Raw genomic sequence first — 72,089 nt, forward strand, 5'->3', positions numbered from 1 at the left:
TATGAATCTGCCTACAGTATGATCCCCCCAAATTTCTACTTAATGCCTTGTAGCTTCACTGCACTGGCCTTCTTAAAGTAGATCCCCTGCCCTGATGTTCAGAGCAGCTTCTTGCCCTCACAGATATGCCTGTTAACTTACTCCTTTCTTTTCTTTCTCCTTTCTCCTTTGACTTCTTTACAGGGAGCTTACCAAGATTTCCAGCTTTTCCACATCTGAACTGATTTTGATTCTGGTTCTGACAAGTTGATTTGAACATATGGACACAATCCCACACTTCTCAGCAACTCACAGCCTGCAAGAAACATGATGCAATTCAAGTTCATCTGATGTGTGGAGGGAGAAGTGAAGATAAATCACTCTACCTTCATATTTTATCCAGGCTATGAACTTGTTAACTGACGTTGAGATGGCTTGTTATTGTCATCCAGGTAATTTCTATGTTTTCCAAATCCCTGTGTTACAGGGCAAGGGTTTTTAGGGTAGACTTGGGGGTGATGATTGCTAAAAATTGTTAGTGACTTTAAAGCCTCTATACCATAAAACACTTGAGGCAAAGGGAATCTTTGTCCAATAATGTCTTTGATGTGTCTTACGTTGTGTGAAGCCAGTGGTAGTAGATCTGTGTGTGTACACGTGCTTTACACAAGGGAGGTTTACCACAGACCTTGTTTGGAAGTTTGAGGATTGTCAGCAAAATGCCCCATGATGTTTTCTGCACAGGCACGTAAATGCACGAGAACTCGGCAGTAAGTACAAACATGAGTGAAAAAAACCCACAACCTTATGATAACAGTTTGTGACGCCTGGAACTTACTGTGTCACACAGAAAAGCAGCAATTTGAGCTGACCAGGCTGTGGCTGTGAAGTAGGAAGTTATAAGATGCTTTAGAGGGAAATGGTCTTTATTTTAATTTCCATGTGTAACAACTAATTATTCTCACCTTGTTAGTGTCATCAGAGTAATGAATAATCTGTATTGTTCTTGTATTGTGCAATATTGTTCTCATAAACGTTTATAGTTTGGAGCCTCTATAGCATGTCACTGTTAAGACTGAACAGCAAAGAAAGGTTTTGACAAGGTTTAAAAAGCTCTGGTGGGAGCTGACCCAACTATGTTCAAAAGAAGATGCTCCAACTTTGTCTTTGCCCAAGGTTTGTGTACTTGTCCCCGATACAACCTAGTGGAGCAGCTTTATAATTAAATAACTCTATAATTAACTAAGTCTTAATAGCATCTACACTGGTATAAGCAAAGCAAGGTCTGGGTTGCTCGTATTGCCAGAATGGCTAAAGCAAGTGGGCAAGGCCGATAGCAGAGATCTCTGTCACCAGCTGTTTCTACCATACCTATTACACCAGCTGCTGGGTAAGCTGCGATTTGTGACCAACAGCTGTCCTGGCACAAGCTTTGCAGTGTGGTTGTGTTGCACATGTAATTTTGTCACTGTGTTGCTCAAGAGAAAGGAATAAACTGTGAGAGCAGAAACTTTTCTTCCCCCATATGAGTTACCTGCATTTTGCCAGTCAAATACTCATCAAGGCAACTGCCTTGGCAAACAACCACCACCCTTGAGGTCTTACTCTTCTTCAAAGTCCACAAGACATTGGCTTTGGATTGTCTATGTAACACCAAAAACATGCCCAGACTCTTCTGTCACTTTTAACAGCATTACTCATATCTTCTTTTGTAAAGTTTCTCCTAGTTCTGCAGTTTTATATGGAGCCAGTAAAAATCAGTCACCAGAGCACTGCGGAGCCATCTCCACCTGAACAGTTAGAGTATCCAGGCTCCTTCCAATATCCATGCTGATAAGCTCTCACACAACTACTCCACCTGGCTGTTATTAACCCATTTTAACCTTGTGCTTAATCCTCCTTCCTCCTGCCTCCCCCTTCAGCATTATTATTGCATTTGTTGTTCTTAAAAAAAAACAAAAATACCATCTGAAAAAAAATTACCCCCAAAAAAGCCAATGTCTTGCTGCTCACACTTTGCTGTGCTAATTCCCTGAGCTATATCATTGGTATAATCAGATTAAGATGTTCAAAAATGGCTCATACTAAGACCAGGAATGATGAATGGTAGGTCAAGCTTTCATTACCATAAAAACAGATAAGTAGAAGTGAAAATGAAAAATAAATTGAATGGAGTATAAGCAGCAAAACTCTGTTCCAGAGGATTAGCTGAACACTATTAACAGTGATGCCAGGCAAAGTACTTGATTGTGGATGCTGAGTAATTAATGCTGTAATTATGTTCTCCTTACCACTTTTAATTACTATTTATTTTTACTAAAAAAAATCTGACGATTGGAGTCAGTTAAAACTGAGACTCTGTTGTGCCTAATATTGCTCATTCATAGAGGTGGAAGAGCTTCCCCCAACAGTTCATTCTATGAAAACAAACCTCAGGAAAGCGGATCTTCTACAGACTACAACCGAATTATACTTTTCAAGGAACTGAACTTAAACCCATGCCACATTTAATAGCTGAGCCCTGGCACTGAAGCTTTGGGACATACAAAAGGGAAAGAACAGGAAAGAAATGAAATATCACTGTTTTATCAGGGGCACAGGCTGGAATATAAATAGGTGAAAATGGAAGTAGAAAAATTCATGGCGTCAGTGAAAAGATGACAAAAGGAATTACGTTTTTAAAGTCCATTTACATTCAATTTTCTCACAGATTTTGAAAGGCAGCTTCCCTCCTGCTCTAATCACAGAATACTGCAGAATAAATCTATGTAACAAAAAGAACAAACACCTCCCAGCTGGTCCAGCTCACTGAGACAATAATAATCCAACAAAGGAATGAAAGCACTTCAGCTCCCAATACTAATTGTGTATTGATTGAAAACTATTTTTAAAACAACATGTAATTATCTTCAGATCTGTCCCTTTCAATCACAGATTACATACAGACAAACACTAGAAAACATACTTTAAACAAGAGCCGTTCCCTAGTTGGGGACAGAGATATGATCCAGGACAGAAGCCTTTTGCCATCTCCCATTTACATCTCCCTTTTGTAGATTGCTTGGCAAAGCTGAACAGCAAGTTCAGCTCAGCTTGTGTTCATGTGCCTTGAACTATTTAACATCTTCAATAAACCCTATGGCTAGGAGCTCATCTTTTTATGTACTGAGAGCTCCATTAGCTAAGGCTGTAAGTGGCACTTTATATTACCCAATTGCTCGCAGGTATAGTTTTTGCCAAAGGTTTTTTTATTTGGAGAAGAGTATACTAAGAGGCAGTAATTACATTTGTCTCTTGTCGTCATATACACTGATTTATTTCCATTAGCTTTTAAACTCAGGCAAATTTTGTCTTTTTGCACGTGTAGATTCATTTGTTATATTGATGCATACTAGGGCAGGAAATTACTAAAATTACTTGCCCAGCTTTGATGCATGCTCCTACATTAAGCAAGTTACTTGTTTTATGAGTAGCAGCAATGTCATCAAGATTATTCTCATGCCTGGGTAGTGAACATAGTTCATCGTGTCGGACTGTAAATACTTGTAAGAGTTTGTAAGGGTGGGATTTTAGTTACCTCTTAAAAAAACTCTTAGTAGCATGCAATGGTGATGTAACCAGACAAGGCATCCCAAGGCTTCCTCAACACATGATTCTTCTGCTGAAGGTCACTCATTCTCTCCCAGCTCACCTCCAAGGACATTGCATTGTGTATACATGACAGTAAGAGACTTTCTTGCTTGAGTGAAGACAGACTTAAGATTTTTCAAGATGTGCAAGCCACTGCAGTTTTGTAATATTTGTTTGGATGCAAAGCATACAAATGGCATCCTGCTTAGACACGCATGTTGTTTAATCTCTCCAATGCTCTCCACATTTCTCATGCAGTTTATCTACCATTCATTTAACCAGAGTCTAGAATTGGGGATTCATTTGCAAGAAGAGTTTGTGGCTTTCCAAGTATTTTTTTGTTGTTGTTAGTCTTTCACTTAAAATTATAAGTAATTATATATTTATTATTATTATTATTATTATTATTATTATTATTATTATTATTATTATTATTATTACTATTATTACTATTATTACTATTATTACTATTATTATTACTATTATTATTACTATTATTATTACTATTATTATTACTATTATTATTACTATTATTATTATTGTGTGTGTATGTGTGCATTTGTGTTTCACTATTACACACTTGATACGGTGATTAGGAAACAAGGGACTCTGGGAGACCTACAGGCTATGTCCCACCTGAAAATCTGCTGTGCCTTTGCCAACCCCAGCAATGTTCATCTGAGTGCTTCTCAGAGACCTCCAGTGACAGATATCACACATCTCCCACACAGCTCTAAAGCTCTTCCAAGAAGACTTTTTTCTGAACAAGTGGTGTTGCCTGGTGTAGGCTCAATGTAATCACTGCCCTGTGTGTCACACATAGTAGCACAAGAGCTAATTATAACCTGAATCTCCCTTTCTGTGGTTTAAGCTCACTCCTTGTCCAGCTCCTAGAACACTACAAAATTCATACTCCTTATTTTCAGCAAATTTGAAGACTTGGGTCGTATTTTCTAGGCCTGCCCTGGAGATCATCCTCCAGGATATCTATGATTGTTCAACATTTTCTTTATATGTCTTACTGATATGGGCATGTAACACTGCAGCTGAGATCTAACCACTGTTGACCACAATGTTCATGAACTTAAACTCTCTTGCAAATAAGTATTTGTATATAAATTTCCCAGCACAACATATTGGTTTACAATAGCATATCACAGTATTCCAGGAGTCATGAAGATGTCAAATAAGATAATACAAAAAATGAGACTTTCCTGGTTTTTCTGAACTGGTAACTTCTGGAAGAATTTTCACTCTAGGATTTCACAAATCAGTTTTCTCTAAATATTGCAATTTAGACCCCCAAAAATACAATATTTCAAATTTTTCTGTCATGAATTTCCAAACAGTTTATTTGCTAGCTTGGTTCATGAACACTGAAGGAAACAACATCTTGTGTGAAGCTGTCTAGAGGCCCCATCCCCTAGTAAAGTCTGCATACTCCCCATAACTCCATGTGGGACAAGCACTTCTGCTGCAAAGACAAAACAGACACACTCCTTTTCTATTCCCACTCCCTCTAACTCTGCCAGAATTATAAAACAGGCCAGGTTCTCTGTTGGGATCTGGGCTGTCATTTTCATTTAGGGTTGCATGGAAGACCGCTAATGCACAATGTTTTGCCACCATAATTAGGTTAGTCAAGTGCATGAAATTAAGCCATACTTCCAGATGACCAAATTAAGCTTAGCAATAAAATCAGCCCTGTAACAATCCTGTTGTAGTGCTGAAACCCCTCACTGGGAGATCTGGGAACTCTGTGCTACCATTGTATTCCTATTTCTGGCTAAGTCAGTGGTTTCTAAAGTTCAAATTTAAATCTCCAGTCTTGCTAGTTGCAAAATGGATGCCAAGAATTTCTGATTTAGCTTTTCAAGCTCTTCAGTGATTAACTGTTCATTGCCGATCACCTGCTTTTCTGGTAGGTTATGATGCATAAGAAATGCAATTAGGTGTAATTTGTGGTGCAGTTTTACAAAACCACCTTTGTGATGAGAGAAACGCAGGAATGCAATTTGAGAAGAATATGGAATAAGCCAAGAGCAATCAAAAGGGTAAGTCAGACCACAAAGAAAGTAAGTGGCAATAAAATGTATTTGACAAGCAGAAATATCAAAGCTAATAAGGTGCAGCTGTGTGAGGCACAGGAAGCTATGTTTGATTTTGAATCATTTATAAGAAGCCATTCAATTGCCTGTCACCATATTAGCATATTTAAATAGTTTTAATCTGCTTTCATCACTGTGGTTAAAATTGCTGACAAGAATGCAAAATAATGATGAACAGAACCGAGCATGGTGAATAGTGGGACTGTAAATGGGCTTGCAGAGGCATTAGGAAGAGCAGCACACCTAATAGAACAGCAAAACCAGATCACAAGAGAAAAACTCAGGACACAAAATTACAAGAAGTGAGCATGTCTCAAAACCTTTCCTCTTCCAATTTTAGTTCATACTTCGAATTAGATCATAGCGGAAGTGGGTGTTGAAGGGGGTAGAAGATACATGCATAATTCAAAAGGCACAACTTAGAGATATTACTTCTTAAGTAATTTGCTCAGAGGCAGCAACTCTGATACGTCCTGTCATGTTTCAGATCTGTCAATGAGCAGAGTTAGCTGGGACAGCAGTGGTTCTGCCAAAAATAACTGAAGAGACTGACAAGTGTTCAGAAACATGTGGAGCTTGAAAACTCATGAGACTCTTTTAAAAGTATCTTTTTCTTTAAGAATACCGATTTGCAATGTTTTTTGATCTTAACTTGGAAACCAGGGGAGCGTATTAATTGATAGGTGACAATCACTGCAAGGCTTTAAGGAAAAGCATTGTTGGCTCTTGAAGAAAGTGAAAGACCTGAAAAGTATCTCTCTCCTTCATGCCCCAAAGCAATTAAGCAAAGACTAATTTCAGTCCTTAAGTAGACTGGCAGCAATAAATTCATTTCCACATTAGGAAACAACTGATGCGATGCCGAAGAGTATTCACAGCACAGAGGAGGTTCTTCTGTATTCTCCAGTATCTGCAAAACTCTATTTTGAGCCACGAAGTTTCTGCAATCCCTCCTTGTTGGAGTTTACAGCCGGAGCAACTGTTGTTTCTGGAACCCAAGAATCAGAGCAGCTGACACAGAAGATCTGTGTCTTTAGGCCTCCAAAATAACTTTAAACCTGCGCTCTTTCAATATTATACCAATATACAGAGAGTTGATTAGGGAAGATATAGGAATTAAGTTCATGTACTAAATTTCAGGCTAGCATCCATGAGACCATTCTTCCTCTGCTCTGTAGGGTCTACAAGCTTTCAGAAGCTTGACAAAACAAGCATCTCTCTGCTTGTCCATACCAAGAGGGGTTATAGGGCAAGGTCCCCAAACTTGGATGCTGCCCCAGGATGGGCTTGCTTACCCCCATGGGTAATCATTTGGGGTTGGGAACATGTGGACCACACCCAACACCTGCCTCTCTCTTTCCCTATAGATTGTGGCTTTGTTCATCTTTATGGAAGTAGCTGAACTGCAGGAAAACATGCTAAAGCTCAGTGGGAGGGTAAAAGAAGCAGAGAGAAACTAAGTGATGTGTAATCAGAGACAGAAGAAATACACGTGGAGATGATTCTTATTCTTGCAGCTTTATGTCCCCCTGTATCTTTTCCACCTAAGCTTTCTCCATTGAAAATGACAGAAGGCAATATGTCACTGAGAACAGAGATGACAATTGCAAACAGTAGGTGTTTTCACTAGAAATTGCCAACACAAATTTTGATATCTTTCTCCCATGGAGGCCTTCAGAAAAAAAAAAAAAAAAGCCTTGAAGGTTTTTTGAAAAGCTGGAATATTGCAATAAAATATAATGCAGTACAAGGGTATATAAAATTTATGGGGCACCTTTTATGAGAACATCCCCGGGGGCTTCATATAATAGCTGTAAAACAGTAAAACACATCATGGCACAGATTTAATTTTTAAAATGGAAGAATATATATTAATGGTTTACCAGCGTTACTCTTCATTGGAAGCCTAAGAACACTAATAAAATGGTTCTATCTATACGTTATTTTAGGTGAAAGGCATTTAATCTCTGAATATGATTCATATTTTAATAAGTTTAATTGGTTGATAAAAACAATATCAAACCGAAAACAAACATTATGTGTTTCAGCTAGGAAGGGTTTCTAAATTATTTGCCACTGTAATTTGTTCATTGTTCCTTCAGGTTACCCAGGTAACCCTCCCTCCCAGACTTACAAATGGACAACTGAGAAGCTGAGCAGAACATTTTGCTCATGTTGATATATGTACCCTGGTACCACCTACCCTGTCAAAATGCCCCTGCCAAGGCTAGTATGTAAACAAGAAGGAAAGTCATGGCAAAGAACAGCAAAGAAGAAAAGCAAAGGAAGATACATGATCAAAAGCATTACAAATGTCTTCGCTCTCTCTCACAGCTCCCCTCTGGCATTGCTATAACTTACTCCTATGCACCCATTATCACCTGGATCACCTTATATATTAGAAGTTAACTGTAGCTCTGCAGTACAGAGCTTTCCCTGCATTCTCATGGGCTATTAGCTACAGGCACTGTTCTCTACTGAATCTAGTTTTAAGCCCTTTTAAATTAGAGCTAGCACCAGAGCTCTAGCAACAAGATTGAACTGCAACTCTTCAAATGAATTGTTTGAAGAAAGCTGAAGAAAGATAAGCTAAGAATGATGCAACACACAATTAATAGGCTGAATAAGTTATGAACTGACCTCAGGGAATAAAAAGTAAAAAAATAGTGTCTGTTTTTCAGCTCTTTGATACAGAAAAGAGGTCAAAGCTGGAAAAAAATCAAAGTCAAAGACCAAAGTGGGAACATCAAGTCAGATGGGACAGTAGCAATTAAGTGCCTTAGTGATTGTGAAAGCTCAACAACTGTATTTGTCTGCTTCTATACACTTAAGTTTAACACTGAAGTGACCAGCAGCCCACATATGTAAAAGAACATGCTGAGGAATCTACAAGCATGCAGGGTCTTGAAATATCAAAAAGCAGCCTGGGCAGTCTGCTGGGCTATTTCTGTTGGCAATCTGTGGAAGGTTACATTGAAGAAAAAGAGATTTTGTTTTGTTCTAAACTCCAAGATCCTTTATCCCATACTGGAAATGAGCTGAAGGAGGATTGCAAGAAAGCATCTGGGAAACACAAGCTCTAACCTTGAGGCAGCTGTCTAGGGACAAGGAAAGTCATTTGCCATGGACAAAGACCATATTTACATGAGATGAATCCTTGAATTTTACCTGATAATTGACAGAGTATCTGGGAAGACTGAGCTGCAGAGATGCCTTTGGCAGAGCATCTGCTGAATCCGCTGCAGCTTTAGCTGGTAGGGATGTGAGTGATGGCATTCCCACCTGAACATCCCCAGTACACAGGTTGCTGTGGATGGGAACAAATGCATCACAACAGCCAGGCATACTCATTAACCTGGAGAAGACCTCTTATAGCCCTAACCTCTGGTACATGGGAGGCAGAACCATGTGTGGATGTTTTTTTCTCCTCAGGAGGATAATTTACGGTGGACTTCTGACCCTGTTCATTCACTGCCTCAGAAAGAGGACATACAGACACACACACACCCTCTGCCCCCATCTTCCACATAGTGGAAATGCATTTGTTCTCCTGCCTGGAAGCCTCCGTAACAGTGAAGTGAGCACCTCAACTTCTCACCTTTCCCTCCAAACACTCTTTAGAAGAAAGCACCAGATGAAGCCTGGTCTTGTGCAAAGACAGATCAGGAGTAGTTCAACAGTAAGGTAGACAAACAATCCAGCCAGGCATCCCCCAAACCATCTTAATATCTGTCCTTATCTCTGGATGAAGCTGAAGAATATCAAGTCTTTCGTATTAGTTAAGCAAAAAAGCTTCTAATCCCAAAATGTTCTGTGTATTTGCTAACAGGGAGGTGAGTTCAGTCTCCACTGCACTGAAGTCTCACATGGGTGATTGCTCTGCATTGACAAAGGACATACATTGGTCAAGCCAACAGAAGCAAACCCAGCCTGTAATAGGACTTGTCAGCCAGGATATCACCTAGCAGGCTTAATAGCTCTGACTGATCTAAAAAGCTGTAAATGAACAAAATCTGTATGTTTTACAAAAACAGGTAAGTAAGCAGAGCCCTGCAGTACTGAAGTGATAAGCTCAAAGATACAGCACAGGAAAAAGCTCCTTATTGCTTAATCCCCAGCTCTCAAGCAAGCCAAGCGTAAAATCCTTTAATCAAATCTAATAACCTGAGATAATCTTCAAAATAATGACTGCAAGGAATAACACATTCCTGTATTCATTAAATCCTGAGATTTTCAAATAATGGATTTTCTTTAGCAGCAGCGTTAAAGGTATTCTCACATGTTGCATTATGCATACCTTCCCACAAGTAGTAACAAATATTCAAACAACAACCACAAAATTGATTACACATTCTGATTGTGCTCAAACTAGCTTCCTCAACAGAATTCAGCTATTTGCTGTATACAGGAACAAATTACATGTAAGCATAACCATATCAAACACTGAAACTTGATGCTCTTTGTCCTGAAAACATTGTACGAGATATCGAAGTATTCACCTCTCATGAGAACAGATTTATTTGGAAGAAAAGTGTCTCTCTTGTCATAGTTTCCTAATAAGTTTTTTTTAGCTGACAGTCTTTGGGGGCTTTGGGTTTGTATGTATTAACCAGTCCACAGCAGCATTTAGTTCTAGGAAATTCTATCTATTATGCAAATAGTTTAGAGAACTGAGAGTACACAAGGCTGAAACATATTGCCTTACAGATAGTTTTAGTGCTATTGAACACAGCGAACTGTCTTAACACAAACCATCTCAGAGCCTGACAAGATTCATTTATGTGTCAGATGACAGACAAGTTAATCCTAACTCACTAGCCAACTTCCATCTTCAACAACGACATTTTGCCTCTTTAAGATGCTTTTTCAGATTTAATCAATTCTGAATCACAAAGAACACAGAAAAATAAATCTCAGCTGGTAAAGCTGGCTGCATTTCAAACTGTAAACAGATTTTTCCATGTTATAAACAAATTATCACAAAGACATTTATTTTTCTGCTCACTTGTCAATTGTGATGTGAAAATGTAGTATTAACACATAAGTATTCTCCAGAGTTAAACTGTTTTCAGTCAAAGGCTTATACATTAATTTTGCTAGCTGTCTGTATAATGTGAGCAGCCAGCTATGTCATTTGATATTATCTGGTTTTTCAGTGACTATGTGTCTGAAATTAAAGATGGGGCAACAACAAATGATTACTGTCAGCAGTATTCTTATTCATCCTCATGTCATTCTGTTCACAAGCCAATATAACATTAGTAAGAAGAAGGGTCACTGCCTCCAATTAGCCATGCAAATAAAAATCACATTCACTCACACCATAGAAAATTAGGCTGGAAGAAATCCAAGAGGGCATTAACTGGTCCATCCATCTCCCTGCCTAAGGCAAGATCCCTATTGACATTCCTGATGAATATTTGTGAAATCTACTCCTAAACTAGTGCTAATGATGGAGTCACCACAGCTCAACTTGAATCTTCCTTGCTGCAGGTCAAGTCCTTTCCTTTTAAAATTTCCAAAATGCATTTACAGAAGATTCTTGTCTATCTGGACTTCTGTAAGTCATTTGACATGATCCCCCACAACGCCCTTCTCTCTAAACTAAAGAGAGATGGATTTAACGGGGAACTGTTTGGTCAATGAGGATTTAGTTGGATGGTTGCATCCAGAGGGACCTGGTCAATCGTACAATGTCTGTATGGACACCAGTAACAAGTGCTGTCCTTCAGGGGTCATGCTGGGACCGTTACTGTTTAGCATCTTTATCAATGACATAGACGGTGGGATCAAGTGCACCCTCATCAAGTTTGCAGATGACACCGAGCCAAGTGGCACAGTTGACAGACCTGAGGGTTGAGAGGGACCTGAACAAGTTCAAGAAGTGGGCCCATGTGAACCTCATGATGTTCAGCAAGATCAAGTGCAAGGTCCTGCACCTAAGTCAGGTCAACCCTCTGTATCAACACAAGCTGGGGTTAAAGGGATTGAGAGCACCCCTGCGGAGAAGGACTGGGGGTACTGGAGGATGAAAAGCTGGACACAAGCTGGCAAGGAGCGCTTGCAGCCCAGAAAGCCAATCTTATCTTGGGCTGCAGCAAAAGGAGTGTGGCCAGCAAGTGAAGGGAGGTGATTCTGCCCCTCTGCTCTGCTCTGGTGAGACCCCCCTGCAGTGCTGGTCCAGCTCTGATTCCTCAGCACAGGACAGACATGGACATGTTGGAGAGGGGCCAGAGGAACCACAGAAATGATCCGAGGCTGGAACAGCTCTGCTGGGAGGACAGGCTGAGAGAGTTGGGGTGTTCAGCTGGAGAAGAGAAGGCTTCAGGAGACCTTATTGCGGCCTTTCCATACGTAAAAGGGTCCTGTAAGAAAGATGGGAGCAGGCTTCTTAGCAGGGCCCGTTGCAATAGGACAAGGGGTAATGGTTTTAAACTAAAGGAGGGGAGATTTAGACTAGATACAAGGAAGAAATTTTTTTATAATCAGGGTGGTGAAACACTGTCCCAGGTTGCCCAGAGAGGTGGTGGATGAACCATCCCTGGAGACATCCCAGGCCAGGCTGGACGGGGCTCTGAGCAACCTGAGCTGGTGAAGATGTCCCTGCTCATGGCAGGGGTGGCACTGGATGAGCTTTGGAGGTCCCTTCCAAACCGAACTATTCTCCATGACCTCTTCACCCATCTCTGAATGTCCAGATAGTTTTCTGATCATCCTGTGTTAACATACTTGATTATTTCTGCACAAATGCACAGTCATTACCTATTAAATATTAGTCTCCTCCATTTTGCCAAGATAATTTTAAATTATGCCCTGTATCACAGTGTACTGATAGGGATTTTCATCCCAGTATCCTCTCCACTGTGCAGGTCACTAACAAAAACACTAAGCAGAGCCAAACTCATAGGAGACCCCTGAAGAATTTCACTAACATGGTCATGTGTTAGGTTGTTTTCAGAGTACTAATGATTCTGTAGTCATTTCCTCTAGACCACATTTCCCTAGCATCCATTCACTTTCTACACTCACTGCATACCTTAATTATCTCAAAAAAGCTCTGAGGGCTACTAAAATTGCTTTGACAAAGTCTTTACACTACCATTTTGAAAACTCCCTCTGCTACATTCCGCTCCTGCTGGCATCTCCCTCCTTTAGGCACTGGTGTTAACAGTGCTATCCACCTGATTGCAAGTGAAGATCAATACAGAATAAAGCACTCATCATTTTAGGCTTCTCCAAATCTTCTGTCTATTAAGTGTCAGCATTTGGACTTCTCATAGCTAATGCACCTTGCTATATCATCTCACTTTATTTCTTGACCTTTTTGATTAGTCCACTAAGAGTTCTTGGAATGCCTTTATTCTGCTTCTTACTGGCTTGACCTAGTTTCTACTTTCTATATCCTCTCCTTATGTGTTTGAAGTCAATGAAAAGCTCATAATTTAGCCAAGTTGATCTCTTACTGACTTCTTATCTCTCCTCCACAAGGAGAATGCTTTATTAATATTCTTCTTTAAGGAACTGCCAGCTTTCTTAAATTCCCTATTCCATCAGGCTTGCCTCCTAGGCAACACCTACGTATTTTGTGAGTGTTGAAGTCTTCCAACTTGAAATCCATTGTTACCATTTTGCTATTTATTCTCCTTCAAGTCCTGTGAAACATAAATGTATCATTTAATGATCCTTCTCACCTAACCTGGCCTTTGTCCACACATTGCCAAATAAACTGTTTCTTCCTATTGGTCAGTATCAAAGTTCACCCTGTTCTAGTTATCTTAATCATCATCTTTTACCAAAGTCCTTCAAAAGCATGTTCAAAGCACTTGCTAAATAGGCTCTCTCTGAAATGCATTTTCTTTGCAACAGATATGTGAGTAACTAATAACCTGCATTAAGACTTACAGCTCCTTCTGCTTATTCTTCATCCTTCCTGCATCACAGTGATTGGAATCCAGTCCTATGAGTTCATGAAGAACAACCCATCCTGTATTTATTTCCATCTAAGTCATCACTGTTTATGCTGCTTCTGAGACTGATTAATTCCTAGTCAAAGACCTTCACTGGTCTCCACTTTTGCTCATCACCATCATTCTGGGGTGAGGAAATCAAAAGGCTCCTGGTATGTAGCCATGCATTTGATTCCAAGATGCATATTGAGCCTCTCTATACACTGACCCCAGACTGAATGGGCTGACAATAACATCAGTTTTGCCCTTGTTTCTCTCATCCTTGCATCTCCCCAGCAGCCTTATGACCACTTTGACCTGTGGTACTGAAATGTTCAGTGGAAAGAATAAAAGCCCCACCAAATGGGAAACCTGAACAGGTCACTGAAACCAAAGGCTGTGTCTGTACACAACTGACCACAGCAGATTGACTTTAACAGTTCAGTCAAAGTGCTTAGCTGCTGAAGAGACAGAGGATGGTACAGCAGCTGAAACACAAAAGGACAGAAGACAGGATGATGGAAGAGGGAGAAAGACATTCACAGGGTGTGTGGTGCTCAGAGGAATCTCTGCCTTTGGAGATTTTCAAACTGGACAGACAAGGCCCTGCTTGTGAACAGGTCAAAGTCTGCTCTACTGATGCCTGGGGCTGTGATCCTGCTTTTTGCCTTGTTCCCTCCTTTCCTGACTTGCACCATCACTCAGCATCATCAAGGTTTCCATCATACTTCACATCCCCCAGCACCATCTCCTTGCTTGTGAGCATGAGGTACAGCCAAGTGTCTCCTCACTCGTCATCTTCTCAATATTGTGTGTCAAGTAGCTGTCAACAGTGCCCTCTAGGAACCTGCTGGATTGCTTGTTCCCTGATGCATGGCCCTTCCAGCAGATATTGTGGTGGCTTAAGTCCACCGTGAGACCTTGGGCTTGTGAACATGAGGCGTGTGCCCATGGTTTGAAGAAAGTCTCATTTACTTTTTCTTAATCCTGTGAATGTGATGTATTCTGTGAAATTTAATATAAAAGCACAGCCAAGACAGAAATGCATTTATAGACCATAGCCAGTCTAGAGCACTCTGCATTACTTATTAAAAAAGTGCAATCAGGAGGAGATGAAATGAAGAGGCAAATTTAAGGACCCTTTCCTCTGAAGATGGGGTCATAAAAGACTTTCTTATTAAAAACCAGACAGGCTATAACTGTGAAAAAACAAGTCCATGAGCTCTGCTGGGATGGATTTGGTGCTACTGAAGTCAAGATATATATAGATGCATATATCAAGCAGCAAAATAAACAATTACACAGAACCCTACAGAAAGGCCAAGAGGATACATCAATAAGCACTGTAAGAAAAACTGGGAAGCACACACAACAAGGATGTATTTCATGCATTTTGTAAAGGGTGAAAAGGAGGAAGCAACGCCAGTAACCCAGCCATCAGCACAGCTGCGGGAAATGGCCTGTTCAGGCAGCTACACAGACAGTGGAAAAAAGGCTATGCTGTTGTGCAACATTTACACTTTAGTGTACCAAAAAGTTAGTGAGATGTGTGTTTTAAACACAGAAGGGATTTGAAAGCATGGTTCTTAAAGAGACCTTGTTAATTGAATAGCATTCTAATAACACATAAAACATACAAGATGGACACAGAGGAATGAGTATAGCTAGGTAAAGCAACCAAATTAAACACATTTGGAGCTCCTGTTTCACCAGAAGAGTATCCTACACAGAGCCCATAATACAAATAAGACCAAACACAGTATATCAGTAAAATCACAGCAGCTCAAAAAAGATGTGGAGCCTGTCGCATCTGCTATACAAAAGCAGAACATAGATATCATTCAGACAAGAGACAAATCAACATATCCGATTTCTCCTTGGTTACCAGTGAAGCAAGGAAGAAGGCAATGTTATATCAAAATTAACAAAATCTTTTTCACACCACATAAAGAAGCTGGTGAATCTTCCTCATACAGAAGTTTTAGAAAGCAGGCTAGACAAGTGTCATATGCAGATAGTCTAAGTGTTCCGACACAACTCCATCAGAGGGAGGTGGCCCTCTAGCACAGTTCCCTTGCACGATAACTTCTATTGCAGTAGGTAACATTTTCTTCACCTTGGAAGAATTCTGGGCTATTATCTTGGCCTGCACAATTTTCAGTTCTGACATGCAGCTTGTCAAAATTATGAAGAATCATCAAGATTAGTAAGAGAAGGAACTGAGCACTCCCATTCCCTCCTGAAAAAGGTCATCGGGTGCAGCACAGAATCCAAAATTACACTTTTCCAGCTTCTGTGCCATGAGAGAGAGGAAACTGGGAAAGCAGGATGCTAAATTTATGAGCAGAAATGAAGCCCTTACACCTGCGTCCACCTCACTATTGTAAAGTAGAATTTAAGCATTCTGTAGCAGTATGTTTTTCTCCAAAGAAATTTAACTGAACAACAAGCCAGACATCGTACATCTAAGAAATGTGAAATGGCATGCTGATGGCAAAGGGATTTGAGCTGCAGCAAACATTAGGGACGACTGAAGCAAAGGATCTTAAGCCATAGAAGACGAAACCTTACTTTCAAGCAAGAGTTATACTATTCTCATATGCAAAAACACTTTGTCCCTTGAATCTCATTTTCAAGCAATATTGCATGTGCCAAGTCCGGAAGATAAAATGGTTCAAAAATCAGAGGGGGAAATGTAAGTTCTCTGCAAAACTCACAGAATCCATGCTAGTTTATCGATGGGCATTGATGCTACAGAACAAAAAGAGCCCAACAAAAGAACCTTTTGGCATCAGCAGTAAATATCAACTTTTGACCTGTTGAAAGACATCAAACTCTCTTAACAGATTCAGCAGGGAAGGCTGGGAGCAGTACTGTTCCAGAATCACAGAACAGGTTGTTGATCAGCCTCTTACGTACCCACAGTTCTGAGAGCTACTTGAAGATGTGTACACAAACTGAAATACATGGTACCTTTGCTATATTGACCTAAGCAAGGATCTATGAATAACATTTCCAGGTTTCCTCTGGAGTTGGAGTTTCAAAGTAGACACTAATCAATGAGCACTGGCTGCAAGACTCAAAGAGAAACTCTAACAGGTATCACCAAAGAGGATTGTGCAAACATGGAAGTACTTCATTAGAACTCAAGTTCAGCTTAGGTGCCACTAGTAATGGCACAAACACGTTCAAGAGCAGCTAATAGTCTGAAACAAGCAGTAAATTTGCATGCAAATGTAATAAAAAGCTTTGCATTGAATCTGCAAGTCTGCAAGATCAACTACATACAAATCACTCAAGAAGAAACATTGCAAATAGAAGAGAATCACTCTGTGTGCATAGTTTCACTATCAAAATACTAACACTGTTGTCTGGGATGCTTTTCAGGGCTGAACAAACCAAGTTCTGCAGTGATGGAATGGAAACTATCAAAATGAATATTGGAAACAGAAAATCTCAATAAAGCAAGATAGTTATCATTTGGCCATAGATAAATAGAGGTATTAAAGAAATACCATCATACCAAAAGAAGAGAGATGTTGAAAACGAAGTATTTTAAAAAAATGAAGAAGACTATTTCCACAGTTTAAAACAAAAATAGGCAAAAACTTGGCAAAATTTGGCCAAGCTATCATGTTCCAGAAATAATTATTTCAATCACATTCACTTATCTGAGTTGAAAACAAGACCTTTAAGAGAATCAGGCTTTTGAGACTCCTTTTTTGACAGAAGTGAAAGGGGCAACCACCTGCGTCAAAAATAATGCCCAAGATAACCCCTCAAGATAACAACTCAGCAGCCTGTCGCCCCAGAAGACTGCAAAACAACAGCTCAGAATGACTGTGCACTCTCCTAAGACACTGAGACACATTAAAGCTGCATGAAAACACACTAAAGGGCTGTGTCAGTTATTGGATTCCTTAGAGTTTATGAGTTTAGTAACATAATACAGAAAGGGATCAAGAGTCAGAGCAGCAAATAGAGCTCTCCATGAACAGAAGCCTCCTTTTCCCACAATTTCTCTATCATATATTATGTTTTCTGCAAGATTTCAGGTTCAAGTAAAGCAAAGCAGCAGTGGGCCTGAGCAGAACATGTTGCCTGTGACCAAGAGTTTCATGGCCTTATATCCTTACAGATGTCCTTCCTTTAAATAAAATTGTCTTTGATAGTCAAAAGGTACAGACAAGAAGCATTTGTTTTCTGTCACTTTGAATATTATACAAGAACCACACTTGCTGAACAGAGTTAAAAAAAATATGAAGAAGGGTGATTAAAGAGCTATTTCACAGCAAACTTCTGCACTGGCTGCACGCTGCTCTTGTAGTCCAAGTCACACTGTTTAGTACTCTGTAACGAGTTAACTTTACATCATTTCTTATTACTACTGCAATCATAGTCTTGAGATAAGATTCATAATAGCCATTTTCTGCTCGTGTTGCAGCATTTGTCAAGAAAATGAGGAATAAGAATTTCAGCGCCTAATATGCTGTGTGAGTTATAAGACTGTGCCTGGATTATACTTCAGCTTTTCTGATAGTTGCTAGTCCTCTGTCCTACCTTTCTCTGCATACATCTGCTTGAGAGCTGACTCGTAACCAGCCATCACTTCACTTTTCTAGGGGGACCCTTCACTTCTGGATCTGACAAAGCTGCAACATCTCCTAAGCAACCTAAATGGGATAGTAAATCTATTAATAAAACACAGCCCAGCAGTAAATCTGTTATCAGATCAATCTGTTTTGAGGAGCTTGCTTCCAGCTCCCAGGTGAGGGCTTTAGTATTAATATTGTCCATTTGCAGGGTTGCAAGGACACAGGGATATCAGAGCACAAAGTTTGTACAATTTTCTGTGTGAATGGGCTGGAATGGGGGGTGTGATACATAATGTCAAGAGCACATATATGTAAATTTATGTGAGTGTGGACATTGATTCTCTACATAGAAATTATCTTTGGTATTCATTGCCTTAGTCTTTACTGGCAAAGTCTTCTCTCAGTCTTTCTGTGTCCCTGTGCTTAGGGCAGAGGCAGGGGCAGCACGGTACTGTTTGTGGCAGAAGACCAGGTCAGGGATTACTTTAGCCTGTACCAAGTATATAAGGCCAAGCAGATGCATCAAAGGGTGCTGGCTGATGTCATTAAGAATATGATCTCTATCATCTTTGAAAGGCCATGGTGATCGGGGAGGCTTCTGATGACTTCACAACAGTAGAAATCATACACGTGTTCAAGGACAGTAAGAAAGAAGAACTTGGGAAATGACAGGCCAGGCCTAGCCCGGTCCTGGGAAGGTTATGGAGCAGGTTCCAGCCATGTGCAGGACAGGCGGGTGTTTGGGATCAGCCAATACAGATTTGCCAAGAGCAAACCATACCTGATGAACCTGATTGCCTTCTATGATAAGAGGACAAGAAAAGAGCAGTGGATGTGGATTTCACAAAGATTTTTGGCAAGGTGGCCCATGAAATCCTTATAGCCACACTGGTGACATATGGACCACGTGGGTTGCGTAAAAGGTGACTGGATGACTGTCCAAATTGTTAGGCACAGGGAGTAGTAGTAACAGGTTAAAAGTATAATTGGAGGTGCATTGCTCATTGTATTACTAGGGCAAATAGTATTTGACATTTATAATAACTACCTGGGCAAAAGCATGGACTCCAATCAGCCATTTTGCAGATGATACCAAACAGGTGAGTAATAGTCAACATGCCAGAGAGCTGCTGTTTGAGGGGACTTAACAGACTGGAGAAATGAGCTGCCAGAAATTTGCTGGAGTTCAGCAAACACAAATAAATCCCTGTAGATGGGAAGGAATAATCCACATGGTGGCACAGGCTAGAGGCCAACTGGCTGGAAAGCAGCTCCACAGGAAAGGACCCATGGGTCCTGGTGGACAAGTTCAGCACAAGTGAGCTGTGTGCAGCAAATAAAAGCAAAAAAGTACAGGATAAAAGCACAGACAGCAAGTGATTTCCCCCCCCTCCTCTATTTGGCACTTGTAACACAGCATATGCAGTACTGCATCTCACTTGGGGCTCCCATGTACAAGAGGGACACAGATATACCAGCGTGCACAGCAGATGGCCACCACAATGCTCCAGTGCCTGGAGCACATGAAGTACCATTAGAGCCTGAAAAAGCTGGGTCATTTCAGCCTGGAAAAGAGAAAGGATCTAAGGGAGGATCTTATCACTGCCCTTAACTACCTAATAGGGGGGTTATAGAGAGAAGACATAACTATACTTTTCTCAGAGGTGCAGTGCAATAAAGCAAGAGGTTAATAGATGGTAGTTGCCACAAGAAAAATTCCTGTTAGACATACACAAAAGCTTATGACCATGAGGGTAGTCAAAGCCTGAAATAATTGTCCTGGAAAGATGGGGAATCTCCTTCCTTGGAGATATTCAAAACCCAGTTGGACAAAACTGGGAGCAACCTGACCTAAAACTGAAGCTGTCCCTGCTTTAAGCACAGACTTGGACCGGAGATCTCCAGAGGTCACTTCCAACCTAACTTGCTCCATGACTTTGTGATACAAGAGACAGCAAGTTCAACATCATCTCTTTTCTCCTCTGCATTTTTCTTCAGTCTTACAAGGTTATTTGTGTTGCTGTCTCAAACACATCCCCCTCAGGGAGCCTTCTTCCATTTCTTTAAATCTTTTGAAGTGTCCTAATGCTGCCAATAATTGCATTCTACCTTTGTATTATGTATAGAAAGTGGCACATTGTTGAACATGAAAAATAAAGTCACTCGCAATGTACATTCTAACAACAAGGAAGCTTGGAGTGGAATTAATGACTGATGAAACTACAATGGATTGAGAAAAGGGTAATGAGCTCCCTGTAGCCTCCACCGTGCTGCCCACGTTCCGTTATCTGCTAAAATCCCTTTCTTCAAAAATCTAGATTAAAATAATATGTGAACTGAAACTAATGAAAACATCATCTTAATTAACATGGTAGTGCAAAACAGCTTGAAAGTACCTCTGAATGGCAATGAACGGCAGCCCTAGATGCAAACAGACGTGTGATAGCTATTGCAGAGCATTCTTTTCTGTAATTACTTTCTTGCATGGGGTTTGATTCCTGGAATTTATTTATGTGTCTTCCTTATTGCAGGTATATTTTAATATTTCAAATGAGATGTTCCAAAACATTCACATCAAAAAAGATAATAGGCACTGTTTTCTATTTTCACTCTAAACTTGCAGCCCAGATTCCAATGGAAACTGTACAAAGCTTTTGAATATATTTGTGCAACTTTATGGCTTTCAGTCAAATTCTCAAGCTCCTGCAGGCCTTCCAACAGCTGCCTCCCACATAGACAAACAGAGAATGAAAAATGGGAAAGCCTCTAACCTGCTCCAAGACACTATGTGCATACTAAATTGACTCCCAAATGGTATCCCAGGGAATTTTTATAAGACATATTGCCATCCTATTTCACAGACACTATTTTAGAACAGCAGGATGTCTCTGGAGCTTTGCTGGACTGAACGGTTGGATTTAAAACACCGTCTGGGTTCTCAAGGGAGAGATATTTACAGAAGAGGAGAGAAGGTTAAATGTTATCAGTACCTTGGAGCCTTTGCTCAGGAAAAAAAAAAAAAAAAAAAAGAAGAAAAGTTTGTGGGTTCTTTTCACTGCAGATTTTGCTGCTGTTATGTTGGACTGATTTGGATTACTGTGGAGTTCCTAAGCAGACTAACTTGTGCACTATTATAATTTGAATCTCTGAACAGAGATTTAAGGATTTTTCAAGATAATTTTTCTTTTTCCCCAAGTAACCAACTCCCAAAAACCAGTCTGTATTGGGTGGAAGCTGACGGGAGGAGACAGGCTGTGTTAGCTGCACCACTGCGCCCCAATTCTGACTTCAGGACTGGAAGCTGCCCAGGGCACAGGCAGGACCAGCTACAATTTGCTGGCACCTGTCCCTACAAATGCATCCTCATGTTGCTCCTTCAGCAGAGGAACCACTGTCCCAGCTCGGGGTCCTGGCTGGGACATGCAGGTCCCCATGAGGCACCCACTTCATCTCCCTCCTACCTTTCCTAAGCTGTGCTGGGAAAGACAGAGAAGGTATCAAGGGTGAACTGTGCAGAAATCACTGTCTAGCAGAGTATTTGCCACCCTTATCATCTCCTTTAAAGCCTGCTGTAATAACTGCTGTCCAGGATCTGCTCCTGAGGGTAATCTCAAGTTTAAGGACACTGATGTTGCCCATCACCACACTATTGCAAGGCGCACAGCACCATGGTCCTTGCTGCAACACAAGGTCAGTCTTTGTATTCCTTCCCTTGCTTGAGAGCTTTAAGTTGCATTTGAGCTTGTTCACCAGGCAGCTACTGTGAGCTGGGTTACGAGGTGCAGCAAAATAAAACAGCAAAAATGACAAGGAAATGTGAAAAGATGGCTGGCAGGCCTCCTTCTTATTCCCCTCACATTTATAACAAATTTCAGCATTCTTTAGCTTTCACTAGGCTGAAAGAATCACAAGACACTAAAAACTGCTATTGGCAACAAAAGAAATAAGCAGCATCCTTAAGCTGGAGTTTCATAGCAGCAAAACAAGGAGAAAGGAAAACACGTGGGGTAAGTAAAGTGTACTTCCATGGAATCTGTTAATAGCTATGTACTGTCTTCTTATCCGTAGGTTAGTCCTGGGGGCTACGCGCTCTGCATTGCGCATCTTTCTTCCCCTGTTTGGATACCTGCTTCAAATGACCGAGTTGTGCTAGATGGTGCCCATGAAACACAAAAATGATCTGCAGGCTAAAAACAGCCAGAAGGCACTTTTGCAGCAGTTTTTCCTCTTATCCCATACTCCCTAGCTGTGGGTTCGCACAGCTCAGGGGGACACTGGGTAGTGCTGGTTTGGCCGTTCACCCAGCTTGCTGTAATAGCACATGTAAATCGTGCCAGGTCCTTGCACAGGATAGGGCTGGCAATAGTTAGGATGCAGCCACAGAGGTATTGTGCTGGCAGATATGCTCACTCTGCCCTTGCTCTAAACTCAAGGCCAAGTAACTATGAATACCTGGTGTACAGCCCAGGTGTATATCCTGCTCAAACCTGGTGTATATTCTGCACAAACGCAGGATGCGTTCACATTAACATAGTTACATTCATTTCAGATGCAGATCAAAACATGCTCATAACCATCTACAAAACACTTAACATACCTGTATTCTGCCTCCTTTCACAAAGGTATAGATCCCTACTTCTCCTTTCATCCAAGTCACTAGAATAGACAGTTTTAAGGTCCAATTCACCTAACCTATTGACTAAAAGGAGCACAGGCTGGCTGTGTTCAGTTGCAGATGACTATGGCTTGCAGACATCCAGAGCTGAATGGGATGAGGTCACTCCTAATATCTGTACAGTAAACTGAACCAGGGAAGAATGATATCAACTCTGCATTAAGTTGTTCTGACACTGAACAGATGGAGCAGACCCTCCGCTGGGCTTATCTGAAGTGATTCTGCTGACTTGTGCAGAGCTGCACTGTGGAGCATCATTATTTTCATGAATTAAAGACCTGGCTCTTCCACATGGTTTCATTGCAAACAGCGTTTCTAGAGTCCGTATTAACTTGGAGTCCAATGACTACAACAAAGAACTCAATTAAAATGAAAGAGATTATAATCCAGTTTTTTGCTGCCACTCTTCTTTGTTTCCCCTTGACAAAATACATGTTTATAGCAAGCAAGATAACAAAATGCAATATGAGTTCTAGGTGGTAGGTCTTTGTACTGATGATGTAGCCTTTCTCAAAAAACATTATGTTTGTCACATACTACAGCTATTGTTGTATGCGTCAGGACATGAAGAATGACCTAAATTCCATCTTCAAAGCTATCACAAAAAATGCTGTTTGTATTGAGGGTTCATAAAGTGCTCTAGCAAGTTATTACATTTATAGTCTATTTTGTCTTTCCTTAATATTTAACTTCAGTTTTTACTCAAAAATTTGGGACCAAAAAAAAAAAAAATTGGACTTTAAAAAAAAAAAACTCTTTCACTCATTTCTTGTCAAATTGATAAGTTAAGTCTTTGTACCCTACTTAGAGATACTTTCTCCAGAAATGCAAAGTCACTATACAGTCACAGTCTCTTAAAGCAAAGAACCAATGCTTTATGAATCATTACAGTAAAACAGAGTTTAGAGTAGACTTTAATATTCCAATTTCCCAGCTGTATTGCAGCAATCTAGCTGCCTTCATGAAAAATTAGCAAATCCCATACCACCCTTGCTACTTGTTGTTTTTTTCTTCCTGGTTTCAGATTAATGTGCCAACAACAAAGCTCCATAATGAGAAAGTACATCTGTTTATTGCCGAGAGAGAGGAAGAAACTTGCTAACTCCCTGAACTCTGTTCCTATTACAGAAATCCTTTCTTGGAGTATGTCGTGCTGGAGTGCCTCTAAAAAAGGGAAGATTAATAGGACCAAAGCCAGAAGTAAACCCCAGGCTATTTCTCTCTGGAAATGCTCATTTTACCATGGACAGTCTACCCCCAGAAAAGGCTGAAGCAATAGAGACACTGCTTGCTGCAGAGCAGAGGTCACAGAGACTTATTGATACTCAAGCAATACTGAGAAACAAATGTCTCGCAGTCATTACAAACCCATTTTTCTCATTTGATTTCATTTCAAACCCTTTCGTTCCTGTAGGCCTGAAGCTCACAACGCCTCTTGGCAGGGATCCCTCTCTTTCTCATTAGCACCAGTGATACGAGCTGACAGTGTCAGGAGTCAAGTGCTGTAGAAACTCATCTTCAGGGTATCGATGCCCACTGTGCAGGCTTTGGCAACTCTGCAGAAATCTCCTTCACAAGAAGACATGGCATATACTCCCAGCAAGAAGATGACTAGCAATTTTCTGAATTGAGGGTTGCGGCTGGATCATTGTGTTTAATAGCCAAAAGTGGAGCAATTTCTGTGTGAAATTGTCCCATCCCACTTGGTTGTCACATTTTTCTGTTGCAACAAGTTCCATGGCTTCATCATATATTGAGTGGGTGGAAAAAAAGTGGTTTAACTCTGCTGTCTGATAACACCAGAATAAGGAACGTGCAATGAAGTCATCTGTGATTGCTGTTTCATCAGCCCTGCTCTCTTAGGACTTAACTGGGATGAAATGAAGAGTGAAAAGCAAGACTTTTTGGGAGACTCTTCTATCCCTAAGCATATGCTTCTTACCTCAAAAAGCTAATTTCTGTGAAATTTTCAGATAGAACAGGCAAGTTGAAGAGGAGAGTGTGAAAAGAAAAATGCTATAGTTTATCTTAAAATACCAGTGAAGCTTAAGAGGAAAAGAATTAAATCATTAAGCCAAACAGAATAAATATACTTCTTCTCTCTCTAACTCAGGTGAGATCTTAGTCTGGGATGGCTGTGGAACTGTGAAATCTAAAACCAGAAATATCTCATTGGAATATAGGACTGCCTCTTCACAAAATGATGAAAACATAGTGACTGGAGATCAACCCCTTACATTTTCGTCATCATTATTCTCAGAGTGTGGATGTCAGGAAAGGATTAACAAAGGCTACAGAAAAATAATTCAAGGCCTGTAAAATCAGGTTTGCACCATGAGATTTAAAATAATTCGGTTTGGCTTAAATTGTTAAGTAGTTTATAAATACCTACTCAAAGAAAGAGAGTTTTCTGACTCAAGTTACAGGATGAAGGCATAACATGGTTCAATGTCTGAAGTCTGAAGTGAAACAAATTCAACCAAGAAATAAAATCAATTTCTTTAGGAGAGATTGCTAATCACTAACAGATGCTTACAAATGACTACAAGTCACTGGTCATATCCTTAGAAAAGAATTTCCAACTGCTTTGGAAAAATAATGTTTATTCAGGGCAACTAAGTGCAGCACAGGTTTGACTAAATACCAGCATACTTTTAAAAGCACTCTCTTCCTCTCTGTTTCTGCAGAGGAAAACGATGCTGTGTTCAGAAAGTACTAGAGAAATTGGTTTCCAAGTGATTCCTCCCATCAGGAACCAAGTCTTATCTGTTTTTTCACTCGGCTTTTCCACAAGGCAGATAGGCATTAGCTGTCAGCTGGGATTTCACTGCAGGAAGAAGATACCTGCTTCAAAAATGTTGAAGTAGAAGACACAGCAAGGCAGCACAGTGAATGGAGGCAAATTTAATTCAGTGCCATCACCTAGAGTACGAAAAACCAGGGGACGGAGGAGCCAGTCCTTTCTGTTTTCATGAACAGTATTCTTAGATGCATCAGTGTTTTATTTCCTGCCTACACACAACAGCCACCCCACTCCTTCCCAAACTCTGGCAAAACCCTTTTGTGTGGATGGGTTTCTATTAGATGGAGATTTGTTACTGAACTAGCCAGGCCCAAAGGAATTTCAAGGCCACCTCGGAAAGCTGAAAAGAGGACCTGCTGTGGGAGTGAGGCAGTTCTACAATAACAGGGCCTCAACAAGACGTAAATCAACGGACCTATCAGTAGTGAGACTCCAGCGCATGGACAGCTCGTGAACGTAGATGATCTCCAATTACTGAATGCATGCTTGGAGCATGGACGCATCATCAGAGAATAGTTGCATATATAAGGAGGTTTGTTTCTGTAATAAATGGCTTTGCGGGATTCACATTGAATCGGAATGCTGAGTCCTTTATTCGTTCCAACACTTTTGTGATTTCCCCATTCAGAACAAGAACCTAAATCAAAATTAGCATGCCCCTCAGTGCTGTCCAGTAACTATGAAGGCCAGAGACATAACACTACCCACAAAAGCAGAATCTCTTTCATAAGGAAGCAGACAAGTGCCGTCTGCGTGCTTAAAATGTGGATTTTTCTAATACTTTCGAAAAAGCAAATTACATTCTCACTATTTACATAATTTATTCACTAAGTTGTCCACGTTTCCTAATTCTATAGGAATATAGTTTGAAAATAAGTGTCTATGAAAACTGTAGATATTTTAATATTGCTACAAAGTTCTATTTCTCATAGTTCACTTAGAATGAAACCATCTTAAAAAATTGCAAGTAAAAGAAGAATAAACCTTGTTCTTTGCATCTTCTGACATGCCAAGATGGTTTTTAATATATGCCCATGGATGATAGATACTGACAGAATATTTGTAATTTAGAGAGTATCTGTTGAGTGTTACTGACACTTAGCACTAAAAGACAAGCAGAGAAATTTGTAGACAATCCTCCATCCATCCCCATAACTAGGAAACTGCCATCAATTTTCAAAAGATTTGGATCATCACTCCTGCTCCAACCATTCTTCTAAGGTTGGTTTGAGGCAGAAAAGGGTTGGGCAATCACACTGTCTTGTGTGTCCTCTTACTATCTGAACTGCTCATGCAGTTTCAGGGAAAATTTGAAGAGAGAAACCAAAGTCTTAAATGCATTTAGTCCTTAAAAATTTTGTGAAAGGACTTTCCAATGTGACAGAGAGAAACTTGAATTAGTTCAGCATGAGTTTAATGATAGAGTTAGACATCAGAGAATCCCCCTGAGTACAGACTGTTACAAATGCTGTTAGAAATTCTGGGAAAGTTTCAGTCAGAGCCTGCACGTAATTTGATGCAGGATAATCCAGCCACACAATGTAAAGCCATGGGAAACCAAGATTTCAGTTCCCTTGGTCACAGAGCAAACTGTTGTATTTTTAAACCTGCCTGCATCTCACTTCTGCAACTCTTCTCAGCGCTCACAGGCTCAGCATTAGCAAGTTAACTCTTACTCACTCATAAGCCAGCTTTACTAATATTTAGACTTTGCAGGCTAGAACACAAGAAGGCTATTCACCAGCAAGGTCTTGCAGTTTAATGCATTAAAATATTAAGGAAAAGTAGCTTAGATTCATCCAGAGGCTGCTGTTGCCAATGCAAGAAGCACCAGCCAGTTTCAAAAGGCTTTGTTGGAGCCTAGGGGATTTTTATTAGAGCCTTAGAAAATAAATGAGATTTAAATAAGGATAAGGATCACAATTAGCACACAAGATAACGATTTGAAAAGCACAGAGTGCTGCATGAAAGAAAGAAGAATGCCAGAAGCGAGAGAAAGATAAAAAGGAAAAGTTGTGAGGTAGGAGATGTTGCCAGGCTCAGAACAATGTGCAGGCTCTGAACAGCAAGCAAATGATAAAGAACTACTAAAACACATAAAATTGAGAAAAAGAGGCAAGACAGACCAGCAAAGACAATGACCTGAGCAATATCACATAAAGAAATTATGCACAACTATCAGAAAATTCTGCTTGATCTGTCAAACACACAACACCAGTTCCCTAGGCAAGGTGTAGCAAATGAGATGAAGCTATTTTGCCTAAGGCCATTTTCACCTTCATATTTATCTATCTCTTGTAGTGCTTTTTCACATCTCTCATTTCATTTTTCACCTCCTCCAAGATGTCAATTATCTATTGATTTCTTCATTTCAGAATACATTTGCCTCAACTTGAGCGCAAAGGGAATTAAGATGGCCATTGATTTAACACAGTGGATTAAAGTCAGTGTTGACACACTCACAGGTACTCAGTGAGGAAACAAGACATTATACACTGAGTTCACATCAAAAGCAAATATACGGAGCTGCCCAGAGGAATGATCAGTAAAAATGTTATTTCCAGTGGAAAATAATAGTTTTTCTGTAACCAAAGGCTTCAGCAGGAAGATTTCTATTTTCTCAAAAACCATTTAGTTTCCCCTCCTTCTCTGGCTATGAGCAAACTGAAATAAAGCAAGAAAAGATGAATAATATTAACTCATCTTCCGTAACTACATATCTGGGTTGTTGTCAGCTTTTCAGTCAAACTCTTCTTTCATTTAGTCAAACAAAGCCCAAGTGACTGTTTACTTTGGTCCTTCAGACACCTTCCATTAGGTGAGATGCTGTTCATTACTTCACCCTGGCAAATTTGGGCTTACTTCAGCAAAGCCAAGCCCTTGATTTATTGTTTTAAGAGAAGTTCTTTTGGATCCACACACATGTAACTGGAATTGGGGCACTTTGATCATAAACAGAAGATATGCACATATTTCTTTAAAACTTTAAGGCTTCAGAGTCAGATACAAGACTTCTTCAGCTGTACTTTACATCTTTTGACAGAAACTCTCTTGTTCATACTATTATTTCTTGCTGCATCACAAGATCAGAGTTTAATACACTCATTAATCAAAACTGTGACAAGAGTTTAAGATCAGGCTAGCCATATTTAATATGTAATGGAAGTAAAAGGTCTGAGCATATTAACTTAGCAAAGCTTGGGCAGGAGATGTGACACTGGAATTTGCTTAATGTGACATAACAGGCAACGGTGGAGGATACACACACTCAGGGGAACAGCCTTGTGCATGCGTGTGATAAACAAGGTTTCCTATATGTTCTTTTTAGTTGACTAAACAAGTTGTCACAATACAACACTCACAGACAAAATCCTTCATACCTAAGGGGTTTAGCTGGATTGACAAGAGTTCAAGTTCCATCCTTCTGATCCAGGAGCCGAGGATTGAGTTAACGCTAGGCTAAACCCATGAATAACACAGACCTTGAGATCAGGCTTGTATTGCCCAACCTTTGTTTTTGTTGGTGTTGCATTCTAAAACCCCAAAGCAAATCTAAAGCAAACCAATATAAAATCTTCTTACTTCCATATTCTATTCAATGACAAAGCAAACTGGAAAAATGTGATCAAATAGCTAAAAATTTCAGACTACACAGAAAGTGAAACAATTTGGCATGCCCCACTTAGCAGCAGTAGGTGCAGCAGATTTGAGATACCATTGCTGTTATGTATTATTTACGACATTTGTCTATTGAAAACACTGTAGTAATCAGGAATGCTGTCTGAAACGTGCTCCTCCACTGCACTCAAAACAGCTGAGCAGAGGGAAATCATTTTAAGACAAAGCATCTGCTGACTTGTGTCTTAGAAACTGCTAAAACGTGAGTGCTCTCTAACCTCAGCTACAGTCGCTTCCAAGGTGGGGGAATTCCTGTTGCTGCTGAACAGACTGCCCACACTGCACTCAGCACGATGTGACTTCTGACCTCTGTCACTCATCTTGCCATCAGAGTTTAGTACCTGACACATTTTTTGTGCAGCAGAGCCATCCCTGGAAGAACTGCACGAGGAACCTTGGGGAAAGGAGATCACAGCACAAACCAGTCACATTCATTTTCTTTGTGAAGCTGGATCATGGTCACATACAACTTCCACTCTGCCTTTGAAGTCAGCCTAACTTTGAAGTTTGCAGGCAATGCATAACTGTAACATTCAGAAGATGTCTAATAGGATCAGACCCGAGCAAGTAGAGCTTTCTCACCTGTACTTCAAGAAGAGGTTTGCCTCAACAGAATACACATGACCAGCTAAATGTCATCCACAAGTCTATGAGTTAAAAGACCTCAGAAGTGACTCACAGGAGACATTTATGCTGGATGGTCAGTCTCTAGTTCCACTAAGGCCTAGGTACACAGAGCCTGTGTGACCCCACGGTTACATGGCCAATTCTTTTCCCATAGCTCCACACGTCTATTAGGCTAAGGACACAGCTGTGCTCTCCCCAAGGTATATTACCCTTGCCTGCAACTTGGAAGTTAAAAACATGATACAGTCAAAAAAAAAAAAAAAAAAATCAAAATACTTCCTCAAGGAAAAAGGAACACATGATAATTCACATCACCTAAAAATTGGACCCGTTAAGGTTTGAAAAAACACAAGTTAAAGGATAAGCCTTTATTACTATTTCTCCATCTTATTCAATGAACTCCTCAAGACCTGTTCCAGCCACATAGTGCTACTAGTCCTGAAGAAAGATGCTTTGCCTTCACAGTACCTCTTTCGGGGATGGTCCTGTTGCACACTGCAATACCACTGATCTTCTCAGCTTTGTGAGTGCCCATAAAGTGAAAGACTTCTTTTCCTTTGAGATCTCCTTTCCTTGAGAGCCCTGTATCCCCCAGCTGTTATAAACTGGATGGTGCTAACAGAGCTCCCACTGTTCTCCAGTTTCTTCTGAGACCCTAGTCAACTCCAGTGTACACAGGACACCCAACGTACACTCAAATCTTGCACATTTAGTATTTCCACTTTGGAAGTAATGCCTCCTGCTCCTGTGTGCATAAAGAGAACCAAGAGCTGGAGGTATCAAGATGCAGCATTGTTTTTCTGTTTAAATATATCACAATTGATATCCTACTTATGCAGTCTATTTTTCATTGTTATGACTCACTTAAATTACATCTTTTCTGCTGTTCATTTAGCAAACCTAACTGCATACTGATTTCAGTATCTTTTTGGACAAAAACTTGGGAGACACTAAGTAGGAGTGATAATCGAGTTCATGTAGAGATCTGTTATCTGTCTTTTTTTTTTTACCGAAGGGTGGAACCAATCATTTTAAAATATTGTGATAATACACAAACATATTAAATGCTATTATGAACTAAAAGCTAAAGCATTCTACAGTCAGATCATCTTCCAAAGAGAGTTATTATCTAGGAACACCTACATTAGTATTTATTGTTCCATTACAGCATAATGGGACATTTAATATCAGAATCATCTCCTGATCTGAATGTCACATTTAATTTAAACTTGACTAAGAATGAAAGAAAATGCAGTTGCATTTAATTCATTATCTATTACATAATAATATTCTATGATCAATGGCTGATCTTTCATTGTTATTTTCAGTACCATGGAAAGTATCCACTACAACAACGTTTAAGGCTAAAAAAAAAAAACCCTAAAAATAATTTGAAAAAAAAAAATCTTTATTGTTTCTGTCCTAAACTTTCTGTTCTCCATTTAAAGGTAAAAGACTGATGTTCTCTCAGCGATAACAGTATTAAACAGGAATCCTAAGGAGACTGGAACAAACCCCTAATAACAACTCATCTTAAAATAATTAAAGTAGCTCTGCAGCTGTTTACTCTTGCCAAATTAAAGAGGGATTCCACATAGACATCTGAAGCATGCTGGGGAAAAGCTGCTCTCAGAACAAGTGCAAGGAGATGAAAGTTTGTTGTACATGCTAAAAAAATATATTTTAATAGCCACCAAATACATTGGATGGGGTGAAAAAATGCTAAAAAGAGACTCCCAACTCTGCATAAACTGCATTTGCTTTAGTCCCATTGAACTCTATAGGACTTACACAGGGAACATGCTTTATGAAGTGCGGTATGTTCTCCTCAGTGAGGATGGTCTGTTAAACTCTAGACTAAGTGCTTGGCCTCATAGAAGGATTTCTCACTAGGTATCTGTAGCATGGTCATTTTTGACCTAAAACTAAGATCAATGTCTTAATTCGTGCCTTTAAACCACCCACTCTGCTCTCATTCACATTGTCCCTCTGCCAACACTAGGAAAATGAAGCAACAGAACCAAAGCTGCATGTTGCACTGTTCAGCCTTCTCTCTGTGGGAATCAATAACAAAACACTCACTAACTTCAGTGACACAGAAATAGAGCTTTAAAGTGTGGGAGTTTGCCCTTAAGTCGAGTAATGCTTAAAAAGAACCAAAACAAAACAAAAAAAATCCACACACACAAAAAAAACCAAACACCAGATAAATGGCTTCCTGATATTCCTAACACATTTACAATCTGCCTTGTGTAAACGGTCCTAGCAGTCCTTTGAAAATAGAAGTTGGGTTAGAGCTGAGGCCACTGAGCAATTGGCGTATGTCCAATAAACACCTTAAGATGTTATTCAGTTACCTATAGCCATGTAGTTTCTAGTCAGCTCCCAAGAGAGAAATGTCCATGTACCAGATGTACAGCATGACAACCCAGTGTTTGATGCTCAAGCTCAGAACGAGTACAGCGAGGTGAAATGCTGGGGTGTAGAAAAGGGGACTATATACCCCATACTCCAACAGAAGGTGATGAGGAGAAAAAAGGAGAAAACTCTTCTTTCCTACAAAACTGTCTAATTCTGGAGAAGTGGACAATTCTACGTTGAATTGACAACCTAAATTGAAAAATAAGGGTTTATCTTCCTGTTTAAGGCTTCAGAAAATGTGATATGCTCCCAGTAAATCCTCGTGAATTCAGTAAGCAAATATCATGCAACAGAAAGAAAACTCTGGCAGTCACCGATGAAGCATCCTCAGTTGCTAGGACTTTACTGAGAATACTCTTTGAATATACCCTGGCCACGGACACGGTTTAGGTACAATATCCTTCCCTGAAAGACAGCTGAGAAGCAGTATAGTAATCTGAACAGTGATAATCTTCAATTTTGCAATAAATTTAGTTTTGTACTGAAATCTTACTTACTATACAGAAAAAAAGAGGTTTCTAATATATATGAGGAACTAAAAATATGTAAAACATTCATTTTCAAAAGTGACATAAATAATCCAATATTTTCTTCTGATAAAAGAACATCAGACATATGGTAAGGCACTTGTAAGACACTTGATATGTACTTCAAACAGTATGGTAATTCTCTTCCTCCTTTTTTATCTTCATTGAAATGATCTAATACACTCTTTTCCTCTTACCAGCCTTGTGATTGGTAATAGTTGTGTATCACTGCACGCTCAATTACATTACTAATGCACTGATTTGTCACAAATGGAGACAGCTGCATCTCACAGTCTCCTAGGCAGCTTTGCATCTGGCTACTACGACCTACCTAAACAAACTCCATGGGCATCAACAGCAGAGTTGTCATGCCCACCACCATGTTCCTGCTGTCCTGATTGCTTGTTAATGGTCTGTACATCACACACGCAGGAACAGGGTGATTGATGTCACGTTCATTCCTTTTGATATAGGAGGGCTAGTAAAGGCATTCGCTGACACTGACTTTGCAGAGGTTCTCTGTTTACCAGCTTTATCAGCGAAAAAAACATTGTAATGTCCCACTTAACAAAGTCTCCTCCTTTCCCAAGCGGGAAAACCAGTGTTTTTCATGCCAGAGTTTCAAAGGAGAATGCTAATTCATCAATGTCGATAGACCACGTCAAAGTCTTTTCCAGCTTTTTATACACTAGGCAGTGATTGCCATCGCTGAACACACAACAGGGACCCCAAGACCACCCATTTCTTCAGGTCTGATTGAATGTTCTGTATCTATTACTGGACACAAACAGTGCATGGAAAAACCACTGTAGCATGAGTCCTCAGGAGATGAGTACAGAAGTTCTTCCTTTCAGTGCCTTAAGTCAACTGGAATCAGAGGGGCTCACAAGCACTACAGACAACTTACATACCACATCTTTGTAATCTTTTTTGCCCTCATTTTTCTGGCTAGAATATGGTAAGGCTTGACTTGCTGATGAGACTATAGACTGGATTTTGTAACCTGCACTGGGTTTTTGAAATACATGTTTGTGTTTAATCCGGCTTCATTTCTCAGCATTTTTTATTTATAACTCCTTGTAAATACTGAGCACTACATTAATTCTATTACTTTCTGCATCTTCACAGAGCTCTAATGATCAGAAACATCCTACTTGGCTAATGTCTTGTTATTGATAACACCGTTCATTGTCTCAACCACACTATTAGTAGTACAGAACCGTATTCAGCAAGTGGGATTATTTGGGGATATATGTGAGCCTGCATATTCTTCCTCTTAGCTCATCCTAAACTTTTGCAATCTCTTTGGGCACCTGTAAATCTTGCATGTGGGATTCAGCTCAAGAAGCAAACACCTAAATTAAGGTGTCTACATTAATCTAATCTCCCATTATAGCCAAAAGTGATCAGGTTAAAAAGTCTATCCAGAGAGTTATCCATCTCGGTTTAAAGTAAACACCTACACTTACCCACTGCTCCTGTTTACTAACTTCCAAAGGCTAAATCCTGAAGAACAGTACAGGTAATTAATTAATTAATTTACTAAGAGAATTATTGCACCACCCTTTTTAGAATATCCATATTAATGATCAGAGCAAACAGAAGGAAAATGTGCTTTCAGTAGATTTTTTTTTCCCCACCTCACTTACATAAGGCATCACTGAAATAACTTATTAGTACCTCGTTTTGGCTGATGAACTACTTCTGTTTGTCTCTCTAGATAATTTTGCAAAAAGATTTGATTGACTGCAATGTGCTTTAAAGCAAGGAGACCATCTTCTGTATTTGATGCCATCTCTTCCCTGTGAAGCTTCAACTCATCCTTCTGTGAAATCTGGAGTTAGGAAGCCATTAGCAAAAGGTTCGTTTCTGATGAATGCAACATTTTCTATTGCAGCATATATATTATTAATTAATCACATTCTACGCTTCTCGTTTTGTGCTTGGATTTATGTATGGTGATAATAACTATGGGGACATGGACTTTCTGCAGTATTTATACAGGCAATGGTTTCACCCATCTTCTTAGAAGAGTTGTTTTTCACTTGTTCATCTTTGCCTAATGTATTGCAGTGACCCAACACTTCATTAGTGCTTTGTCTTTTCAAGCACATTTTTTATTTCTGAGAGAAGATGTACTCAAGCTTTTATGTGGATGATCAACTTGCAGCCCATCTCAATGATTTCCTTGAGATTTCCCTCATAAGAATCCTAACACCCAGGTCTTCGGATAGCATTCCAAAGTGTTTCCACCAGGAAAGCACTTCAGCAGTTCTGAGGATTTTGAATCTGTAGTATTTCCTCTTTAGCAAAGCTTTGGTGGAATCTGTAGATGGAAATGACTAATGATTTTGGAAGTTCAGAAGAATATCCCGTTAGTTTGCATCCATTTCTGACACTAAACTGGCAGTTAGCATTCCTGAAGTAGCAATTCTGCCTTGCTAGGAAGGGAACACAGTATACTGACTTCTTTTTCAGTGTCCATCTCTTAAGATGACATGTGTAATCTAAAAGTATTAATTACATAGTAGGCAGCACAACAAGTTTACTGGTATCTTTCAAATAAGATTAAATATATCAGATGTATAAACAATAAAGGATGCAGTCTAGGTGACTATCCTGAAAATCTCTTCATCTGGCAATATCAGCACATATAAAAAGATGGACTTCAGAGAAGACTGAAGTATACCCCTGAGACACTTTATTGCTTGATATTGTGTCCACTGCTTTTGGTCCTAGACAAGACCTTACACTCATGCAATGTCTTTAAGAAAATGGGTCACAAGCTTCACTAGAAACTTCAAACTGACATAATTTCAACAATTATTGGCATACCAAAAAAAAAAAAAAAACACAAACCAAAACAAAAACAACAACAAAAAAACAAAAACAAAAACAAAAACAACCCATAACAACAACAACAAACTATTTCCTAGAATAGCCTCAGCCTGGCCAGAAAAAAAGCTTAGTGCATAAAGATTAACATATGCACACACACTTTTACTTTCCAAAAATTACTTCAACCGTGACTGACTGTCCGCAGTGAGTACCGATCACACTTAGTCACAGTGCCTGGGAAGCTGTGAGCCAACACAGCAGGAATGCAAGTAGATTAAGTGAACTCAAGCTAAACTCAAATCAGCAGATTATTTATGTATTTACAGTCAGTTGCATTACGGCCTTAAGAGGCTCAAGACCAACACAGTGATGGAGATGTTAACATCCCATCAGCAAGGAAAGACATGAGCCCTAAAAGAAGGAAAAGCTTTACATTTTCTTGAATGAGTTGAGATATGATTTTCCATGGATCACTAAGGAGAGCAATAACTGCCTTAAGGCTCACTGCAGTTTATGCAGGCAGTGTTTCTCAGTTGGTCATGGTGGACAGTTACAAGGCAGTATGTAAATGCAGATCATTATAATAATTTTCTATTGCTTTAAAGAACAAAATTTTTGAAACATACTGTTGCCAACAGCCTTGGAGGACATAGAAGATCATAAGGTTACAGAAGGGACAGAAACGTCCTTTAGCATTAGCCACACTCACTCATATGGATATCCCAAGACTAACTGAAAATGTAAGTGTGAATCTTGGAAAACAAAACTTAGAGATAACAGGATGCATCTCAATAGCTTTGTGCATGGCCAAAAATACATAAGCTTTTCCTCTGTATACCTTATTCATATATATACAACATTTCCACCTGAAAAAAACAAATACATGAAAACAGTTGGAAACAGCTTATTTTTCTCTGCAGCCACTAATACTTGAAATCACGAATATGTCAGAAATGTCTCCAAAAACTGTTACATTGTGCCTCAAAGGGAAACAACCTTTTGCCTGATTATCTGCCAGGCAGCAGGGAAACTTTATTTGGAATACTTGCAGATGTAAAACGGTTACTGCAATCAAATAGATGTCTGGGACTTTGAAAACGCAACCTCATTTGGAGCTGCTAATTTTAATTTTAATACGTCTACCATTCAAAGTAAAACAAGAATACATATTTGCTTCCAGGCAGGTGCTTCACTGCCATACTGTGTAACACAGCAGAGCACAATTGGAAAGTCACCCTTTCATCTGGAAGTTTATGTGACATAAGTTTTCAATCCCTTACCATCTGCCAAGAGAATTTCAAAATTATAGGAAATCTATTTGTTAGCCTTCGGCATAATGAAATGTTGAGGCACACAGAAAATCACATATATGCTCAAAGGATATTAAGTATTTTCCGACAACTATCACTTTCTTTAGAGGCAACGTGAGGATTACCTTTTCTTCACAATGGCAAAGATGAAGGTAGTGGAAAGACACTTTTGGTGACTAAATAGTAATTATGTGATAAAATTGTATGCTAAAAATTGCAAGGTGCTGTCTTAGAAGTAGAAAAGTCTTATCTGGGATGTACTCAGGCCTATGACATAGAGGATTCACTGGAGAACAAGATTAGAACAAATTTTTTTAGTTAAGTGTGTAACTTATCTAAAAACATCTCAGAGAAAAAAAATAATGTCATTCAGTGATATACATTGGATCTTCGTGTCATGGAAGAACCCCAAAAATATAGGCCAGAAATAAGCTCCAAACAGACTTTAACCCAACCAGAACTGTCTCTAGCAGAGAACCAACTAGAAACAAGATTTATCCAAAATTATTCAATACTCCAACAACATTGTAAAACACAGGTTCAGATACTGTTTAGGAGTTCGATTACTACATAGCTGTTTCAGACCCAAGGGATCCCATAACTCTAGAACAATAGATCAAAATGCACATCTTCTCACTCGTAAAATGTAAGGACTTGCAAAGGTACCCAGAAGATCACTTACCAATACGGCAAAATGTCTTAGTCCTCCAGGAAATTTCCTTTGATAGCATCCCAGTCTAAGGAGGAGTCTTCCACCACAAGCCCATTGCTTCAAGGAAGACCAAATCCATGGGAGGCTCCAGCAACTCCATTTATACCCCAGCTGGATCTGAGCTGTGGCCAGCAGTGTTCTAGAAGCTTCTCTCAACCAAGGCTTTTCATTGGTCAAAGGCCCTGTCTGTCAACCAAGGGATGTGTACATGACCATAGTGGTCCATCAGCCTAGAAGATTCTGTTGCTTTTAAAGGAGAGGGAAAGGTGCATCTGACACACTTGGATACCCAATTTCACAGCAAATGTGATAATCTTACCCTGAACTAGTCATTTTATCTGGGGAAAAAATGTTGACTTTTAAGATTATCCCAAGCATCAGTGGGCCAAACCTTAATAAAAGGTTGGATCTGAACTTTTAGTCTTAAAAATACTTTGCACCTAGTGACTCAGAACTGTGAGTACACACAAACCTCCAAAACACTCAACATCAGTTTTCTCAACTGTTTTAAACCACATGGAATTTATGACATCCTTCCCTATCTCTAATGCGGCAACAGAAAGAATATTTCTCTCTGTAAATGGATTTGGGCAGATGCAGTGGCTCGCTGAATACGGTTTCTGCTAAGGCTGAACTTCTATTAAAACTGTCAGTGGAACAGGTATGGATTTTTATAAGTAGGTTTACGCAAACAAAATACACTGAAATATATGAAAAGTGATAACATGTAACATTTTCACCAATAAATTGAGGCTTGTGATGGCTGACAGTACATTTGAAGGCAGTAGAAACATACATCTGAGAAAAAAAGTATGTTATATAGCAAGGGAAATGCTGCTTTCCTGAAAAATTATCTAAAATAAGGCTTTTTTCTGCACTTTTCCATGTTCTGTTCTAACCCTGACCTATTCCCTATAGCTGTGATCTGGTGGCAAAAAGCCAGTTAGTCCCAAGGGCTGCGTTTCAGAGGATACATCAGACCAGGCTCCATCCTCCGGTGCTGTCCACAGAGCCCAGGGTGCTTCCCAAAGCATCAGCTCCTGTTCAAAATCAAATCTACCTCTGCTTTTAGATGCAACATGTGTAGTTTGCTAGATCCAAAAATTAACTATGTAACATTTGCTTTTTTTTTTTCTAAATATGCTGTTGAAAATGGGTAAAATATTGTTCAGTTTAGAAATGTTGCACCTAGCTAAGGCATCTCTAAAAAGCTCAGCTTGGAGATGACAAAAGAACCCCAAAATTACCTGATGGTCATCATTTTGTGGGTTTAATTTAATTTTCTTGCCAAAGCCAAAAGCAATCTGCGTGCAGAGAACTTGACGCAGCAGTCGCTGTGTTAATACCACTTTCAATCAAATCACGTGTGTTGTGTCTGTCCTATGGAAATGGTCATGACTTCCAGGAATAAGAACAGTGATATATTTATTTTGTATATCATTAAAGCCAGGAAGATAAATGTTTGGATATAAGAGTAAGCCAGAGGGAAATGAATCTACAGGTGACAGAGAAGCTTCACCAGATTATTGCTGTAAGTGAAACCTGTTTCAATTGCATTCAAAACAGGTTGGTAAGCAATCCTCCAAGAGAGCTTGCAGGGCTTTGTATGTTTTTCGAGAGATTACAGGTTCCAAAAAAAAAGTGTAGAATATCTGTGACATAAACATCTCAGTATCAACTCTGAATGTTGGCTTTATAGGCTTAGTGATTATCCTACTCTAAATTATAAATAAACCTTTTATTTTTTTGATATAGCTCAGTTTTTGTATATTATCCACATTACTGGAAGATGTCATTTTGTTTAATTTGGGTCTTATGCTGAAAGATAAACAGCACTTTTAACTTCTAGTAAATTGTCCTGAAGGTTTTCAGTGCTGCCTGGCAGACTCAGACATAAAGTGTAGGAGAAATAGAATTTCATTCCAATAATGAAAACCTAATTTTATACTGTGATGAGATTAAGAAAGCCAGGTAACTTTACAGGCTAAATTATTGATATGTAAAACTGCAGCATGCAAAACATTAGGCTACTACTTTATTACTCAATTACATATTAATATGGAATTAAAAGACATCATGGTGTGATTTTATTGTTAACCCCATCTGTTTGAATTTTTTTATAACCAACCACTGAGTCGTTTCATAAGAAATTTCTCTTTTAAAGTCTGAATTACCATGCCAAGAGGAAATCTTTAAGAATTCAACAATCAACAGGGCTGATCAAAAATGTTTAATAATGGACTTACACCAGAAAATTGTGCTCATTCAACGTGTTCTCTTAAAATAATTTCAAAATTTAAATGAAAAACTTAAACCAATGTGAATTAAAAGGGGTGGGGGAGAAGAGAGATAGAAAGATCACAAAATCTTCCCAAAGATACATGTCCTAATGTGGTTCAGCAGTCTCTAGTGCGGGTTTTGGTGATGTATTTTCTGTCCTGGTGCTTGGGCCAGACCCCAAGCTGGGCTGCCCATCCCATCATGGGCTGCAGCTGATGAATCCCACACAACTTCAAGGAGCCTCAGCTCAATCCCACGGCTCACCCAACCCAGTCATAAGGAAAGGGTGTACAACTCACCTCCAGTCCAATTCCTATGTGCCATCACAACAGCATTTTTTAACAATTTTTTTCCCATTTCCATCCAAAATTCAAAGAGGGTGGGAGTATGTGAATTTGTTCTAGTTAATGTGGACAGGGAACATGTGAAGAAACTCCAAATTATGTCTCATTCATGACAGTTGTGTCTGCATTAGGGTTTTTTTGTTGTTCAAAGCAGCAAGGAGGCATTAAAGTGAATCCCCTAATGATCCTGACTTCTAATGCATTGGTTTGGTCTGCAGTTTAGTGTTGGCATTGGCAAAATAAATTTCCTCCGGAGGAAACTACAGCAGAAGCTCTTCCCCAGGTATTCACCAAATGTACCCCAAATCCCACTCCCAAATGGGATATAGGGATAGAAACCCAGGGCTGGACCTTTGGACAGCTTCAAGCTACATGTGAGGTGGAAATGCTCCCTCCAGAGCACCAGGTTAACTTTGGTCTGAAATAAAATTCATCATAGTATATATCTATAGACAGTGCTCAGCCTCAGCTCCTCTGAGTTGTCTTTCCTAACACAGACATAGCCAGCTATTGTCAAATTTAATTCATTTAGGCCAATAATTAACAGGAATACATGTAGTAGCATGGCTACATGCAGAAAGATCCATTCTCACTACTCCGTGGTGCTCACACAAATCTAAGTATCTCCATGTACTGCTTTTATTTGGTATTAAAACGGGTACATAGGCACTGGGGTAAATACTGCCCAAAGCACTGTGGAAATCAGCCTGTTCTCTCTTTGTCAGTGATAATCATCATCCTGGCTATGAGTTAAAATATATGTGCATCAGAGGTGGAGGGCCAAAAGCAAACCAATCTGCTCTCTCATCTTAAGGGAAAAGAATGGCATCACTCTGGCCTTCTGCAGTTTTTTAATTCTTTTTTTTCCTCTGGTAGAACCTCGTGAGACAAATATCTAATTTTCTTGGAGTTCCCAAAGAGGCAGCAGTCATAAAATCTGTGTTTCAGCATCCTGCACACAGCGCAGGCAATGTCAAGCAGAACAGATGTCACCACGCTCTTGCATAGAAACTAGGAAGCAAACAAGTGGCCTGTGTCTCCTAGCGAGAGGCAGGTGTGGTTTGCAAACAAAATTCACTGTCTAGCTTCTAAACAGCTCTTAGTAGTACAAAACATTGCAAAACTGAGCCCACGTCTTAATGCTATATCATCTTCATAGCATGGTTTCTGCATATGAGCAGCTAAGAAAAGAAATGGCAGTGATACAGCACCAGCCTGAGCTGTGGGTTTACAGCAGCTTGTGGCTTTGACACCTACTCTGGCAGCCGGAGGGACCACGTGTGGCTCACCCACATGCAGGAGCACCCAGGGCCTCTGTCAAGAAACAAACCTCCCTTATGGGTGGCTCTGCAAAAACACGGAGCAAAGATAATCCTGATGCCAAAGACAAGGAAAAAAATTATTTAAAAAAATAAATAAATAAACAAAACACACACAGAAAACTGGAGAAAATTCACCAAAGCAAGTGAGTAGGTGACCATCCAGCCTCCAGATGAATTAGGATACAGCCTACGTGTAGGACAGCTGGGAGCCGGGAGTTACAAGCTGTGCCAGGCAGTCAGGAGGTGAGTCTTTTGAACCTGAGTGTTGAGGGATGTTGCATGTTGTTTGCTGGAGCAATGTGTGTCTGGCAGCTAGTGTGGAATCCAGAAGCAGGCAAAAATGTTGAAGGAAAACCAAGGACACAACCAAAACACAGCCCTGATGATGAAGTGCAGTCGTCCTTTCTGAGAGGTGCACTAAGTAGAAGAGGAATTGGCACCGTGGATGAGGATGCAGGAGTACAATATATAAATGAACCAATGTAATTCCGCAAGACAAGTAGTGGCTACTCAACCATAAGCCACAGTCACAACCATGTTGACTTCTTGGGTCTTGATCTTTCAAGGTCCCTTCCAATCCCTAACATTCTGTGATTCTGTGATTCAATCTATGATTTACTCTTTTCTTAAATGTTGCACCATTAGTCACAAAGCATTGGCTGTAGACATCTCTCTATGCATCTGTGCATGAAGACATTCAGAATGCAACATCACATACAAATATTCCCATCTTTCCCATAAAACCCGCACGCACTGGTTACATTATACCCATAGCTATAGGGTCTCATGGCCCCCACAATTTCCTGCAATTTTACATATGACAAGCTCACGTGTACAAGCTATGGTCAGCCTCTGTTATTTGCTTATCAGAGTCAGCGAGGGAAAAGTGGTAAGGAGAAGCTCTTTTGTTAATCTTCCCACAAAGAGTTCCTATTCTAGAGAAACTGCCTTCCCATTATCAATTTCCCTGTGAGATAAACTGCACTGGGATCTGTGCCTGTCAGGAAAACCAAATTGCAATAGCTAAGAATGTGATAATAAATGCAGTGTCAGAGCCTCCAGTATTAAAAATAGTCATGTCCTATGATATTTACCTAGAAGTGATACACAGCATTTCCCTCCAGGCAGTAAACAATAAGAATTAATCAAGTTGTATACAAGGAAAGGGCATGGCATCGCGTCTGCTGGCTGTTCTGCTGTCTGTATTTGACATACCTTTTGCCCCTTTCAATTAAGGAGTAAGTTTTCAAGGCAGCTGAACTATTTCTGAGGTAATAATAGTGACTCGATGAGCAATATTTATCTCTGCATGTGAATGGTAAACAGGGGACAATGAATATCTAAATTCAGGATTTGGCCAGGCACCGAATGTTGTGTTAGGAAGTTATATTCTCCCAATGACAAATTAGAACTGAGAAAGGCAATGAATTATTTGGCACACCTCTTTGTCTTTAGTTTACATTGCACCCCGTGCTAAGGTCTCTGTAGCAAACTGATAATAATGAAACCAGCACCAACTGGTAGTTGATAGCAGAGTTGAGCAAAGCAGAACATAAATCAGCTCTGTATTACCTAGCACCATTTGTCAACAGGCTGTTATCAACCTGAAATCTGATGCAAAAGCAATCCCCAACTCTGCTTTTTGGTAACAGGAGCACAAAGATATTGCACGGGAGGCAGCCCAGAGTCAAAGTCATGAAAGCTCAAAATCACACCTCGTGAGTGTTGGGCTGCACTGTCTATCTGGGCATTTCAGCGCCAGGCTGGACAGCGGCATTTCAAGCTGTTCTTTCAGGCTACATCAGGATGTATTGACAGTTAAAAATTCAGATGAAAAGGAAAAGGTCATCCATTGATTCAACTTACCTTGTGACAAACACAGCAGGTAGCTGGGATGTATGGAAGAAAGGGTTCTGGGTGGTTGCTCTCTGGTACTTTATACATGCAGATAAGACAAGGGGATGAATCCATTCAATGGCACTTAGATTCCCTCTCTTGACAAAGCTGGCAAAAGCATTCTATCTTGGTGGCAAGAAGAGAGGAGCAGCATCCAGGTACTTGAGAAGGGGTAGTTTCAGTTGGGGACAACTGGAGACACTCAGCCAAAGGATTGGCAAGGAGATGGGAATATCTCACACGGACTGGCTACAAGAGAGTGCATCTGACTGGTGGAGCTATGCTCATTTACACAGATTTCTTTTGTCTTTGCAGGAGTGTATCAGAAGGGACACCTCTGCAAAGGAGATGCAGGGACTTGGAGGAACAGTGAGATTGTCACCAACCTGCAGGAGAAATCCCTGGAGTGAAAATCTGAACTGCTGGGTGAATTCTCACTGTTTGCAGACCACCAGCATCTACAGATGTGGGAGCATCCTTCAATGTTTTGTTTTCACCCTTGAAATGTTCTTAGTAATGCAATTTAATGTTTATGACAGATTCTCTAATCTAAGGTGGATATAAGTCACAAATGGCAGGGAAGAAGCAGGGGAGAGGATGAGTGGCACTATGCTTCTCGTTATCTGATGGCAAGAAGTTGATAATTCACAACTCTTTAATCCTCATCGTTGTCTATTCCCAGAAGTTTTTTTATTCTCTATTAGCTCCTTAACTATGACTAAGTTAATATTCCTCCTACTTTGTTTGGAGTACACCCTTCATCAAATTTAGATGCCTACCTTGAATTTTGTGTGTTCCTGCTGATAGATGCGATACTTCTTCGAACAAAGGGCCTGGGTGGCTTTGCAGGGTGAGGATGGCATGGAGACCTCCCTGTGCTCTGCCCACACACATGCAGCTTCCACTCTCTGGAGCAGCACTCACACTTGGACACCAAAGCTTAACAACAAAGTATAGAAGATGGCACAGAGTGAATGGCACAACCCAAAAACTTTCCATCCATGTCGCAGCTGCTGGGCCTGCTGGAACTTTGGCAGCTGAGCCATCAGCCCCAAATCCCTTTCCTTCCCATGAGAAGACCTTAGGAACATAATCTCTCTGACTTGCTGTAGATATTTACTCTATGACAATGATCCAGTCTCTACTACTGAGTACTGAACTTTTGCTGAATATAAAGGGATGGCAAGGGGATTCCAGAGTTCCACGCAGTCAAAGAAACCTGACCTGAGATGGCTGTGTGCTGCCTGGAGTTACAGAAGACACCAGCTCTGACTAGCAAGGACGAGATCACTGCCTGTATCTGTGCCTACTTTATTGTTTGCCTTGCATGACAAACACTTCTGCTTAAGATAACTACAGCTCTTCAGTCTGTAGCTCTCACCCTTCCCAAACCTCTTGAAATTGTTGAGGTTCTTTTTCTCCTGAAGAAACTCGACTCAAAAATTACATCCCGTTTCCTACCCTCCATTTAACAATTGCTTGCCATTTGCTTAACTTCAGGGGACTGTCAAAGATGCTTTGTTTTCTTTTATGCCATTCTAACATCGGTTCCACCTTGTTCAAAAAACAGTGAGTCCTGATTTAAGGTTATATAACATTTAGTAAAATATATCTTCCCTTTGGGCAAGACCATTCTTTTTATACTATAAAACTGGATAATTTCCTATGAAACAGAATTAAGTAAAAACATAAATTACTGTTCTGCTTCTGTTTTAAAGACTATTTTTCTTCCTGCTCCCTAGAGCTCCCTGATATAACATTCATTTCTGTTTTGCATGGTATTTAGCACTCTCATGAAGAGGAGCAGTCACTTAATGATATTAAAATATTTATGTCAGCAGTATGTTCATAAACAAAGAAAAGCTATTCAGCCTCCTTTTATTCAAGCTGGTCCTAACAACGTATAAACACACTGCAAGAATAATGCTAGAGAGGCCAAGAGAAAATTAATTTCATCTAGACAACAGAAGCTATAATAAAAAGGAAAGAACAGCATACATTCAGTATCTTAAATGTTTGGAAATATAATGAATATGGGAGAATTTGGCAAATGCTTTGCCTTGTACAATAATCTTCTCCCTTTAGCACGCAAAGCCACAACCACAGCTCTGCCATCTGCCCTCTCTACTGGCCTCCTGCCACTTTCCACAGACCAGTTTGCTGCTGGCAAAGCTGGACCAGTCCCCAGATGGAAGTGCCCTCCAGACAGTCATGCATCCTACTCTGTATCTCTGTGATCTCTGATTCTACATGGACTTCAGCTATGTGGCAGCCTACATGGTAGTTTCACAGTGCCTTTTGACAAGGGTGACCTTCAAGCTGTAGACACTCCCTTGAAGGTGGAAAAAGTCTGTGCTGCCCCTTCCCATTGCCCAACACATAGCATGAAGTAGCTATGAGGACACTTTGGCCCTATTAGCTCAGCAGTGAACAAATCCAGATCTTCTCACATCTTCTAGCTCACTGCTCAGGAAGTCTCAGCTTCACCTGATGCTGTGCCAAGGCCTTCAGAAGCAAGCATGAATGGCCCACAGGCAGATCTCCTTGGGCTGTGACAGTGTAAGGTCACAGCAAGCAGCAGTTCATCTGCTCAGTCTTGGCTGGAGATGCTACAAGTAAATCCTAGCAATGCAATATATCCATTTTCAATAAGATGTGTTGGGGCTTTGGGGGGACATTATGGGGTTTTTTTAATTTGTTTTGGTTTTCCACTTCCCCCAAAAAAATGCTTTCTACATCCCCAAAAGCTCTCAGCATCAATACCAATATACAAGGTACGGTTGGTGGTAAATGTGAATGTTGCTAATGTGAAGGCCATTCATAATTCCCATTACAAATCTAGATATTCAGTACCACTTACCCTGGTACTAGATCGTTCATGCATGAAGTTCAACACTGCAGAAGCCACCACACACAGCACTGATCTTCCTGAAGGTCTGACCAAAGAGCAGGAAGACCAAAAAGAGTATTCATTGTAGAAACAAGAGAAAGAGTGTTTGAGCAGATTACAGTTCCACAAGTAAGAAGAGAGATGTGGCGGGTTTGGTGCATTCCAGGTGACCCTTTGGTTCTGGCTGCTTAGCAGGTAGGGCCCTTCCCTGCATCAGGGAAGACCTGATTAAATGTTCCTACTGCCAAATTTAGAGTGGACCATTGATTTGGGATCTTTGCTCTCACAGAAAAGTATTCTCACTGTAGGACTTAGATATATACAAGACAAACTCTCCTCCTCACCTCATTTTGTGATGACACACAGATTCCCATGTAAACCTGATCCCTCACCACTTAATGACCTTCAGATTTATTGAAAATAATCCAAATATTTTTCCTATAAGCTTGAGTGAGGAAAGACACCATATTGTGGGTAGACTGTTGCAGAATAAGAAAGTGCAAGTGGTAAAACCCTCCCCTACTGCATAGTTCTATAACCTTTAGGGGAGAAGGAGTTGGTTTTGAATGTTTCTTGTAAATGATCAGGAAAGAAACATCTGCTCAAGTCATCAGCTCCCCCCGCAAAGGAAAAAAACATTATTAACAGGACCCTGAATATGGGCTGGAGGGATGAATGACATGACAAATATTCACAGATGCACCCCAGGCCAGGCAGACCCCTCCTTCCCACAAGCTGTGAAGCACTGGCTGGTAGAGGTGTCAACTTTTCCTTCAGAGCAACCATTTCCCACATTTGTGGTAGGTGTCCAAAAGTTTTTCTTGTCAAATGACAATTTTCTTGGCAAATTTAAGCATCTCATGACTTCTTGCTTCACCTGTCTGCTTCTTGCAGACTGTTAGAGGTAGAGAGGACCTTGCACCCACCATGGTCTCCCTGACCACAGGGATATTAATATTGCACAGGCTTATTTCCCTGCACTACACAATACAGCACATGCTGAGCTCCAGAACTGCATAAGAAAACTCAGACATACACATCAAGGCCTTCTCAGTTGCAAAGAAAAACATGTTTCTTCCCAACACATCTTACAAGTCTTTGGGCTTTCTTCAGTAAGGATCACACCAGTGTATAAACATTAGAGCTGCCCTGCAGAATGACTGCAAGAAGAAAGACAACAGCAGGGAAGAGAAGCTGTAAGCCCTGTCCATGACTAGAAATGAAAAATCAGCAGTTACATCCACAATTCTTATTTGGAGAGCTGACCCGTGCAACCTTTGGATCACAGCTTGCACCTTCCTCAACAGTCTCTCTCCTGTTTCTTTATTTGTATTCCTTGTGGGCATCAACAGACGCCTGCAGCCTGGTATCACAAGAGTTTGTCTTTTTCTTTCTGTATTACAAGAAAGAGAGGAAGAAAACAGGCACAACTGGGTCTCGTGGAAGGGTGCTTACTAAATATGCACATTTTGTGAGGCTCGATAGCTGCTGTTAGTGTAGTAGTTTTGCAGAGATCCTGAAAATACAGAGCAGAGCTCAGGAGTAGTTTAATGTCTTTTACTATGCCCAGGCTTTAGTGAGTGTCCTGCACATCAGGCACTATTTCAAACTTATTTAAGGCACTATAATCTCTCTAAGTTTGCACAGTTAATTTATCTTGTGTCACTCACTGTTTGTCAGCATGACTGACTAGTGGCTGAAAATTTACCTTAATACCTGGGGAAGTTCAGCATCTGCCAGTTGTGCAGGGGACTCTCCGGTTCCACTCAAGTAAGAAGTTATTTCAGTGGAAAAATACACTGAAACTGCTTTTTGTCAGGCCAGAGCCTGCAATGGCTAATTCAGTCAGCTCACAGGGACTCAGCGATCCAAGTGTCTTTGTCTTTTTTCCATTGGCTTTTGATGAAGTTGAAATTATCATGCTAAATTACAGTTCGGGACCACTGTGCATGTACAGATTTATCAGAAGAAAGCTATTAGATGTCTTCAGTATAGTGGCAATTATGCAGTCCCTGACACATAATTAACTAAGGCCCCAAAGCATGTATTTTAATCAGTCCCTGTTCAGCAAAGCACTTGTGTGTGCACTTAACTTCAACACATATCTAGCATGCACATAGGTCCTTTTGTGAATAAGGAAAAGCATAAGAGCTACAAGAACTGTCCTACAAATGCTATTGGGCCAGTCACTACTGGGATAAGATACTACACAACTTGAGTAATAGCTTATATTTTCAAAAGTAAATATATAAATCAGAACCCAAGACCAGTTTCCAACATTACTTAGTCATGGTGCTGTAACTGAGGTGATTTAAGAACAAAAATACATGAGTTCTGGGGGAAATAGTATTCTTTACTACATACTATGTAGTTGGATAAAGCTAGCAAACTTCAGGCAGCAGAAAGATTTCTTCAGCCCTGTAAAGCTAGGATTGATCCCATTTGACCTGAGTTGGTTACAGGTGAGTTATGCTGTCTAAACAAGTCATCCAGGATTTCTCTGCAGTCAGTGGAGTACACCTCCAGATACCATTCATCCCATCTGAAGGTTTACAAGAAGTATAGGATTAATCACTCTCTGTTCCTGTGTGGTTGACGTAAACCCCCACACAATTAGTTTAGATTAAACATATTGGTACACACGTCCATCCAAGCTATTTATCTCTATATATAACTAATGAAGACATTCATATTGCAGACTAGCATGCCACAAAGTAGACAGCTAAACTGAGATGACTCATGTCCTAAACATACTTCTCTCCAGCCTGACCTATAGGCTGAGTTGGGGTGTTCAGCCTGGCAAAGAGGAGAAGGCTCCAGGGAGACCTTATTGTGGCCTTTCAGTACTTAAAAGGAACCTATAAGAAGGATGGGGACAGACTTTTTAGAAGGGTGTGTTAGGACAGGACAAGGGGTGATGGTTTTAAACTAAAGGAGGGGAGATTCAGGCTGGACATACAGAAGATATTTTGTATACTGAGGGTGGTGAAACACTGGTCCGGGTTGCCCAGAGAGGTGGTGGTTGCCCCATCCCTGGAGACATCCCAGGCCAGGCTGGACGAGGCTCTGAGCAACCTGATCTGGTGAAGATGTCCCTGCTCATGGCAGGGCTCAGACTGGATGAGCTTGCGAGGTCCCTTCCAACCCAAACTGTTCTATGATTCTACATTGACCAGATTAGCTGCAGAGAGCGGGCGACGTTCAGTCCCATAAACACAGCAGCCTAGTGCTATACTGGGCGCTGTGGGTTATCGTGTCTGGCCATCAACTGCCATCCCAGAGGAGTGCAGGCCTGGAGTCCCCTCCTCAGCACCCTACGCAACCAACACCCAACTTTACCTAAGGTGAACCCACTCCATCTTCTACCTTGTTAACGATTCAGTGAGGTGCAGCAGATGATCTTCTAATTGCCAAATAATGCAAGAAACAAAAACATGTGGTAAAGGCCAAGCATTTATTCACCTAATGGGATTTCCTAATGAACCTAAGCAGTTCAGTTCCACTGCTCCCACATTCAGCTGAGATCAGGCATGGATCGTTTCAGAGCAAAATGTTGTATCTTCCCAAAAAGCAAAGGGCTTATGAAAAGCATATATTGACTTGGAAGCTGAAATGTGGCCTGAACTAGAGAAGTGTGAGCCTCTCTATCATCCATTACAGCTGTGCAAAATGTAATAAAACTACTACAAGGTGCTCCAATTTCCATTTATTAATAATCACAAAGTTATTAGAGAGGTGTCTGATGATGTGTTTACAAGATAGCATTTTCCAAAGATGATTTGTAGTATTTGTTTATTTTGTAGTACATTTAAAACCTTTTCAAAGGAGGTGGTTTTGTTGTTTTATAGTCGCTATTCAGTCTTCACTGAATAATTTGTTGAATAAAAAAAAAATGCTCAACTTCTGAGTTCTTCCCAATGAATCACAGAGCAGGAGTAATATCATCATTTGTCATTTTGCATCTGAACATTCCATTGTGTTCAGTGCAGCTCTACCTGGTTAATCTGCACAGCTTCTGATGAATCATATTTAGTAAAACACATAAAATCATTTCGTGCTTAACTAACATCCTGAGCAGCTCCACTGACAAATCAACTCCTACATGTGGCAAACACACAAGTGCTTTGCTTTTCCAGAAAGAGAGGCTGAATGTGGCAGAGAAATACATGGATAAACAAATCAACCATTAATTGATCTACTGTAGCACAGAAATCATCTAGTTTGCTAGGTTGAAAGTGACTGCCATATTTTTATTGTTGTCTTACCATAACCTATTGCCATCACTAGGCACTTTCATGGCATCTTGGAGCATATGGCTGGTCTCATTCCAAAGCTAAAAACGTGGGGGTTTTTTTCTTGCATGTTTGCTTTATGCCATCTTTGACATTTCTACATAAAGAGTCTCCTCAAAGGTACAGTTTCCTGTGCTCCCATTTCCTGCGGGAGAGCAGGAGTTTCCTGCAAGCTCCTATGAACATTACACCGTCTATTACAGCGAATTTTTCTGTTACACAAAAATACTGAATGTGTGTCCATGCCCTTCACCTGGCACGGCCTTGCAGAACAAGGCAGACACCAAATACTCTCCCTTGCACCCCTGCTAGGCTGTCCCCAGCCTTGCCCTAATCTCCTCTCCCCCAGACCACATAGGCATCCAAATAAGAAGGAATTTTCTTCTCCCATACACAGAATTTTGCATTTGCAAAGCTGGAGTATGAATACTCTTCACCCCTTTACAATGCCTTATGACTTCAATATTGAGTCAGAGAGAAGTTAAGCTTTCCATTTGTCCATCAGAATAAACATTTGATAAAAGAGTGAAATAGAAAATCTGTCTTTCTCCAGGATTCCTGGGCATGCAGAGAGTTTTCAGCAAGCCACTGCCTCACCATCAGAAGTCTCACAGAAGCAGCAGTGCTGGCTGGCACTGCCAGCAATGTGCGCGCTGTGTTAAACGGAGCACAGACTCACACAAGGTGCCTCTGTCACCTCCATTCAACATTCCACACCTACAGCTTGCAAAAAAAAAAGACAATAAGAAAGCTGGAAATCTGAGCAGCACTGTGCTGCCAGACATTATTTTTTAAAAGTATGTAGCAAGACTCACATTATCATCAGTTTTTTCCCTTTTTTTTTTTTTTTTCACTCCCCCTCAGTGACACAAAGCAAATATCTCATCTCCAAACATCTTCCTCATCCCTGCAAAGGGAGTCTCCAAGGTCAGCTCTAACAGCAGCCAGAGAAGGAGGAAACCTCTGAAATGAAACACCTCTCAGTGAATTTAGAGAGTTTCGACACTTCTTAGCTTCCAGCAGACAAAGAAGTGCCTCACATGTAAATACACCTTTCCATTTTAGCTTATTAAGGAGCAGCTTCCCACCTGAAGCTGCCTATCATGAATTCAGTACAGATTATAGAGGACTGTAAACCCACCACAGACTGACAGTGCTGGGGTGAAACATGGAAATTTTGACAACCCTCCCATCTCACCTTTCCCCACCAAATCGATGTTTGGGAAAGTGAGAAAAAAAATACAATTAGAGAAAATTCTTAACTTACTTGCTTATTTCTTGAATGTATATTTATATAACAGCAAAAAGTCACAATTTTCCTCTACAGCCTATAGATAAAAAATTACTGTAAAAAAACCTTTCCTGCCATGCTACCCAAAAAAGATGTTACCAAGTCCAGCTTAAGGATTTGCCTCTGCAGTGAAGTTTGATCACTATAATGCACCATGTAATTCTCAGTTACTTACAGCTATATACCCCATAGACACTCTTACTCCAGCGTAACATGGCTGTTTTTCCAGCTTAGCTTGTCATTTTAGCCAAGTTAAGCTGAAAAAAAAAAAAAAAAAAAGATGTTTTCACTACAATAGAGAAGGATCTACAAGGGAGTTATGTCCTCACAGTTACATTTTCATGATACACAAGAGCATTAGCCACGCTCCTGGAGATTGACTCTGCTGGGTATTGAATAACCAGCATCCCAAGGAGAGTTTGGGTAACACAAGATCCAAGCAACTAGACAGGCCAGCAGTTCAGTCCACTCAGTGCCTTCTTTCCTTCATCTCAGACAGTAAATGAATATTTGCACCATTCAAATCTCTGCCCATAACTTTCCCCTATATACAGTGCTCTGCACTGCCTGCAATATTTCCACCTTGTCATTGATATAATAAAGTTTCACAGACCTCACCAGTTCACCCAGAAAGTCACTCATATTTCACTGCAATCAGAGCAGCTGATTTCTGCCACTCAAGTGGGACTTGGTCTTCTCCCCTGAGCGAGACCAACCCTTCTTCTTCAGAAAATCCCACCTGCTCTCACTTCACAAAATCTCAAACAGAAATTATTCATGGGCACTACTGACACAGCAGATCAACAGCGACTACCAACCAAGACTTCAGTGAAGGTTTGGGCTGGTTGTGCTCCATGCACTATAAAAATAGGAAAAGGTGGAAGAGGAGAGATTTCCATCTCTTCCCCACTTTGGTGTTACCTCTGCTGCTGTCAATACAGCTCCTATGGTTTTCACTTTCAAGGCAGCAAAAAAATTAAGAGAGCCATAAATCCCAGATTTCTGACTCACCTAACACAAAACTTTTGGAGTCATCCATCTCAGCTGCTTTTCAACCTGCTGCATCAGTACATCTGACTGCTGCATTCACACTTTCAGTAGTCACTCTGCCCTAACATAACAGGGATCACATTGCATAATTTCAGCTAAAAGAAATTCAGAAGCTCTCATTCCAAAACCAGAGTTATCAATATATAAGTAGAGCATACATCTAATATCCCCCAGCTAGACCACACTATGCATTACAGTTTAGTGCGAGCAGAAAGATGCTTGAACCAAGAGATCAAAATGAGGGCTGGGAGGCAGCTGCCACTTATTCCAAATAAATGGGGAGGACTGAAGAGCTACAGGTTCTTTTGACTCCTACAGGTGTAAAGCATATGCTAGAGTGAGATGATACAGTCTGAGGTGAAGTCTTGAAGGTTTGTATTTTACCTAATTTGTTGTGTAATTACAAATGTGCCAGTTTAGTTTGACTTAAGTATCTTTCTCCAGGAATAAGCAGTCTTTTTCTTCACTGGGTAAATGAACCCAGTGTAAAACTTCTGGCAGCTAACAGGGACAAAAGTTTGACTTCAAATCTTCAGGTTTTTGTGAAAACAGAAGAAATAAAACCTAGAAAATGCCATGGGATGTTGCCCAGAAGGGAGATTTTTCAACTGTTTTTCTTTGCATCCATTCTTTATTCATCAGCCCTGAAAAATTCTAATACTCTATCAAAAGCATAGGCTACATTTTGAGCTTTATGCCCTTGGTGAGGTACTGACAGTGAGTGCTGAAGTGCAATGTATGGTGTGGCACAGCAGAGACCTCAGCATCCCCCAGGCAGAGTGTTCGCAGCCTGGATTTACAATTTGAACTGCTAGTACCTATATGCAGAATAACCTTTCCAGGGTAGTTTCATTCAGTCAGGGAAGTTAAAAGGTAACATGTGACTGACACGTATACTCAAAAAGCTGTTATACCATCCACTTATCATTACAAAGCTTGCTGATCGTGTCCTCATGTGTTATTTGTTGAAATTTTCTGCCAGATACAACAATTTCCAAAAGATGTGGAAGAAAGCAAAATGAACCTCAGTTCTTATCGGAACAGAGCCAATAATTCTTGGCTGCTTTTTAATCCAGTCAAAATACCTGCTGTTTTGCCTCAGGAATATAGGACAATAGAGGTAGGAAAGTTCTAAAGTTGTTTAATTTATCTCCCTTTCTCAAGGCAGAACTGATTAATGTAACTTAAACATACACCTCCTCCCCATCACAAGCAACGTGAAGAAGATAGCATCTCCAAAAGAAGCATGCAATTCTTCAGCCATGAAAAAGACGTCAGATACTTCCCTGGAGAAATATCACAAACCAGGTTGAGCTGGGCAGCCAAACTCTCATAAAGGAAACTCTCACCCCTGTTCCTATTCCACCAACTTTGGTAAAATCCCAAGCAGATGTTAACCCGTATGTAACAGACTGCAAGACCAAGGTACTGTTCTCATGGAAAAACCTGTCAATATGAAACAATTTTATCTGCAGCTGTCAGCAAAATCTCATTTGAGAGAATATGTCCTGCCAACAAATGTGGGCTATGTGTGTGTCAAAGGCAGGACTGGTACATTTTCAACACTGCTCCACATTTTTTAATGTGAGTGCTAATGTTTCTGGCATATTACCTTCCAAATGTTGCAGCATAACATGCTTTATAGGAACTAATGAATCACACAGTAAAAACTAATTGCAACTTACATGCTGTAGTGAACTGAGTTTTGCAGCAGAAAAGCAATCAGCCAGCAATTAAAATGCTAATATGGGGCTGAACCTCATATAACAGTTTGCCAAAATCTAGTGCAATACAGTGCTTCCTGGAGAATCTTGAACAGATGGAATTTAGTTAGTAGGTAGTCAGTTCATCAAGCTTATAAACCTTACTGTGCTGGAGAAGGGTCTCCACCATGATGCATTACATATTTCCAGCATTAAAAATGATAGTAAAATATCTGCTTAACATGATATGTTTTCTTTTTTTGACTGCCTTTTTCTGTTCACACGTCAATGATTAACAAACTCTTAGCAAGTCAGAAAGGAGTGGCACATAGCAGATGCTCCTTCCAAACAGACATCTTGAGTTTCTTTTTGTTGTTTTAAACTGGGAGTTTTGAAGATGACCACAAATTATTTGAAGATAACCACAAATAATGGCTTCCCAATGTTGTGGTAGTCATCATCAAACCTACTTCTGATTTTAATTACAAAAACACCTTTTCACAGATTCACTAATGTAAATGAAACAATTACATTTTAATTGGGTTCACCTCCCCCACACCCACTTTTTCTTCATTACATTCCTAATACTAAGACAATTGAAATACGTCAATTAATTCAAGTGGGGAATTATTAATTTTCAACATCATCAGCCTTGGAGAAATTACCAGTGGTCTTGGAACAAAGGTCCCAAGAAGATGAGGAGTTACACACTGTGCCTTATATCCAGTTCTAGCACCAGTCACGTAAGTCTTCATTTTCCCCAAGGACCAGAAATGTCTCAGCAAGGTATGATCCTGGGAAGTTAGTGAATTATACTTCAGCCAGCCTCATTCATTGGAGGTTAGCCTTTAGGTTTGTTCAGTAGCTATTGGAAGGAGCACTGGACACACATGGACAAGCTCTAAACTGAATTAGTTACCCCTTTGTACTAAGTCATCTGCAAATGGGAGCCAGGGAAGGAGATCAGACTAGGCACTGGGAACTGTGTGTATGTGGCAATGCCACCCGAAGGCCTTTTAGCTGAACACAAGACATAGAAAGTCAATGACAGACTCAAGAATGTCCCAAATCTTGCCTATTTGGATGAAGCTGTCTTTCAGCCACAGGAAATCTTGATCAATGGGGTCTTGGCTCTCTGGTCCTTGCACCACCCCAAGCACAACAGTAAGGCTGAATCACTACCTGGTCCCAAAACATAGTCAGGCACAGGTAATTAATACAGATATCAAAAATGAACTGAATTATTTTCTTCCCACTCATCAGTGCCTTTCATAGCTTCCTTAAGGTCTTCCATTCAAAATAAAGCTATTTTTCTCACTTTGTTTACAGTCCCTTTTCCTATGCAATGCTCTCCAGGAGTGACTCTGCATGGAGGACCATGTTCCTTGCTTAATAATCACTTCCCTTCCTTACCATTTTATCCTCAGAATCTCCAAATGCCCACTTTCCTCATCTCCTCCTCTCTCCAGAGCAATATGCAGCCAATGCTTCCAGTAAAACCCAGCAGTAAAACCCCATGCTCAGCACATCTTCCTCCATCTGCACTCCCTTCCATTCATCCCACTTAAAAGGCAACAGGGCACAAAGCGCAGCAATGGTCTGAAGATATGGCAGATGTCTAAAACACAGAAAATGTCAAAAAAAGGTAAGAAACGCCCCTTTGTTCAGCACTGTAGCTCTACCAGCATGTCAGAAAATAAGGTCTTGTTTTGAGCCTACTTTAAATTTATGAAGTAGTAAACCTGTTGCACATGGTGGCAAAAGGTGAATCGTCATTAAAGGAGTGACCTGGACTTTGAAAGAGGTCTGTCAACAGAGGAACTGGAAACTTAAAGCCTGACCTCCCAAATTACTGCTCTGAGATTGCTTTGGAAGAAAATTGCCAGGAGGAATGTGGGGGGTGAAAGTACATTACATGTAAAAATGTCTTTCATGACAGCAAGGCAGAGCCTCCATTAGCTGGGCTAGGAAAGGAGCAGGTTTCACAGAAAACTTATTATTTATGGAAGTCATAGAGATTTGCCTCTATCTGTTTCCCCAGGGAACCCCAAAATGGGCAGGAATGCTTATGATTCATCATCAAATTGGAAGAGCTCTGGTGTTCGCCCTCACAGACGAACATCAGTGCAGACACAACCTGTCTTTCTCAATGAAGGCTTTATGTTAAAAAATAAAAGCTGCTCTTCTCTACAGTCCTCAGTACAGAGGAGAAGAGCAGTACCTTTATTTCACTGCAGTGAGCAGAAACTGTGGCTAGGTGAAGGGTATGCCATGAATTGTACACCATCTTGGGTAAGACACCCAGTGCAATCATCATTGCATCATCCTGCTTCACTTGCATCATGCCTATAAAGAAATAGGTAGTAAAACTCAAAAATCTCTCCTTCCAGACACCAAGCTTCCAAGCCCACACACTTAACACCCACCAATTTATATGTCCAGTGGGGCCTATAGCACCACCACTGCTTTTAGAATTATAGAATGTCCTGAGCTGGACAGGACCCACAAGGATCATGGAGTCCAATTCCTGTCCCAGCACAGGACACCCCACAGTTCACACCGTGTGTCTGAGGGTGCTGTCCAGTCTCCTCTTGAACACTGTCAGGCTCGGGGCTGTGACACCTCCCTGGGGAGCCTGTTCCAGTGTCCAGCACCCTCTGGGTGAAGAACCTTTCCCTGATGTCCAACATAAACCTTCCCAGCACATCTCCCTGCCATTCCCTTGGGTCCTTATTCACCTCGCAGTAGGTGCAGACAATCCAGCCTGACTCAATTCTCCACTGTTTTATTGGTAACTGTGGCCTAAACACCCACACATTTTATAAAGGAGGAAAGGGCTATAAATACCTCTAAGCAGTGGAAGTTGGCTGATATTATGGACACCTTAATGAAATAATGTTGGTTTGTATCTGCTGAAAATCTGACCCTCATAATGTGTTTCTATACACATTTATGACAAGCTCTAAGCACAGACAGTATCTATTATTTATTCAGCAGAAATAGCCACAGTGCACACTTGAAGCATAAATGCACTGAATTTAAAGGTAAGTAAATTAAAGCAAAACTGAAATGTAAGGTGGACATGATAAAAAATGCTATTGTAGTACCTTACAGTATTAAGCTCTGTCGTTTCCCTCTGATGCCTTGGGATAAATACTGCTATGGGGTGGAAGCTCTCATTTCATTGCACCCAGGGAAGGGTTTGAGTTCAGACTGCCTGCTCTGGGAGCCTTAGAAAGAGACTCACTCAATGACCTTGTAATACTTTGCTTTCATACAAAGCTTTGGGATAAATGGGACTTTGAGCATACCCAAAGCTCTGCTATTGTATTATTGTAACTGTGTGTACCACAAAAGATCTCAATGAGCAGTGAAAGCAGAAAATTCCCCTAAAAAAGCAGCATGCCAAGCAGAAATATTATTTTCAAGGAAGGCACAAAAGTAACTAGATAATCAAAACAGCTCTGTGTTTTTCTAATTTACACTTTATTTTAGTTTATTCTCATATATCTCTCTAATAGCACAGCAAAGTGAAGGGAGGGATGAAGAAAGGACTTTGTGGTTAGCAGGAGGATTGCAATATGAGCTTAATGTTCAGGAAAAACATGAAGGAGACAAAGGAGTACAGTCATGTCAAAAAGGAAAAGTACTAAAAAGGACTTTCTTTCCTAACATAAGATCAGTGTAGGAACCTGGCATGCCATGTTTCATTCCTTTGCAAGTGAGAGATCGAGCAGTAACTCTGTTCATTGCCCCTGGAGCAAGCCCCAAGTAAGAAAATAACTCAGGGAAAATCTCACAGCCTGTTCCCTCACAGGCAGATATTCATCTGAGATAGCACTAGCAACTGGGGAATTTGCACATGATTTCAGAAGCCACCATCCCACCCGAGGCAGTAGGCTTCACTGTGGGAGAGAGAAACTCAAAGTTGTATTTAGAGACTTTCCCTGAGGTGGAGCTCAGCTGCAGGACGTTGGTCCTTGACTCCCTGTGCGTGGCAAAAGACCCAAGTAGGTGGTTTTTATGTACAACCTAAAACACAACGCCTGTGCTATGCAGATGTCCTCATGGCCACTTCTGACCATCAGCACTGTGGGAAACCAGCACTGCTCTTCAGCCAAACCAGAGGAGTGGAGCTCCCGGGGTCAGTGACAAAGCCCATCATGTAACAGAGGAACAAGCTGAAATGGGAATCAGGCCTTTGTGAGGAATCAGAAACCTGATTAATGAGTTTGGGACTCATGCCACCTAGAAAAGGTAATAGCCCAGACCCTCCTCACCTCTGAGATGTATTACAAAAGCAGAAAGAAATTATACAAATGGACATTTTTAATAGGCTTTTGCTCCTCCAGCATGTCCTCATGTCTGGATCTTCTCCTCTCATAACATACCAAAAAAAAAGCAGCAGTTGCCAGTCCCTGTATTTATTTTTTTTTTAAGAAGCACTGATGAGATGGGTGGAATTAACAGATAAAGAGACACAACAGACCCTGGTATATGAGCATCAGGAGATGAACATTGCTTCTGGTGACCTACAGAGACACAAGCAGTGACAAGAAACCTGCTGAAAGAGGACAGAACTGTGGGCACAACCCAGAGCCCAGTCCAACCATAGGAAGGGGTTTCAGAGCAGAAGGCAAGAAAGGATAATAAAAGGATGTTAGCTACAAGCAAGACCTTTCCAGAGAAGATAACACAATCAAGGATAAATAAGCAGCAGACGGAAGAGAGAGTGGAGGAACAGCGAGGGTGTAAGAGAAGGAAATGCCGTGCCAGTATGCAGCTCCCTTCCAGGCTATAGATGGGCTAGTAAGAAGGAAAAGAGCAGAAACCAAATAAAAATAGGTCAGAGAGTGAAGGAGGAGGGAAATTTAGCTGATTTGAAAGAGACACATCTAGGAATCGTGACCAAACAGCAGTGGGGTGGGATGGGATGGGATGGGATGGGATGGGATGGGATGGGATGGGATGGGATGGGATGGGATGGTGGGAGAAAAAATAATAGTAAGAAGAATGAAAGGAGCAGGTGAGGAGGTACCCAGGCACCACTGGGATAGCTTTCACCAGAAAAGTGTTATGAAAATTTTATTGAATACCTTTGTATGGAGATTGAAGAGTTTATTTCAGCTGGGCAGTGGGTGTGGGAGATTTTTTTACTTTTACTATAAAATGCTGGTGTATAGATCAACTTTCCTCCAGGTCAAGATGTGCTGGTTGAAGCCACTGTCTTCATGTCACTGGTCCATCCATGCTCTGGTGGTCCCCATGACAGCTGGGAGAGGTGAGAGCACATACAAAGCAAGCGTGTCCTTCGTGCTTGGGAGCAGTCAAGAAAATGAAGCGAGAGATGGAAGAACTGAGGTGCCCGTGGAGGGTACTGACTTCGTACAAAAATAATGGGCAAAGTCAGAGAGGTGAGATTTGATGAGGACAGAGACATCAGGTCAGTGAGATGAAGGCTATAATTGAATATGGTGAGGTGGTAGCAGAGGTAATTAGGGCTCAGTAAGCTACAAAGGGCACAAATTAAATGAGGATAAAACAGAAGTTAAAGCACAAAGACAGTCCGCGTACTGGGTTTCTTTGCCAACGGCAATCTGGCTGATGAAGATCAATTAATTGAATTCAAAGAGCTGGGATGAGCCAGGCCTCTTGGGAAAACAGAGTTTGGGTTGTAAAGGGGAAGAACAGAGATGGTGAGAGAACACCGAGTGGTGTTAAACAAAAGTAATTTGGGCTCAAAAGAAGATAAGAGGGAGCTGCCGTGAAAGGAGAAATTAGGAGACAGTGCTGGCAGTGCAGGGAGGAGAACACTGAGAGAATTAAAGTTTGAAAAAAGGATCAGAGAGCAAGGAAACAGAAAGAATAAAGGAGACAAAAGCACAACCAGAAGTAAGAAGAAAGGAACATTAATTTTTGTTGTTGTCATGTTGCCAGATGGGAGAGTGGGGTGGTGCTGAGGAAGGTTGAGGGTTGAGGGTTGAGTTCCTGATGGACAGTATGGCTGGAGTCCCAAAACAAGCCTGTCTGGGATCTCTGGCACTGTGAGGAGGTGGCAGGCTTTGAGGGGGCTCTACCTCCACCCAGAGGTCTTTGAAGCCCAAGTTCTTTACTTTGTTAGAGCACACACTAGCAGGAGGTAATTTTTAGGTGTATGAAACTTGGGTCTTACGGATGTGAAGGACATGGACCAGAAAGTAAACGGGCTGTACACAAATCTATCCTGATCCTTACATGGCTGGTCCATTCCTCTCAACTGTCTCTCAGCCCAGCAACCTTCAGCAGTTTCTGGGGCTCAACAGACTCTGCATCCCTCAGGGTCTGTAGGAAACATCTCCTTCCTTCCCACTGAAGGCTTGGATGTGAGTTTGCTCCCTGACTCCCTTCAGATTTTCCTGGTCACCACCTCTTCTACAGCCCCATTGCTTGTCTCCTCATCTCTGCATTCTCACATCAAGGGGGTTTTCCCCAGTTAAGAGAGCTCTGCTGCTGGCTGGGAAGGAGCAGCTCCTGCCTCCCAGGGTCCTCCCGAACCCAAGCTGTACCAGCCTGGACAAGGTGATGAGGCTGTCCTTTCCCCTGCTGCTGCACATCTCTCTGCACCTTACCTTCTACCCCTAATAACAGATAAATGCAAGAATAATCCCCAAACTTCTTGAGCTCATGTTAATGGGATTAGCAGCCTAGAAAGACAACATGGTGGGGATATTTTTCACCACCATGATTCAAATAAAGATAAAAATAGCCATTTAGAAAAATATTTTTCCCTCACCTGCTTTCCTGCACTGTCCATCCAGGAGGTGCAGCAAATGGAATTGATCCTAATTCTGCCAAAGACTAATGGTGGATATAGGCCAAATGCAGAAGTGAATTTACCAACAGAGTGAAATATGCCAAAGGTGATGGAGACCCTTCCTTTCATTTTGAGATTCTTGAGAGGACACACTGTAGGTTTGTTTTAAACCCATCTGTGTAAGATTACCAGCTGCATCCTCAAGGTGGGACTGTAGGAAATGCCAATAAAAAAAAAAATAAATTGACTCTTGAACAGTATATATCCCAGACAGTGCACAATAGGGACAGATAGGATCCCCACTTGCGTTATTTTAAGAAAGAGAACATAGAGTATTACACATTTGCCTTGTCTGCAGACTACTTACTGCTGTACCTGACCACCTCCCTAAAGCGCTCTTAGATATGCTGGTTGAGAGCTTTATTGTCTGTATCAATACCTGATGTTTGTGTTATTATTATTTAATTTTTGAGACAAATGGGCTGATCTATAGCATAAAAACAACACGGCCATGAACTGTTCATTTATTATACAGATCCTGGCAACATGATAATAGTCAGGAGAGATGAAGTTCCCACTAGGCTAGGAGATGTACACATATAGAGCATGTAATAATTAACTAAGATTAATTTTGCCAATATTAATCATTGAACTATTTTTAATGGCTTCAAAGCCTCCTCAGTGAAGATCATATAATACAGGAATCCAAAGGAGAGTACAGCTAAGATCTGACCTGAGAAACATCCCAAACCAAAATGGACATTGTCGCTGCTCATTTGGCTGAGAGTGCATGCCCGCTGTTGTGATTTCTGACTTAGCAATTACAGAGTAATAACCAACATTGGCAGGGTTGTCACTTGCTGGTGATGGAGACTTCCCATGGACTCCAAGCACAGGCTCATCCCCTACAGTCTGAGCTTGAGTCAATGTCAGAGAAGACTTTTGCAACTTTGTCTGCTTTGTGTCCACTATACAGTGGAAAATCTGTAGATTGCATCTGTTTTCTTCTCCTCAACAACTGGCTTGGTTTTCTAGTACTACTTTGATTAGACTGGTCCAAGTTATGTAATCAGTCCAATTTATATTCCCAAAACAAAAGACAGAAGTGCTCTGACCGGAGTCCATATTTTCTGTCTCATTGCTTTTCATTTCACACTTCTTTGTTTTCATTACATTTTAAGATTAAATACAGGAATTGTGACTAGTTGCACTCAATGAATACTGTACAGGTTTAAGGGTCATATGAAAAGGAAAGGGAAAATAACAACTAATACCTCATTGCTTACTGTGATTCCTATAACATGCACTCAAGTGCTCAGTGAGTTTTAATAGAAAACTGGCTTGATTGTGATTAAAGGAAGAATTTGCTGAATTAATTCTTCAGCTCAGAAGTATGGGCTTTTAATTTTTTAACATGTATTGGGCCTAAAAAAGATGATTCTGCAAAGCTCTCTTGACCTCACTGATTGCAACCAATTACAAATGCATGGCCTGGATTTAAAGAATCAGTATGTTGCAGCAGCTGGCCAAGTATGTCTTAGCTCAACAAGGAGATGGTGGGGAAGAAGGGGACACATTATGGATTTTATGGTTCTTTTCATTAAGGCAGTAAAACTCGTGCTTCGCTAGACAATAAGCGCTTTTTCAAAATTAATAAACAACAAAAACAAAGCTAGCACTTACTTGCTCTAATGTTATTTAATTAATATAATAATTGATTATTTAAAAGCTGTTCCTTTTCTTTATTCTCATTCTCAGCAGCACTGAGAAAGATTTGCATACAATCAATCTGGTACCAACAGTTTTCCAGGTCCCTTTTTGTTTCCCCCTCTTGTACAACTTCAGCAGAGATGCTCCCCAGAACGGCCAGTAACAATGTGAGTGGTGCTTTCACAGCTGAACTGGTGGGGAGCAGAGCAGCTCACAGTATGTACAATGGCTGAGGGAATCTGTGATGTTAAACTGCATTTTGCACAGCTCTCACATTAGAGCTCATACATAACTTTGCTGTGTTGCTGTGAAAACCTACTATCTGTACCTAAAAGAAAATATTTCAAAGCTCCAGGGGGTGACAGGGGGACATGAGGAAGCAACAATTTCCCGGTGTTCAGACCTTGTTTTGAGGTCCAACAGATGTCATGCCACTGGTTACACAGTGAACTTTATGACCTCGGCTTTTTAAAAAGAACGCCCTGTGAAATTCCATACTAAAGCAAGCAGTCTGCCCCAGAAATGCATCATGGTGTAATCTTTAACTACATCTTCACACATTTTTTTTCCATGTATGTCTCATTAAATGATGCACAAAGAGGGAGAGAGATGGCTGTAATTTCATGAATTCTTTACATCTGGATTTGCAGTCTTAAAAATTTCTAACAAATCTTTCATGTTACGAAATAGATAAAATAAATCAGTGTCTTCTTGCTCCCAGTTCTCTTTACCCATAGAAACATTAAGTAACAGGAGTTAAAGAAACTAATCAAAACACAACATCCGTGAGAATTTAAATCAAGAAGAGGAATAACACCAACAGCTCTTCCTGTCCACACCTTTGCTGACTATAATTTCTCAGACAGTAAACACATTAGCATTTTTAAGAGCATGAACCTGTTTATAATTAACTGGAATTAACCTGCTCATAACTAACTGAGCATTAGCATCCCTGACCACAAAGGCCAGCAGTCTGTAAGCATCAGGCACCTCGAGGATGCTGAGAGTTCTCCAAACAAATTGAAAGATCAATAGCTTATGTGATGAGGCTCCCACTGCAAAACCTAATGAGAGTTTTTAGTTAGATGCACTTCATTGGCTTGATGGATTATATCTCCTTTGACTGTCAAAGGAGCACAAGTTATTAGCTGCACCATAAACCTGTCCACTTAGCTGCGTGAACCCAACCACAAACACCAAGTGACTTCTGGATTTCCATGGAGGTGTCTAATTCCTCTCCCCTTTTCAACTCTAATGATCAATTAGCTGATGGTATAAAATGGCAACTTTGCCACGGAGGAGGGAAATGAAAAATCAGGTCTGAATGCACAGTTATAACATACTAGTAGAAGAAAAACAGAACTGCCTTCTGGGTTCTATGAAGAATACGATGCACTTATCAGGTTCTCATACCACTCTTATTTCTCAAAATCTGAGTGCTAACCCTCAAATATATTTAGGCAACTTTCATGAATGGAAATTTGGGCTGAAGATCCTTCCAAGCAAAAATTAAGTGATGTGGCCATTCTCTGGGGGCCTGTCAGGGTCCCTAGATGATGGAGTAGTGATGCCTTGCTCTGCAATACTTGGAGGCATTCTTTACTTCCTACTCTGTACAAAGAATGTTTAGTAATTTGGGTTGATTGCAGTTGGGTTGATTGCCCACAAGAGAGATGCACAGAATTCAATAGGAAGCTGTAACCTTCCCCCACAATCTTTATTCTGTACTAGCCCAGTAAAATCTTACAGAAATATTATTTTAAATCAGTTCTATAGTTTATAGAGACAGCTCTACAAAACAAAACTGGTCCCCAGTTCAGAGTGAGTGATGAGAATGAAGAATGCCACCGCTGAAAGTGGCACTGTCCACATCTCAGCCTTAAAAAAATACACAGGGAAAATGAGATGTCTGGCATCCCATCTATCCCTTATTAACAATTATAGAGTCATGGCAACTTGTCTATGTATTCTTATACTAAAGAGTTAAGTTTCTTAAAATTACCTTCTTCTACTTGCTGCTTCTTCCAACTGAAAACTGTCTCCCAGCACTAAGCCAAGCAGGAAAACGCAATTCCACTTTACAAATGGCAAAACAGAAGGACCTTTCCACCTCTCACACAAAGACCTTTTGCAGGTGAGGTCTTCCAGAACATTTAATCAGATCTAATGCATGGTGTGACTCATAGCTAATGAAGTGATATTGACATTACAAAATAACAAAGCTGAGTAAATTTAACAAAAAAGGAGTTGGTAGAGTAGGCATCACCTTTGCAAAGCCTGAAAGGTTTCATGGTATTTTAAAGGCCTTGTTTTGTTAAAATGATGAAGAAAGCTAATTTCGCAGAAAATCCCCATTTATGTTTTGTTGCCCACTCTCCCTGCTAGAACCATGTTACATTAAACCAAGCATGCAAAGGGCTTCTAGTGGATAGACACAGCCTAGTTTTGAACCAGGGCCCAAGGTCATTGATGGATTATTTTAGCCATCCACCCTTGTGGTTTCAACAGGGCACATGTAGAGGGAACTTCTTCACCAAGCATTACCTCACTGCAGCAAGGTATATGGTACTCAGCTGTGGTATGGAACTTTCTTCTGTAGGTTCTGTGCTATGCATTTGAAACAAACAGTGCCTAAACAAATGAACTCAAGTTAATTAAATCAATAGCCCAAGCAAATTACTTTTTTCAAGTGCAAGTTTTATTAAGCATTATTTTACTTTACTGGGAGTCTATTACCAGGATAAGGAACCAGGTGAAGCAGCAAACTAAACAGAAAGCACTGAGCCTTCTGGGAATTTCTTTTTTTAATTTTCCTAATACTTTAGCGCTAAGCCTATTACTCAATTAAGTGCTTTATACAATGTCCTCTCCTGCTTTACCTAGACTAATACAAAACAAGATCACTAATGAAATGCATTGCTCTTAGACTTTTATTTGTACAAGAAGTGTAAAAACAAAAAACAAAAACCAGACAAACACCACCAGCCTTAGAGCATTAATAGCTGGGTTTATGAAGACTATGCAGCCATGTGGGTACAGCATGTTAGCATGTCACTCACTCAGCAGAGTGACAGCATAGTCACCTCTTTCCTGCTCTCTCAAGCAAGAGGTATAGATTAAACTCATATTCCCTGTCGGTCCCTCTCTGTAGGGTCATGGACAAGAGGTGACCAACCAAGTGAGAAGTGCAGAGCCCATACTTCTGAGGGAGAGTGAGGCCACCAGGCACCATGACTTTCAGTGTCTTATAGTGAAGGTCTTTAAAGCTGAGCTCATCACTCTGGTGTCTTTGCAGACTCAATGGACACAGTTCATCTGGTCCGTTCTGGGCATCTAAGCATGGTAGACACCACTGAAGATGAAGACTGCAAGCACAAGAAGATCTATCAAGTGTGCAGGTGGTGCAGCCACTCAGAGACCCACAGGCCAAAGAAACCCAGGAACAGGATCAAGATGCAGGATGCTTCCTACCCACCTTGGTGTCATCTGCAAACTTACTAAGTTTGTACTCAATTCCCTCGTCCAGATCACTGATAAAGACATTAAACAGAACTGGCCCCAGTACTGAGCTCTGGGGAGCACCACTCATGATGAGCCACCAAATGGATTTAACTCCATTCACCACAACTCTTTGCATTCAGCCATCCAGCCAGTTTTTTACCCAGCGAAGCCATCCAGAGATACTCACCCATCCTTTTTTCTTCTCTGTGCTCTTCTGTATTTTCTGCGCAGCAGTATATGAAATGGCTCGTGTAAATAAAGTGCAAGCACTTAGCTGAAGTAGCCTCCAAGTCTAGTTAGTGTCATTTATGATATGTGGCAGCAAGTTTGGCAGAAACTCAGATCATTAACAAAATTTAACCCCATAGTACAGAACGCCTTTAAGCACGCCGGCTCTCAGCAGTCATCACCATCCAACGCTGGCTGGCTGCCTGTCAATAATTAAAATGCAATCTCAGAAATAATGGGAAATTACTACTTCTGGGTGCTTTCCTAGTAGCTGAGCACCAGTTGCCTCATATTGAGCTGTAGGAGCTTTCAGGCAGCTGCTGCCCTTGAGCAAGGAAACAGTGAGGTTTGGAAGAAGAGCTGGAGACAGAGAGAGGAGCCACAGCTCCTGCTCACAGGATAATCCTGTTCTGTTGGACAGGTTTTTCTTTCTACCTGAGGGTCTCCAAAGCTTTCCCTGAGGTTTGGTAACTTTGTGACCCACTTTACTGGCTTAAGCAGTAGCTTGGGGCCAAGTGTTCCCAGATATTTACGTGTCACGGCTCCAAGGAGCAGTATTGGCTTGGAGAACCCAAGTAACTGAAGATAATAACCTCAATAGCTACAACTCAAACGTAGCCTGAGCTACAGGCTATAGGAGAGCTGGTTTTGAGTACAGCATAATGGTGATTAAAGGGATTTATACTGCGCCTCTGGAGAAACTGGGAGTTTTGCTGGCTCCCTCAGACGGAGGGACTCCCCCTTCATCCCACCTGGATGTGATTGGAAGTGATTTGCCTGCACAAAGCAGGGACAGGGCACAGGCTGGGGAGATCTCAGCAGCAGCCAAACATGCTGAACTGCTTAGTTTAGTCTTCATTAATGTGCTGATTTCCTTCAGGTGAGGACTGGGGAAAGCCCTTGTTCACAGCATCCTTCTATTATGTTAAATGACACCTCTGCAGTTTCATCTGTATTTACACTGCTCTAATGTCAGGCTGTCAGGGAGATAAACTGTGTACATTTGGTACTTAACTTTTCTTCATAAATCCTGCCATACAGCCCTTATTATTATCTGTGCTTGAATTCTAACCAGCCCACCAGTGTGTCCTAGTTATGACCTGCCCAGGGAGACCAGAAAATTCAAGGCACACCAGCTTGGGAAGGTGGAGCCACTGCCACAACACCCATGTCCTCACTCCATCCCCCTTCCTACTACTCCTTATGTCCTTGGTCCTGCCACTGAATCTGGGTTTATGTGCCCAGTTTTTCTTCTCTAAATTGACTCTCATTTCATTTTTCTCTGTCCCAATCTCCAGTCTGTCCAATTTGTTGTCCCAGAAGTTTTGTACTGAGTGGTAAAATGTCACTGTTCTCTGGGACAGGTGCACAACTGTGTGTCCTCTCCCTCCCTGGGAGGACACAACACCCACCTGCCTCTCTTGTGAATCTCTGTCAAGCAAATTTGGTGCCATTAGGCACCATAAATGTTTTGGCAGATTTGTTTTAGGGAAGGAGGAACACTGATGTGCCTTGTTTGGGCTGTTCCTACTGTAAAACACCTTGCCCTGCTGCTGTCACGGTGCCACTGTCCCATGTGCAGTGATTTCTCAGCTTTCAGTAGGTCGAGCACTTTAAAATTCTGTATTAAACTCCTAGTACAGGCTTACTTAACACATGATTAAGGAACTAAAAGGAAACTGCTGCAACAAGCATTTTTTTCCACTAAAGCCTCTATATAGCAAAAATTGATAAGATGTCAAGTTTTGCCTTTAACCAATTTATCTTCCCTGCACAGCTAATAGTAAGATCATCTTGAATAACTAGCCCACAGCCCTAAAGCAGAAGTTATCATTTATTTTACCATTTGCATTTAAACAAAATTATATTAAAATTCAGCAAGACATGATATGTAATCCAATAACCTGAGGTAATGTAATTCTAGTCCATGTAGCAATCATTCCTGCAAATAATGTGACCATAAATGACCAGCACAATTTATAGCAAGTTTTATTGTATTTACTGTTATTATATGACTGAAGTCGGTAATTAAAAGAATAAATGCTCTTGGCTTTAAAGAACTGATTAGCTGAACCTTAAGTATTCACTGTTGAAAATTTCATTTGCTTTAGTACATCAGCTTTGTTATATCAAGGCTTCTGATTTTTACTGAAACACCAATGCATATCTTTGACAGCTATTTGAGGGAAATCACTACCAAAGTTTATTTATTACTGAAATATAATCCCTGATAAGTCAAACCAGATTATTTTTACTCTTACAGAACACCAAATCAGTATCTCAATTCCCAGAGAGCCAGTCAATCCTACCTAGTCTTTAATTGTATCTAAATCTAAGCACCGAAGATCTCCAGCTCCAGACTCTTCCTGCAGAAAGGGCTTTTTATCAGTGTGACAGGTCTGCCTAGGCATGACTTGCATTACTGGCCCCAGCCTGATAATAGCACCAGAGTTTTTTTATATAATTCTAGAGTATGGCTACTGACTTCAGCACCATGATCTGTGTCTGTGAAGGTAAGAGAATAAACCGATTAAGAATAAAGAAATATACATATAAGGAAACCCCGGAGTGCTGGTGGGAAAGAGGGCATATTGTCTGCTTGCTCTTTTGTTCTGATTTCCCCTGTGCAACCTTTATTGGCTGTGTGAAACACAGGCTTGGATTAACTTTTGATCTGACCATGTATGGTCATTCTCATGTTCTTATGGATCGTCCATTCAGTGAAGTTTATAGTAGAAACTATTTTGCCCCCCTCAGACTGATAGTCCACGTGGTTTTCCTCGTATTACATGGAAAAGTTAACAAAGCAAAAAGGTATAAATGGGACATTTTTTTCTTTTTCAGAAACGTCTTCTGTACATAAGGCAGCCATTTACACATAACATGATGGAGCTGAAGGTCCCAGGAGAGCTTACCCATCATCTACTACAGGGCAGTATGAAGTCTGCAAGACTTGGTTAATCTTTAAGAAGTTTTCAAGCACATTCCATAAGGTGGTTTTCATCAGAAGACAGCCATTGGCTGAGTGGGTTTTGGATCAGGAATCAGTATATGTGGAAGGATTCCATCTCCTGCGTTACTCACAAGGAAGAAAAAATGGCAAACTCCTCTTTCCCTGAAAAGAAAAATCTTGCTCACACATCTGTAACTGCACACTGTGACACACGTCAGTAATATGTCAACTGCAGAAGGCAAATGACCTTGTCTGCCCCAATGTGACCCCAAAACAATCCTGTTATCATATACCCATGCTTGACTCGGGCATGGTTGAGAGACAAGCCAAGGAAGCCTAATCCCATGCTTCTTGACCTAGTCATCCAAGACAATCTCTCTCTAACAATTAATGTTTGGGAAAGTTAAGCCAGCCTAAGGTGACAGTGTTATAGTGGGACTTGTAAAGTAACCTAAATGACAGGAATGTTGCCTGTGAATACCGCAGCAGCTGCTCCCTACATTGAGCAGATGATAGCTCCACCATGTACCTAAAAGAATGGTATAATACACGCTGCCTACACCAGCTCAAGAGGCCAGATAGACTTAACTATAATGTCAACCTGTCAACATAATGTAGCCTTTCTCCTTACGACTGTTTTTTCAATGAATTTTCTCAACATGGTGGGCACCATGACAGCCCCGGGCAATACATTTCACAAGTTAAATATTCACCAAATTCATTCAGCCTTCAGGTTCACATTTTCCACCTCCAAGTTTCTTGCTCTCCTGTGTTGCTGAATTATGGAGAGGGACCCACAATCATTTTATGAATGGGACAGGCAACTGCTGGACTCATTCTGCAGGATGGACAGGCCCCAGAGCTGCCTTAAGGTTACCTGGGGGAAGAATGGCACTCAGACCTTAACCTTAACCTCTTCAAATAATAAAATACTTTCTTTCTGCTTTATTGGCTATTTCTTCCAGACTCAGATTCTTTACCTCAGGGAAATAATTCCTCATAAAATTTCCTGTTGAAATTGCATTTGTTCCTGTACTTTGCATCTTATTCATCGTCTATCAAGCTGTCTTTTGCCTACCTGACTTGTTTGATTTGTGCTTTACATCTGTAACTGCTTTGCAATTAATCTGCACTGAAACAATTTTCCATCCCTGTTGCTTTGTTCTTTTTATTGGTTACACCTCTCAATCTCCCCACCTGATCAGTTATTATTTGCCTGTAAAAATGCCTGTCCAATTGTTGACGTGACATTATAACAGCCCTAATTTTCCAGGGAGCTGAGAACACAATTCTTGGTTCAGTTCCTGGGAAATGCCATTTAGTGAGTCTGAAAAGAATCTAAGACTGTGTCTACATCGCACCATGACAAACAACCCCAGGTTCCAGTATAAGCTGGGGAACAACCTGTTAGAGAGCAGTGTAGGAGAAAGGGACCTGGGGGTCCTGGGGACAGCAGGATGACCATGAGCCAGCACTGGGCCCTTGTGGCCAGGAAGGCCGATGGTACCTGGGGTGGATTAAAAGGGGAGCGGTCAGTAGGTCAGAGAGTTTCTCCTGCCCCTCTACTCTGCCCTGGTGAGACCACATCTGGAATATTGTGTCCAGTTCTGAGCCCCACAGTTCCAGAAGAACAGGGAACTGCTGGAGAGAGTCCAGCGCAGGGCAACAAAGATGCTGAAGGGAGTGGAGCATCTCCCGTGTGAGGAAAGGCTGAGGGAGCTGGGGCTCTGGAGCTGGAGGAGACTAAGGGGTGACCTCATTCATGTTTATAAATATATAAAGAGTGAGTGTCAGAAGGATGGAGCCAGGCTCTTCTCGGTGACAACCAATGATAGGACAAGGGGCAATGGGTACAAAGTGGAACACAAAAGGTTCCACTTAAATAAGAGAAGAAACTTCTTCTCAGTGAGGGTGCCAGAGCCTGGCCCAGGCTGCCCAGGGAGGTTGTGGAATCTCCTACTCTGGAGACATTCAAGACCTGCCTGGA

The sequence above is a fragment of the Streptopelia decaocto genome (genome assembly GCF_964273445.1).
Source record: "Streptopelia decaocto genome assembly, chromosome: 2".
NCBI classification, from domain to species: domain Eukaryota; kingdom Metazoa; phylum Chordata; class Aves; order Columbiformes; family Columbidae; genus Streptopelia; species Streptopelia decaocto.